Below are 72,089 nucleotides of genomic sequence, written 5' to 3'. Positions count from 1 at the left end.
ATCAATTAATATCTCTCTCGTTCACAACACCAGACATCTTCATAGTATACTTTGTTTCTTTCTCTTTCAACATGACAATTTTTTTCACCTCTTAATGACATTGCTTTAATACTTCCATGATAAATGTCATAATATATGGCTTTGGCGTGAAAATTACACCCATTGAAATTAATCCAACTTTGAATTAAATAATAATTATTTATTTTAACTTTAATTTTTTTAGAGATCACTTGCAACTGCATGATGCTTGTTATAACCTTCCACACGTCTTTGTGGTAGCTAATAATCAAGTTCAACAATTAAAGTTATTTAATGTATTATTGATATAAAAGTCGCTTGAAAAGAAAAAAAACAAATATCAAATATGCATACATCATATGAAATTATTAGCTTGATTATTTAGTGATTAAAAATTAGAATTGAATTATTTACAAGCTGATAAATGAAGTTTAGAATAAATAATTTTGAAAATGAAAATAACTAATATGTTTTGAGAAATAAAGCCTTCAATTTTCAAGCCAAGCAATTTTGTGTCTTTGTTAGTACTCATAATCCACCTTTTGCCCTTCTGAGAATTATATAACACCGTGAACTGAAATTTGATGAACATGAAGGCAAATTAATCTTAAAATGATCTTGGAGAAATTACTGATGTAAATAGTTTGAATAGTTTGGGTAATGTTTTTTTGTTGTTGAGGGAGTTAGAGAAAGTAAATATCCTACAATTAATACAATTAATTGTAGGGGATCATAACTCTATTGTTATGATATGGTGATCCTTAATCTTAGCATATACCACGCTCTATATATTTACTTTATATTATTATGCAACAATTATTGTAATTATCATTAGCATCATTTTGGAATCACAATTGTAATTATTAGCATGATTATAGAATAATAGTTGCATCATCTCTACATGTATTTAAACATTCCTAATCTATGGAATAACACATAACATTCAATATCATTTTCTTTCTTGGTATCAGAACACTTAAGCTTGAAGACTCTTGATCCAACCAAATCAATCATGTACTCTGTTGCAAACTCAAACCAGAAAAATGACCTTCCTTCAACAGTTTCTGTCAAGCTGGACATAGATAACTTTCCTATATGGAAATTATTGGTCTTACCATTGATTAGAGGCTGCAAATTCAATGGATATATGCTAGGGACAAAAGAATGTCCAAAACAATTCATTACCATAGATGATACAACCAGAAATTTCAATCCTAACTATAAGAATTGGCAAGCACATGATCAAGCCCTTTTAGGATGGTTGATGAATTCTATGTCAATTGATGTTGCAACTCAGTTGCTGCATTGTGAAACCTCCAAGGAACTTTGGGATGAAGCTCAAAGCCTTGCAGGTGCACAATCCATATCAAGGATCATCTACCTAAAATCATAATTTCACGTCTGAAGTAAATGAGAGATAAAGATGGAGCAATATCTTTCTAAGATGAAGAGTTTTACTGACAAGTTAAAGCTGGTAGGACCACTCATCTCCAGCCCTGATCTGATGATTCAAACACTAAACTGGTTGGATTCTGAATACAATCTAGTGTTAGTTAAATTGTCTGGCCAGATCAACATCAGTTGAGTTAATTTGCAATCCTAATTACTAGTCTTTAAAAGTATATTGGAGCAACTCAACAATTTCAGTAGCCTCAACTTGAATGCATCTGCAAATTTTGCTAGAAAAAATGAGTCTAAAGGCAACAAGTTTGGATCACGAGACAATTGGATATGATTTAATTCTCAAGGCATGAGAGGTGGCAGAGGAAGAGGTAGAATGTCAAAACCAACATGTAAGGTATGCAACAGAATTGGTCATACTGCAGTACAATGTTATTATCATTTTGATAAGTCCTATACAGGAAAGAATCAATAGACTGAGGGTGAGAAGCAAAAGACTCATAGTGCGTACAAAGCCTCACCTTATCATGGCCAGGACTATGATTGGTACTTTGATAGTGGAGCTATCAATCACGTGACACACCAAAATGAAAAAATCCAAGACCTTCGTGAAAACAATGGTAAGGATTCCTTGCTGGTTGGTAATGGTGAGAGATTGAAAGTAGGCTTCATGTTCAACCAAATTAAGTAACTTCAACTTGCATGATGTTGTATGTTCTAGAAATCACAAAAAAAGTTATTGAGTATATTAAGCTAACTGTTGACAATAATATACTTGAATTTGATGAAAATTGTTGCCTTGTGAAGGACAAAGTGACATGAAAGGCACTTCTAAAGGGGAAACTTAACATGTAGTTGTTGTGCCTGCTACCCTTGTCTAAAACCATACAATCAAGACAAGCTTCAATTCCATACAATTGGGTGTGTATTCCTAGGTTATAGCAATTCACACAAATGATACAAGTGCAACAACTCCCATTGGAGAATTTTTGTCTCAAGACATGTGATCTTCAATGAGAATCACTTTCCCTCCCATGATGGCTTCATTGACACAATGAATCCATTAATGAGACTGACTGGAAATAAATTTATTGTGCTTCCTACTTGTCCTGCACGTACCACTATAAGCAACACAACTAAACCAAACAACAATGTGGTCAACCATCAAGAAGATAATTCAACTGGAAATTCAGCAAACAATGATATACGTGAAGGTCAACCAACTCTCAGTGAGTCCTTTGCTAATGATGATAACAACATGTCAAGAAAAAATGAAGCAAACAATTTAACCTAACCAGAACTAGTGGATGGCAGTAGTCAAACACATCTGAGAACAATCAACAAAGTCATCAAGACAACACCAACACTCATTGGATGTGAACAAGATGCAAAGTTGGGATCTACAAGCATAAGTAACCATACATAGGATTGACAGAGACACATACAAATGACAAAGAACTAGGGAATGTCAAAGATGCACTAATCAAGCTAAAATGGAAAGAAGCTATGTATGCAGAATATATGGCCCTGATGACTAATCAAACTTGGATATTGGTACCATTTGAAGGTCAAGAAAATATTATAGACTCAAAATGGATCTTGAAGACTAAATACAGTAGATGACTCAATTGAAAGGTAGAAAGCAAACTTGGTTGCAAGGGAGTTTCAACAAATAGTAGGCATAAACTTTCATAAAACATTCAGCCCTATGATCAAATCCAGCTCAATAAGAATCATCTTAGCCATTGTTGTTAGGGATAACATTGAAAACCGAACACGCGGGTTCCCGTCTAATCCCAACCCGAATTTAACAGAGAAAACCCATTGTGATTAGGTTCGGGTAAAACTCGATCCCAATTTTTAGGCTTGGTACAGTTGACACCCTACCCTGAACCCAGTTGACAAAACATTTCCATTATCAACTAGAGCCATCTTTTTCTACTCATCTTCACTTAACTCCAAATCAAACATAAGGTGGAGTTATTGTATATCTAGCATATTCAGCATCTACAAGGTCTAAGTTAATATGTGTTTTTGACTGTTAGTACTAGGATAAAAAGTTGATTTTAGTGGTGAGAAAATTAACAAAGTTCACTTTCTTTTGTCCTTGCTATCCCATTGGCTATAAAACTACATGTTATATCTCTGTTCTAAAGTCTCACATTTGATAGACATCATCTAAAAAAAATCATTCCCAATTTCCTTCCTATTTGAAATCAACTACATGTTGTTGTTATTTCCCAAGAATAAAAGCACTATTCTCAAAAGCGAAAACAAATTTACAGTGCAAAAATCAATAATCAATTTTAAGCACAAGGCACCAATTATACCTATTTTTTGGGTTCCCCGTCGAGTTCAGGTTACACGAAACCCAACGGGTTCAAGGATAATATTGTAATTTTAACCCTATCGAGTTCAGGTTGGGGTTTTGGATTTCGGGTTCGGGGTTGGGTAAGCATAAACCCGACCCCAATCTGTTGTTGCCATTCCTAGTTGATCTACATCTCAATTGGGAAGTCAGGCAACTGGACATAAATAATGCATTCTTAAAAGGAAGTCTCAAGGAAATAATGTTTATGTATCAACTTGAGGGATACATAGACTCCACCAAACCTAATGACATATGTAGATTGTCTAAAGCCATATATGGTATAAGGCAGGCACCAAGAGCTTGGTTTGATACCTAAAGAACACACTACTGAAATGAGGATTTCAAAACACTAAAAGTGGCTCATCCTTTTTTACTCTTATAGGTAGAAATCATGTCACATTTCTACATATTTATGTTGATAACATAATAGTAACACGTAGCAACAACTAGTTCTTAGAGACATTCATCAATCAACTTAATGTTGCTTTTTCACTGAAAGACCTTAGAGATATACACTAATTTCTAGGTATCAAGGATCACAAAAATGACAGTGGAATGTATCTAAAACAAAAAAAGTACATAAGAGATATACTTAGAAAGTTTAACATAGAGAAAGTTTCAGTTTGTCCAAAACCAATGGTATATGGTAGGAAATTCACTACTCAGTGGAACCAATGTCCAATCCTACTTTGTACAGACAAGCCATAAGTGCATTACAATATCTGACTAACACAAGACCTAATATTGCTTTTTCTATCAACAAACTTAGCTAATACATGAGTTCTCCTATCATGTTTCACTGGCAAGGGATAAAAAGAATATTGAGAATATGCATAAGAGATTCAACTCCAGCATGACATCTCTTGCAAATTGGATTAGTTGTCAAATTCCTTTTAAAACAAAGATCATATGAAGGTAAAGCCTCATGAGTACCCAGCCAACACATAAACTTAACTTTCTCTGGGACTTTTAGACACCACACCCACCTCCACACATCTTGCGAAGTATTATTTTCTCCCTTATAATAATTGAGCCACCAAAATCCAGATTTTGTTGTATAAGCGCCTATAGCATGATCATCTATACTAATATTTTGGTAAAAATAAATCATTTTTATTAAAAAATAATTTTAAATAAAACTAGTTGGTATGATGGGTACGGTTCAATTGAAAATCAACTAGTATGACTAGTTTTTATCGATATAATTGCATGACCAATATAAATGTTGTATCGTAGCGGTATTAAGACCGATTCACTAGTTTACCGGTTGAGCCGCCAACACGAATCGATTTTGATACCAGTGATATAAACTACTATCTTTCTAACAAAAGGATTCCTTCAACAATATTATCTTTTTTATCGAAGCATTCTTTCAAAAGTTTCAATAAGGATTGATATAACATTTTTGTGTCATGATTGAGCACAATATAATCACACAATATAGTATATCTGACCTCACTTACATTGTTGTGTTTCAGAGCTTTCACAGGTAAATTTAAATAATTAGATTTTTTAAAAGTGTTTTAAAAAAAACTTTTAAAAAATGTTTTTTAAAATTGATTTTTAAAAATGCCTTATTAAATAGTAATATTTAAAAAAAAAAATTTATTCAAAAAATGTTTTAGTTCAAATTAAAAAAATGTATTGGTTGTCCATCAATCAAATCCACTAAAATGAATATACGGATAAATTAGAATCCACTGAATATGGATGAATTAGATAATTTAGAAATGTGATTTTTATGGATTTATATGGATTTGTGAATGATTTTCTATTCATCCATTATGATCCAAATTAATCCAATTGTCACTATTAATTAGGTAATACAGTGTTTGGGATAGTAATTATGGGACAAAGGACCCTCATCTATAAAATCAACACATCTATGTGTTTTCAATTTCAGGCTCCATGTGCGGTGGTCATCGTGGGTGCATATCTGCTATACAATAATGAGTGTCACGTTATGTGGCATGAGATTATAGTTCGTTGAAAAATGTATAAAAGTTAAAATTTAATTATTAAATATTTTTCTGACCAATCGTAACTTATAGCACATGGAGTGACATAAATTATGGAAAAAAGATGTCCTTTGGACCACCACCTCAAAGTGTTCGTATGCGAGTTTAAATTTGTAAGGAGGAAATAGAAAGTGGTCAAAAGTGCCACCGTTGAAGCGATTGTGTCAATAATTAATTTTGACAACATTTGTGTAAATGTTGTTGCCCCTATTCTTCTAATATATATATATATATATATATATATATTCTATACCATTAATTTATATCTAACACAACAACATCAATAACAATTGGACAAATACATATTAAATAAAATTAAGTTAAATGTTAAACTTAAAGGTATTACAGATGACATTACTTGACTGGTTTGAGATAGAGAAACAAAGTTATTCTGACATAAATGATTTATGTTTGTATTCTTCAGCTCATATAATTGCATTCCACTACATTTACTTGGAAAAGAATCATTTCCAGTAATAATTGAGAGGTAAGTTATTGATTTTGCCTTTATATTTAAAGATAAAAATGTCATTATATCTAAAAGGTAAAATTATCACATTATAGAAACATTTCTCTTTATATTTTGTGTACTTCTCTCCCTAGTAATATAAAAGAATGGACACAAGAAATTACAAATCCGTTGTACCATTGTGCACTCTTTTTCTCATAGACACACATTGGAGAATTACAAAAAAAACATGTTTGCGTTTGAGAGCAGTTTTAAGCATTGGATAAGTTGAATTCTATATTATAGGTATATCGAGTTTCAACTCAAGCATATCGAGTTTCAACTCAACAAAGTTGTTAATAAGACCAGCTGACTGTGCAATACATTTCTTGAAGACAATCATTCTTGTTTTTAAACTTTTCACATATTTAACATTGTCTATGATATTTTGCAAGGCATCTCCAACAACTTTCAAACCATCTCGAACAGTCACATTCAGAATATGTATAGAACAACTATGTGGTTTCGCCCTTGATAGCCCATCCGGTTATTAATTACTCTAATATTAGTATCTCACCACAACTACATAATGTAAGTAAATAAATAAATGTAAGGCAATTGAACATAAGTACACTTAAAAAAATATTATCGATGACCTATCATGTAGTTTCACATTCTTTATTATCTAAAAATATCTTATTTGAACCATCAGATAACTAGGCCGATGATCCGAAACTTTATAGTGATTTGAACTATCAGATGACCTATGCATAGTTGAAAATACTGTAAACTGCGAGATAGGTTGTATTGGGAGCAAGCGAACAATCAAATAGTAAAGAGTACAAAGACAAGAGAATAACACAAGAGATTTGGTCACGATGTTCGGCCAATTGTGCCTACGTCCCTGGGAGCGTTGACCGGCTACCACTATATATTATTAGAGAATAAGGATTAATGTTTAACTATTCTTCTCCTTGTTATATTAGGTTTACATAACATAAATACATATATCCCTCTACCCCAACCCCTTTACATCAGCCCAAACTCAAAACTTGTATTGCTGTTATCTAGAGATATGAGTCATTGCACAATAATCTCCACCTTGGCGAATATCATCAATCTCCATCTTCCGTCATTGGGTTGGGGGTGTTCCATAGTCCAGCATAAGTGAATGTTCATCATGCTCAGGCAATGCCTGAACTTGTCCACGGTAACCAGTTTGGTTAGCATACCAGCTGCATTTTCTGAAGTGTGAACATTCTGCAATGATATCAGACCACAAGCTACCAACTCTCATATGTTTGGTCCTAGCATGATACACCTGGTTCTTTGCCAAGAAGATAGCACTCTAACTATCACAATGTAGCGGAATTCCATTTGCTCAATGCCTAACTCATTTACCAGCCCCATAAGCCACATGGCTTCCTTAGAAGCTTCACCAACTGTCATGTACTCTGCTTCAATTGTGGACATAGCAACAACATACTGAACTAATGATCTCCACATAATTGATCCACCTGCAAGGGTGAAGACAAACCCCGTTGTGGACTTTCTATCATCCAAGTCTCCTGCATAGTCCGAATCAACATAACTAATAACTGAAGGCTTACTCTGTTGGTTGTCAAACATGATACCGAGACCTGTAGTCCCCTTCAAATATCTGAAAATCCATTTGACTGCTTCCCAATGTTGTTTCCATGTTTTCGACGTGTACTTGCATACTTGACTAACTACTTGTGCCAAGTCCGGTCTAGTACAAACCATAGCATACATCAAGCAACCCACTGCACTGGCATATGGAACCTTTGACATGTATTTCTTCTCTTCATCTGTCTTTGGACACTGATCTAGGGAAAACTTGAAGTGATTTGTCAATGGAGTGCTCAGTACTTTGTACAGACAAGTAAGTGCATTACAATATCTGACTAACACAAGACCTAATATTGCTTTAGCTAATACATGAGTTCTCCTACCATGTTTCACTGGCAAGGGATAAAAAGAATATTGATATATCTCCCAGGCACAATAGATCTATGTCTACACATAAAACCGTCGAATAACCTTCACATAATAGGATTTTCTGATAAAGATTGGGCCACTAGTGCCGATGATAGAAAATCCATGACATTACAGTGTGTATTTCTTGGTGAAACATTGGAGAAATTTTTTGGTAGAACTGCTGATATGTGACCCTGATTGAAGAATTTTTTTTGATAGAATAATAACATGAAAGACATCATATTTGACAATTGTGAATTAAATTTGGTTAAATAAAGGTCTTTGTTTCATAACGTTCGTTGGATGTACCGGGAAACTTGGGCCAAACACAATAAGAGTTCTGATTTTAAATTACAATTGCATAAAAACCCTTTCTTTCATTCACGAGTGCATAATTTTCTATGATATAAAATTCTAGAACTTGATTTGTGATCGTTTCAAGATTGAAGTATGTTTGTATGCATTAAAATGATAGAGACAATTAAGACTTTTTCTTTTGACCTTCAACCGCTTGCTATAAACATTGAAAACTCATTAGTTGCCCACTTTTGAGCCTAAACTTTAATGATTTTTTATAGCTACTCAAATGAGGGTTTAGGGTAATTTGTGATGTTTGGTTGAAGCAATGAGAAATGTAAAAATGTCATGTGTAGTGAAGGAAACCATAAAAAGGTGAAAAATAAAAAAAATCATCATTTCTCTTTTTGAAAAATAATAAGAATGAATCAAAAAAATAATACAAAATATACTAAAAGAGAAAGGATTGATAAAGTCTGTAGTAAAGAGAAGTGTTGATCAAAAAATGATTATATGACAAAGTAAGGCCTACTAAAATAATCTTAATGCTTCAATCAGATATCTAAAATGTTTAAGTATTTTGGGAAACAATCCTAAGTCTTTTGAATTATCATTTATTTGTTTATCTCACCTTAAATCATTCACATTGGCCCATTACAACCACTTAAAGACCTCTTTAATTTTTACAAACATTCAAATACAATCAGTGGTGATTTGGTCTATAATCAAGCCTATAATAATATATTTTCATTCCTATTTTCATTCCTCTTGTCAATTGTTCAATTGTTCTAAATTCACTTTTAATTCCTATTTTAGTTAATTAAGAGAATTAACTAAAAAATTTATAATTAAGAGAATTTTCCAGTCCTCGTGGGATCAATATTTCATTATTTGATGACATAATCGTGCATTGCGATTTGCCCTATAAAGTTTTTGGCGCCATTGCCGGGGACTGTGTCAAAATTTCTTTAATTCTCAATTAATTCATTACTTTACTCTAGTGTATTACGCATTTTCCTTTTTCTTGGCACCTCTGCATGTTGTCCATTTGGTTTATATAAAGTTAAAATCACTACGTAGAGTCAGAAAGGACTTTCCGTATAAGAAGAAGGCAACAAAGAGAAAGAGAAAGACATGCATGTGTACAAAAATGGCTGAACGAGATGAAAACCCACTTCTCGAAAACACAACCCCTAATGCTTGTAGTTCACGTCCTGGAATAATCCTCCCATCTATTGAGGTAAAGAACTTTTCTTTGACATATGCTCTAATCCAAATGGCGGTGAAAATCAATTTGGAGGAGGAGCTCATGAAGATCTGAATGCCTATTTTGAACAGTTCTTGGAATTCTGTGAGACTGTAAGGATCCATGGGGCTTCTGAAGATACCATTCGTCTCCGCATGTTTCCATATTCTCTTAGAGCCTGAGCCAAGACGTGGCTAAGAAATCAAAATGCTGAAATTCAAGCAACATGGCGAACATTGGAGGAGACTTTTCATAACAAATACTTTCCTCCTTCCAAAACTGTGCACTATATGCACCTCGTCCAAAACTTCAGTCAAAATGATGGGGAATCAATTGCTGAAGCTTGGGAAAGATTATATGAGTTGATTGAAGTTTGCCCTCGTCATGGCATTCCACCATGGATGTTAGTTTAGAACTTCTACAATGAGCTAGACTTTCCATCACAACAACTGTTGGACTCTTCAGCAAGTGGTGCCTTTATGTGCAAATGAATTGATATTGCTTCAAAGATCATAGAGAATGTGATTTCTAATCATCACCAATGGGTGAATGAGAGGCGACATCATCCAATGAGAGACTTTGGTGCACAATATTCAGGAAATCAAATGGAAAAAGTAGTTTCCACGCTGGAGAACCTTTCTCAAAGGTTTGGAAAGCTTGAAAAATATCATGCTAATGTTATTGGATCTATAACTACAACATGTGAGGGATACGAAGCAAAAAGGTATGAGTGGTCTGAATATAAACAATTCACTGAACCTGTACATGGAGTTTGGGCCAATGAACAACCTGAATCATGCAATTACTAAGATTACAAGGGGAAGAGTGAATAACAATTCAACCCACCATACAGGCACAACAATCTCAACCTTTCCTGGAGGAGCAACAACATTCTAAATCATCAACACCAGGATGAGCAAGGTAATAGGAAACTACAACACAATTTCCATAGGTACAATCTTCTCCTATTGATCTCACTATTATAACAATAATGAAAGGTTGGGAAAAATTATATGGTAGCCTTAATAAATTTAAAGAGGATCAAATCACAATTAATAAAAATGTTTCAAATATGTTAAATGGTTTAAATTCTAAGATAGAAAACCTGACCATCCATGGAAAAATGTTAGAAACATAAATTGCCCAACAAGCTAGCAACTTTAATAGGCAGACAAAGATGTTTCCAGGAAAACTAGAGAAAAATCCAAATAATGAACATTGTAAGGCTATCCGATTAAGGAGTGGGAAGGAACTCAAGGATTTTTCATGAACTGAGAATGATATAAAAGTGGAAGAGAAATATACCGAGACACAACTCCCTGAAGAGGAACAAAATTCTGAAAATGTGTCTAAGTATGTAGTTCCACTACTATATGTACCACCAATTCATTTTCCCCAAAGATTTGCGAAGAAAAAATTAGAAAATAAATATGGGAAATTCTTAGATACCTTAAGAAATTATATAACAATATGCCCTTCACTGAGGTACTATAGGAGATGCCTGCATACATGAAATTTCTTAAGGATATTATATCTAAAAAAAGAATACTAGAGGATTATGTAACAATTGCTCTAACTGATGAGTGCAACGCTTTAATTCAAAATAAATTGCCTCCAAAATTAAAATATCCTAGTAGTTTCTCTATCCCTTGTTTAATTCGTCAATACTAATTTTTACCGTGCTTTATGTGACTTAGGGGCAAGTGTGAGTCTCATGCCCTTATCTGTATGTAAAAAATTGGATGTGAGTGAACTAAAAATCACTACTATATCACTTTAATTAGAAGATAGGTCAATCAAATTCCCTATAGGCATCTTGGAAGATCTTCCTATCGAAGTTGGGAAAATTTTCATTCCAACAGATTTTGTAATACTAGAGATGGAAGAAGATGCACAAATTCCAATCATACTAGGTAGACCATTTTCGGCTATCTCCGGTGCTATAATTGATGTTAAAAATGGAAAACTTTCCCTAAGCATATGGAATGAAAAGGTTGAATTTGATATTACTAAATCTATTAAACAAGCTTCTCTTGAGGAGTCATGTTGCATGATTGATATGCTGAACCAAGTAGTGAAAGAGGAAGTGCCTAAAGTGAAATATGAGAATCTCTTGGAGAGTAGCATGTTGAAAGGTGACACTTCAAATTTTGATGAGGAAGTGGTTGAGGATAGTGATTCTATAAATGCAAGCTTAACACTCCCCTGCAACCCACATGAGGAGAGCTTGAGGATCACACATAAATATGATAATTGGGAGAAAGGGAAATCGCCTAAAACAAAAGTAAAAATACTCCCTCCACCATTGAGTATGAGTTCATGGAATCTTGCGTGATGCGCATGGATCAACCGTCAAGATAATAACATTAAACGAGCGCTTTGTGAAGGCAACCCACGTTGGAGGTACATTTTTTTAATTAATTAATTTTAGTATTTTAGTGACTGCATTAGTGCCTTCCTGAGTTTGGAGCTTTTGTAGGGGGTGTATATAGTGTTGGCCACACAAAAAATCATAAAATCTAAAAAAATAAAACAAAAAAGACTACATGGAAAAATGTTAACACGACAATGTCTATTAGTTGTCTCATTCATATAGGATATTTGCACCTAGTCCATCTAGGACATATAAGTCATTTGAGACATTTTTCTCTTCTTTTGTAGGTACTTCCACGACACCCAATAAGACCGACCACCTATAATTGGCACATGATTTACCCGTGAGTTTTCTTTTTCTTTCTCTTATTGTTTAGATTTTTACATTGGAGATAATGTAAGTTTCTAAGCTTGAGGGAGATTTGCATTTAGATAGTTCATTCATGCCATGTATACCATATATATTTTAATTTTTTTAGGTTAAATATTCATATTATCATGTATTATCATATGTTTCATATTTCATCTATCCCCTTCTTTGGTCCATGTGTTGTCTATTTGTTTTAAATAAAAAAGTATGCATGAATGATAACTGTTGATATGTGACCCTGATTGAAGAAATTTTTTTGATAGAATAATAACATGAAAGACATCAGATTTGACAATTGTGAATTAAATTTGGTTAAATAAATGTTTTTGTTTCATATCGTTCGTTGGATGTACCGGGAAACTTGGGCCAAACACAATAAGGGTTCTGATTTTAAATGACAATTGCATAAAAACCCTTTCTTTCATTCATGAGTGCATAATTTTCTATGATTGTAAATTCTAGAACTTGATTTGTGATCGTTTCAAGATTGAAGTATGTTTGTATGCATTGAAACGATAGAGACAATTAGGACTTTTTCTTTTGACCTTCAACCGATTGCTATAAACATTGAAAACTCATTAGTTGCCCACTTTTGAGCCTAAAATTTAATGATTTTTTATAGCTACTCAAATGAGGGTTTAGGGTAATTTGTGATGTTTGGTTGAAGCAATGAGAAATGTAAAAATGTCATGTGTAGTGAAGGAAACCATAAAAAGGTGAAAAATAAAAAATAATCATCATTTCTCTTTTTGAAAAATAATAAGAATGAATCAAAAAAATAATACAAAATATACTAAAAGAGAAAGGATTGATAAAGTCTGTAGTAAAGAGAAGTGTTGATCAAAAAATGATTATATGACAAAGTAAGGCCTACTAAAATAATCTCAATGCTTCAATCAGATATCTAAAATGTTTAAGTATTTTGGGAAACAATCCTAAGTCTTTTGAATTATCATTTATTTGTTTATCTCACCTTAAATCATTCACATTGGTCCATTACAACCACTTAAAGACCTCTTTAATTTTTACAAACATTCAAATACAATCAATGGCGATTTGGTCTATAATCAAGCCTATAATAATATATTTTCATGAAAATTTGAGCGAAACACAATGACCTTTAAACACATGAGAGTGAAGGGAGAAGATTGACCTCCTGATTCATGTAGCTGTTATGACTCAAAGACTTAGCTTGAATTAAAATTGTTTATGATTGTCTTTTCTTAATGTCTGAATTGTTTCAAAATTATCATGAAATTGTTGGTTATTTTAGGTCATGGTTTCTATATTGTCATTCATATATGATTATAAAAGTTAGACATAATACTTGCTTGAGGACAAGTAAAAGATAAGCTTGAGCAGATTTGATGAGTGTGAAATTATGCTACATTTGCATTGCATTTTAGGACATAATTAAGTCTTTAGGTTTATTTTTAGCTTTTATTTCTCTTTGTCCGGGTTGAGCGGGTGTTTTTTTACTATGTTGTGCAGTTTGAATGGAATGAAGCCAAAAATAGTAGAGTTTTGGGTGCAAGAAGATGAAATTCGATGTTGAGGCTATGCGAATACCTATTAAATGGCCAAAAGAAGTCGTGAATGTTATATTATATTCCTATTTTTAGATTTGGTTTTTTGGGCTTAGCCCAATATTTTGTAATTAAGATAAATGAGGGTTCTCTCTCAAGGATGAAACACTTTACATTTTGTATTACAACTCTCTAATTTAGAATTTGAGATTCTCTTCTCCATTATAAGTGAGTAATTCTCTTCGTTTCTAGGATTGAGGCTGTGTCATTTTAAATTCAATAAACATTTGTTCTTACTTCTATTTCATTGAATGTTGTGATTTGAATCATTAAACTAAGTTTTATTCGTGTGAGTTGTCTGACCAACAAATTACACATCTTAGATACATTGGAGAAAGACCGAGAGGTGAACCCAATTATCTGACCATTAAGTTATTCAAACTAGAGTCCTAATTCACGAGAGTAGTATTAGGATTCTTAGGAGTTTTTGGAATTCACATTGGGTTGCTATGAAGCGATTAGATAGATAGATCCAAGTAAAAGATTTGATTGATAACCGTACCACGAGAGTAGATGTGAATTCAATTGAGTACACGTGTCGTGGCTCGAGAGATGATGACACATATCAAAGAATAATTCACCCTCACAACTTAAAGTTCATAAAAATGAGCAAAACAAGGATTTGCGAGTGTAAATGCGGTAACCCTTATCTTGAGAATTCTTCCTAAATTAGATTTCAACCCATTTTGACTATTTTGATAATTATTTTTGTCAATAATTCAATTGTTCTAAATTCACTTTTAATTCATATTTGAGTTAACGATAAATTAATTGTTATAATTAAAGAAATATTTACTTTCTATTATGATGTAACAATTATTATAATTACATTAACATCATTTAAAATCACAATTATAACTATTAGCATGATTCTATGATCATAGTTATATCATCTTTATATATATTTAAACATTCTGAATATATGGAATAGCACACAACATTCAATATTATTTTCAGCTTTCTGATGGGATTTAAGTAGATGCCCAATTCATAATTTTTAAGCTTATAAATTTTAAATGATGCCATTTTGTACATCACCGGGCTTGGAAGTATCTATTGGGCAGTTAGAGAGGGTAGGTAAAGTGTAACTATCACTTTGTTTTATCAACTCCTTTATTTATACACCAAATTATTTGGCATCAATTATGATATACTATGTATTTCTTGTTAAAGACAATAGTTTATTACAGTATAAGCTTTTTTATATTATAAATACTAGTGCGTCGACTGGCACTCTGTACCGGTCACCCGCATTCTTATTTTTTTATATAGAATGTATCATCTTCATATTATATTATTTAAGAAAACTATCATGCGAATATATATTGGAAGTTAAAAATGAAAGTAAACTGTTATGACTAAGTAATTTATCCACATTTCAAATTTAATGTCATAATCAATATAATTCACTTATACATTGAAAATGCCACATCCATTTGGAAATGTGAGGTTTAAAAATTGATGTGGTAGTTAAAAAGGAAGCATTAATTTACATTAAGAGATATAATATTTAGCAATATGAAATTAGAATTACTCCATGAAAGTTATTTTATATTTTCCTTTTATCTATTAGTATAGATAAACATGAAATTAGGAATTATAAAATATAAAGTAGGGAAACATAAAATATTTCAAGGATAATTATTTTATGTTTTTCTAATTTCTATTAGTTTTAGTGTTTATTAATATTAGTATAGAAGATAAAATATGGAAACATCAAATATTCCAATTATAGTTATTTTATGTTTGTCTAATTTCTATTAGTATTAGTATAGAAATTTATATAAAATACTTCATGGTAGTTATTTAATGTTTATTAATATTAGTATATATAAAGATGAAAGTAGAAGTTATAAAATATGAAATTGGGAAACATAAACTACTTCATAGAAGTTATTTGGGTTTTGCCTTTATGAATAGCATAGAAGTATAGATATAGATATTTATAGGTTAATAACTTTATTAGTATATAAATATTAAACTATTATTTTTATCACCAAATTTCACATTATGTACATTTTTCATTATTATACATGCATGGAAAAATATTGAAGATCAAATAATATCATACATGAAAATAACATTTACCACCATATTTATATCAACATTTTGGCATACATAATTTATTTTTATGGTTAGAATGAAAGGTTTAAGAAATAGAATGAAAGAGGTTATGAATAGTGGTGTAAGATCCCATTGAATTCTGAAGGTCAAGAGTTTAATTCATGTGAGCGACACTTATTGGGAAGGATAATCGCAAACTTCGAAAAAGATTAGTTTTTTACTTAAAAATGTACTAAAAAATCATATTCCACACTAATAATAGTGAAACAAAATTAAAAATAAAAATAGTAAAAAATATTTAATTTGTTTAATTAACTTATAGAAGACTTAAGATATTAAATCTAATCGAAATAGATGATATTGTCTTGCGTTTTTTGTGATGTACTCACTATTCCGTGAGTCGGTTACATTATACAAGTAGTTTCTAGCTAGTTATCACCCTATCCCAAATGCACCAAAACTCTAGCACGTGGCGCACCAATTCGATCTTACGTGCCCATCACAAAAACCATGACACTTGCATGGAGATACAAACCAAGAGATTATTTAAATGCTGTTCCCTCAGTGATTGATTCACATCTTAATACTTCCTTAATTTGTTTGGTACAACACTAAAAGTGGATCATGGATTGGGCAGGACACTATCGTGGAGGGCAGAGAGACCCTTTGTCATCACCATCGACTGTTTTATGGGACCCTTATGGTGACAACAATTGGGACAATGGTCTTAATAGATGTAGTGGTGGTGATGAAACCTCTGCTCTTGTTCATGCTAACGTTGATTGGCAAGAGACTGATACAGCCCATGTCTTCCGTGCTGATCTTCCTGGTTGTTAACCCCTTCACACATATAGTTTATAAAGTTTTTTTGGGTCACATGATTTAAAATATTAAATCATGAATTGACATGCATTTATAATTAGAGTATAATATCTATGCATTATAATTAGAGTATAATATCTATGCATTATAATTAGAGTATAATATCTATGCATTATAATTAGAGTATAATATCTATGCATTATAATTAGAGTATAATATCTATGCATTATAATTAGAGTATAATATCTATGTATTATACATATTCATTACTGATTTGCCATTCATTTTTATAAATTTTAATAATGAATTAAATATAAATAGTGTATATTCTAGTAACAATGTATAAAACTCTATATTATGAATATATACATTTTTTATCTTATAATTATTTTATCTTTTGAAAGATTTTAATGTCATTTGATTCTTTTACCCTATAATATTTCTTTGTATTCCCTATTAAGTAAAAAATATTACTCACTCCTTGTTTTTATAGAGATTTAGCATGGTTTTGTATTTTTAGACTAACATTTTGTTTTTGGGTTTCCCCCTCCAATATGTTCCTCTATAAATAAGATTTAGAGGTCACATGATATTTGATATATTTAGCCAAAGAAGAGAGACTTTCAGAATCAGGATTCCAAAAAAAAATTGCACACGAATTTTTGGTAGATATAACATTATAGTTTTGTAACCTACATACCCATGTTTTTTCTCTCCTCTTGTCACCTATTATATATATATATATATATATATATAATATTAACGATTAAAATTGGGAGCATGCTATCCCAAATTGGTGAGTGGTGATCTAATAGGTTGTGTGAGATAGGAGTGTTCGCTTTTTTTGGTTTATATATCTGGCGAATGAAAATGAGCTCAATCTAAACGTGTTTTGGTAAAGTGATAATAACAGGTGTGAACAAAGAGGATCTGAAGGTGCAAGTAGAAGAAGGTAACATACTACAGATAAGCGGGGAGAAGGTGAAGGAGCAGGAGCAGGAGGACCAGAACCGAAAGTGGCACCGTGTGGAGAGGCGGCGTGGCTGCTTCAAGAGGCGGTTTCGGCTACCGGAGAATGTCAACATGGATGAGATAGGGTGCACATTGAAGGATGGAGTGCTGACCGTGAGTGTGCCTAAGCTGGAGACTAAGCCAGAGAACAAGAATGTGAGGCAGATCGATGTGGCTTGATGAGGAGTGAGAAGTGTAATATGCATGTGTGATGAGTTTCATGTGTGTGTTGTTACTGTGTTTGTATGTGCAACATATAGATGTAAGTGTGCAACTAGTAATCCTCTCCTTATATATGGTGCAAAAGTGATTACTTTAGATGACATTTTTACCCCAATTGGTATAATGTTTTATGCTGCTATTCAAATTAGCATTCTCTTTTTAGGATGTTTTTTCTTCTTTTCTTTTTTATACTATTAAGAGTATTCTTATCTTTTTAAAATAAAGAATTAATTCTTTTTCAACGTATGACTTCCCATTTCAACAAATATTATTTTTAAGAATCGTATTATTAACCTTATTGGTATGTTTTCCTCTTTAAATCGGTAAATTAATTTTTTTTTAGGGAATGTGATTATTCATGTCTACCAATGGTATGTCATGAGCGTTCCAACAAAACTTTATATTATTTAAGGTTCTTTTAATAGTCAGAATATTTTTTGGTTGTGTTTTACTCCAAATAAAACATAACCAAAAATTAAAAAACTAATTAAACTATCATTTAGGATAGAGATCGCTTGTCTTCATTCTGTGATTTTGATCCAAAAGAAAAGTGTCATGTAATTAAAAAAGAAAAAATCTAAAAATATAAAATAACATTTTATATTACTCAAGAAAACTAACAGGGACAAAATAATTTTAGAACATATGATCCTTGTTATCCTTTTAACATAAAATTAGAATGGAGATCTCATACTCTCTATCTCATTCATGTCTCATTCAATCAGTTATTACCAAGTTAGATAATTATGGCAACTCATTAATTTAACTATTTTAATCCATCCTTAAAGTTTCACCAACATCAACCCACTTCATTACTCAAATACATTTTATCTTCTCCCTAATAATGTGTTTCTTATTTTTCTACCTTATCCAAATAACTATATGTTACTGGTAAACTCAGCTTCATACTTTTTCATCTTCCCCATTTTATTTGAAAAGTAGCAACAAGTAAAATCAAATTCATTATCAAAATTGAAATTATCAATCACCCCATCAAATAGTTTTCACTATTAGCATAAAACAATATTAATTTGAAACCAAAATCAAGACTTTACTAAAAAAATATTAATAACTAAAGACCAAACATAAATTATAGAGAATAAATATTTTCAAAAGTGTTTCTAACTTTCATCTAATCCCGAAAAGTAATTCAAAGATGGGATTTGGATCGAAAAATGTTGGATCTTGAAGAGGAAATGGGGGTTTGCTGAGTTGTTGATGGTTCCAACAACAATGATACAGACAATTGTTTGAGTGAGGTATGAGAACAAGAAGATGAAAAGATGAAATTGGGCAAAAAAATAAGTTGACACATTAAAATGAGTTGTTAAAACTTGATTGAGCATGAAAGTGATAAAATTATCCACAATCCAACTAAATTCATCTAAATTAAATCCATCTAAATTCATTCGTTATCCTCAGAGTTAATGGATTTAAATGGATATAATCCAATGGATAGTGTTGGTAATGGATGAATTCAAATCCACGTATCCAATGGATATCCATGAGTATATCCATTTGGATGAATACCCAATCTTTCCAAAAAAATTAAAACAAAAATATTTTTTCTCATAAAGTAACATGTTGACCCAACTTTGCTATACAAACTAACGTGTAAAATATAAACCAATGTAATTAATGTCATATCAGTCATCAAACTAGACAAAGTACTGGTATAATGGTATGGTGGTTCAACCATTAGTTAACTAACTAAACCGCATACTAGTGAAGTTAGATATACATATATTTTATACTAATGTTAATGTTGAAAAATCAATAAAGAATACAATTACTACTTTTATTTATACCACTTTTTATACCACTTGTTAAAAATATATTGTAGACTAAGTTATAGATGTATAAAAAATGTCGTAGTTGTGCGATTTTTTATATTGGAAAGAGAAAAACAAGCAAACTAAAACAAAGGAATGAGATCTAAGTCAAGATAGACTTGACACTCTCGAGTTGGTGAGTTCCAAACATAAAAGTATGAGCCAATTTTAGACAGAGCATCTGCCACTTTATTGACCTCCTGAGGCACATATTTAATTTCAAGAAATATCAACTCCTTCTGGAATAATCTACACAGTTTCCGGACAATCACAATCAATAATGACATTCCTGAAGCCTTGATACCACACCAACTTTAACCCATGATCCATAGCCAAGAGTTCTACTAACACTGCTGGAGCCTACTCCGAAATTAGCAGAAAATCCAGACAACCAATGACCATTGTAATCACAAATTACCTCGCCTCCTCCCATAATATGTATGTCTCTTATACAACTACCATCCACATTTAGTTTGATTTGTCCAGAAACTGGGTAGGACCACTGAATCCAAGATAAATCATCGATAATAACTCCACATTTTCCCATAGTACGCCAATCATAGAAGGCCTGATAGGTGTTCTCAGTAATAAAATTGACATCCCAATTATTATTACTCATAGCCACATCATTCCTCCACCTCCAAAGGTACCAAGCACCAACCATGAAAAAGAAGCCCATTATGCTTATTGTAGTTCTCCCACAATCAACCTTTAAAATTCAGACTCAACCAAAAAGCTAATGTGGAAAATCCCAATCTCTTTCAAAACAAGGAAGACTTGTTGCAGTCTCTAAAAATATGCATAAGAGATTCAACTCCAGCATGACATCTCTTGCAAATTGGATTAGTTGTCAAATTCCTTTTAAAACGGAGATCATCAGAAGGTAAAGCCTCATGAATACTTAACCAACACATAAACTTAACTTTCTCTGGGACTTTTAGACACCACACCCACCTCCACACATCTTGCGAAGTATTATTTTCTCTCTTATAATAATTGAGCCACCAAAATCCAGATTTTGCTGTATAAGTGCCTCCAGCATGATCATCTATACTAAAATTTTGGTAAAAATAAATCATTTTTATTAAAAAAAATAGTTTTAAATAAAACTAGCAGGTATGATGGGTACGGTTCAATTGAAAATCAACTAGTATGACTAGTTTTTATCGGTTTAATTGCATGACTAATATAAATGTTGTATTATAGCGGTATTAAGACTGATTCACTAGTTTACCTGGTTGAACCGCCAACACGATTCGATTTTGATACCAGTGATATAAACTAGTGTCTTTCTAACAAAAGGATTTCTTTAACAATATTATCTTTTTTATCGAAACATTCTTTCAAATTCAAAAGTTTCAATAAGTATTGGTATAACATTTTTGTGTCATGATTGAGCACAACATAATAGTACAATATTGTATCTCTGACCTCACCTACACTGTTGCCTTTTAGAGCTTTCACAGGTAAATTTAAATAATTAGATTTTTTTAAAAGTGCTTTAAAAAAAACTTTTTTAAAATGTTTTATTAAATAATAATTTTTAAAAAGTTTTTTTTTCATTCAATCTTTTTTTTAAATGAATATATGAATGAATTAGATAGTTCAGAAATGTGATTTTTATGGATTTGCGAATGACTTTCCACCCATCCATTATGATCCAAATCCATCCAATTGTCACCCTTAATTAGGTGATACAATGTTTAGGATAGAAATTATGGGACAAATGATCCTCATCTATAAAATCAACACATTCATGTGTTTTCAATTTCAGGCTCCATGTGCGGTGGTCATCGTGGGTGCACATCTACTGTACAATAATGAATGTCACTCTACGTGGCTTGAGATTATGATTCGTTGAAAAATGTATACAAGTTAAAATTTAATTATTAAATGTTTTTATGACCAATCATAATTTATAACACATGAAGTGACATAAATTATAGGACAAAAGATATCGACCACCACCTCAAAGTGTTCTTATGCGAGTTTAAATTTGTAAGGAGGAAATAGAAAATGGTCAAAAGTGAAAGCCATTGTGTCAATAATTAATTTTAACAACATTTGTGTAAATGTTGTTGCCCCTATTCTTCTAATATATATATATTCTATAGCATTAATTTATGTATAGAACAACTGTGGTTTCGCCCTTGATAGCCCATGAGGTTATTAATTACTCTAACATTTGTATCTCACCACAACATAAAGTAAGTAAATAAATAAATGTAAGGCAATTGAACATAAGTACACTTAAAAAAATATTATCGATGACCTATCATATAGTTTCACATTCTTTATTATCTAAAAATATCTTATTTGAACCATCGGCTAACTAGGCTGATTATCTGAAACTTTATAGTAATTTGAACTATCAGATGACCTATTCATAGTTGAAAATACTTTAAAATGTAAGATAGGTTGTCCACATCTAAATTAAACACACACAAGAGAATTAACAAACATGAATAGACAAGGAAACAACAATTGGGAAAACAAAAAACACAAACACAATAAAATAATATAGAAGGATGACACATATGATCAAATTAATGATTTGGAAGAGGAGAGGGTTTAGCTAGAACGTTTTGAATTAGAAGAAGGGTAAAAAGTGAACTTGAAATGAGGATTGATATTCTGGAAAGTTACTTTTGGAATTTCATGGGAATCTAAAAAATAAGTGTTAAACTTAAATGTGTGGATGCAAATAGATGTCATATTGGAAATGAACCTTAATTTTTTTACTCTTCAAGAGCGTCTCCATTGCTCTTTCATCCCATGGAGAATCCCTGAACGCCCATGAATTGGCTCAAGGCGAGAGAAAGATTGCGTTTGTTTAGCAAAACAATATATTTGTACCAAACCATCCATAATAGATGCGAATAATCATCCTCTCCATTAATAACAAATACTTGATTTTACATATGTTTTTAATTATAAAAATATTATTTTATTGCATATAAAAAGATAAAAATGTCTTACATATTTCCTTTGTTTTTCTTGTAGTATTTGCTTTTCATAAGGATTCGTTTACACCTAAGTTAAATTACACTAATTATATCAATCTTAGTCATTCATTTTCTTAAATCTAACGAATCAAATGAGTGAAGGAAATAAAAGATGAGAGAAAAAGAGAAATCTTAAATAACTTCTAAGCTTCACCCATTTGTCCTGTTAGATTTAAGAAAATGAATAAATATGGATAAATATAATTTTGTAAAGAGGTAATAATATATGCATTATCCATTTTTTAAAGTGTGTGTTTTTAAGTGATGAGAATATGATGATTGATACCTGATATAGTGACAATATATTAAATTCATACAGTCTGAGTGCATCTATTCGTTGTCAGTATAAAATTTATACGCATTATCTATCATTTATTTATTTTTGAAGAATCGATTATGATTAAATATAAATCATAGATAATGTGCTGACAATATATAAAATATTGTAATATCTGAAATATCAGTATAAAGATTTATTCATTGTGAGTACATCATCTACTATCCATTTTTTAAGAGTTAATAATAATTAAGCATGAATGATGAATGATATAGTGATATACGTTGCATACAATTATTTTCTTATGAGTAATTACACTGACACCCTTTAGTTTTAGTGAAATTACACAAACCACCTATCCATTTTTTACACCTATAAAACCTCTAGTTTTTTATATGGGAATAATGTTTCTCCTGGTTTGAGGAGACAACTTTCCCTCCTTAAACCAATTAGATAATGACACATATCTCCTCACTTTAATTTTTTTTTCTTTCTTATTTTTTATATTTTATTTTCATAAACAATCATCTTCTTCTCTTCTCCCACCAAAGACCAGTATTTCTCATATTCTCTCCTTCATTTTCAATATCACAAACAGTATTTCCTCAAAAAAAAAATTGTGGTTATCTTTCTCTTTGTCATCACTTCTTCTCAAGTTGTGATGAATGAATTGAATATTATAAGTAATGAATGAAGAAAAAACATCAATTAAATATGAATGAATATTGAGTTCCATTGATTAACTGTGATTAAGAGTTTTGTTTTTTGTGTCCGCCTAATGATCTCAGCAAAAGACTTAGGTCATTACATTTCAACAACCCCTTACCCACATTTCTTTGATGGCTATGATTCTTGAATGGGTTTTTCTTTAAAGGGATTAGATTGTTTAGGAGGAGAACGTGAGAATGGGTTTTTGAGAGAATAGATAGGGGGATATTGAAAATGAGGGAAAGGGTATGGGAAACGTTTGAGAAGAAGATCACTGTTCATGAAAATGAGGGAAAAAAATTAAAGTGAGGAGAGACGTGTAATTATCTAATTGGTTTAAGGAGGGAAAGTTGTCTCCTCAAACCAGGAGAAACATTATTCCCTTTTTATATATACATTATAGTGATTACCCATGCATGAGAAATAAATATGATCCTTTAAACAAAAAACGATGATAAATGTAATTAAGTTAAACAAAATATGTTATATTTTGGAGAGAAGTCCAAATAGTATATGAGTTAATACATTTTCACTATTTTTGTTCATTACAAAATGCATCAAAAATTCTAATAAGATATAGTTTAAATCACTCTTTATAATATATTGTAATGAACAAAAATAATGAAAATATATTGACTCTTATACTATTTGTATTTGTTTTCACAATATAGAATTTTTGTTTAACTTAAATAAATTTATCACATTTTTTAAAACCACACTTATTTCTCATACAAGAGTAATCAATGTAACGCGTGTATAAAAGTTAGGCGTTTTGTGCAGCTATAAGAAATATACGAGTGATTTATATAATTTCACTAAAACTTAGGGGTGTGAGTGTAATTTAATTTTTTCTTACATTTTTTCAATGTTGTGAATCCTGAGCCGGATGTCAAACCAAAATAAGTCTCGTATTAGATTTAACCGGTTTAAACAGTTAAATCATCCAGTCTGGACATATGATTTTATACATAATTAATAATTGTTATTTATAAATATATAATCATATCTAAATGTGAAGTTTATATAATTAATAATTATATATAATTAACATATATCTTTGTACCAAAATAAAATATTTGAATGATGTTCCATTTTTTTTAATTGAAATGTTTAATTTACTTTCCAGACTAATGCACTTGAACTAGGTTTAATATAATTAGACCAAAATTTTCCTAGTTCAAAACAATTCAATCTTCATTCGATTAAAACTATAAATTAAAGTCATTTTTAAATTCGATTAACGATCAGATCAGTCAAACCGTACTGTCATCCTAACTGCTTTTTTTACTGTCAGTTCATTTATGACAAAGAATGAGTTCACTATGATATCTCTAATTTCAATCCCATTTTAACATATTCCATAAAAATATCTACGCATGGATAAACTAAGATAATAGATACCATAAACACAAACACAAGGACCACAACCAGAGACGTTAACCACCACCCCTTCTTTCATTCCATTTCCCCGCTCATGAAACTGCACCAACAAAACGGTTACAACATAACACTACTACAAAACCTTCACTCTACCTTCTTCATAATACAACACTCAAAACTGAAGAAACAAAACTCAATTTCTCAATTCTCATAATCACTCTAAACATCAAAATGCAACTTCTTCATACTCCTTCTTCGTTCTCCACTTTTCCTTCTCCATTCCCAAATCAACGTACTGCTTCCGTAACTCTTCATTTTCGATTTCAACCTCGCTACCGTTCTTTTTCTCGCCGCGAAATCAGGTGCGCTGTCGCTGACGGCGGCGGCGACGGCGATTCGTTCACGGCTAAGTCTGGATACCTGTTTGAGCTTAGCGCTACGGAGGCGGACTCTCTGGCGGAGTATAGTGTGTCGAACATTGCGGCGGTTTATTACCGGAAACCATTGGTGGTGGCTCGCCGTTTGTTTCAGACGGGAATCGCTTTCGGAAAGTGGTTTGGTCTTCGATATGTTGATTCTCTCTTGGAACGCTCCAATGATATGTTTGAGGTTTTGGATTTTTCTGTTGAGAATAATAAGTTATCACCTCTAGCAAAAACAAATCACTAAGTCATGATTAATCATTTTCTACAAAAAAATATTTCTAAAATCAAACAATATAATAGTACATATGTTATCTCTTTGTAAGAGGAAATAAGTTATGAAATAAATTATCTAATGATATAAGTGGATACTTTATTCATTTTTTTGGTAATTTTTTATATATACTTATTAGAATAGATATTATCATCATCTCACAGCATTACCATTGATGTATAAGTTCATTTATGGTTAATTACATGTGTTGGAGAGTTAATTGCTTGTTTATTGAGGCCATTCATGATTGATATTAAGTTATTAACTACGAATTTATACAAGCCGGATTAAAAAAATAGTCTGAGAAAATAGGGGTTGGTTTGAAAACTTTTCAAGGATATGATTTCTTCTATTAGAGCAATTTTTACATATATTGTTATTAGAGTAGAGAAATTGAGAGTCTTGAAGTAAATTGTTTCTTTTTATTAGAATGGAGAAATTTTGAAACTTTTGAGGTGATTTATCCTATTGGAGTAAATGACTTTTTCTTACTATTAAATAATTTTGAATATTTTGGAAAAGGGAACTTTTAAACTTATAGCAGTAGTGATTTCTGCATAGAGGGATTTTGAAATTTTTGAAGGAAGTTATCTCTCTTTATTAGATTAGAGAAACTTGACACTTTTAAAGCAAGTAGTTTCCTCTGTTGGAGGAAATTGTGGAAGCATCTTGTAATTGTTGAAGGAAATTGTTTCTCATTGTTAGTTTGAGGAGTTTTTGAAATTTATGAAGGACGGGAGAGGAGAATTTAAAGACTTTTTTAGTGGTTTGCAATGATAAGAACCTAATGGTTACTTTTTATTTTTTTATTTTTCAGACCAGAGCAGCAGAGCTAAGGAAGATACTGGTGGAACTTGGGCCAGTATGTCGTGTTGGTTTATTCTATAAGATTCCTGAATTTTTTTACTTTGTCATAGAACATGATGTTCTTGTATCTCTGGGTATAGTAATGATAAAGAGTAGTTGGTGTTATTCTCAGACGTGTTATACTATAGTTTGATTGTTGTAGGTTTGTGGTGATGAATTTTGCAACCACTGTTTTGAATTCCTTGCCAGTTCATTTCAGTTCCTTTTCTCATGTTAGGAGTCCTTATCAGTATCACTGAGGACATTATAGACACTGGATAGCATGTATAACAATTGAATTTAGTAGTGGTTTGTGGTGGATCATTGTGGCAAGACACAAAATTATCTTATTTGATTTATTTTTATTATCTAAAATTGTTTCATTTTCTGTTTTATACTACTTTGTTGCAGGCCTATATCAAAATTGCCCAGGCCATATCATCTCGTGCTGTAAGTTGTAGATTTTCTGTCATAATGTTAAATTTGACTTTCATGCTTCTTTTGTTTATTTCCGGTCTTTTGTGATCCTTATTCTATGGCCTTCCGTTTATCATATACCTTTTGCCACCTAGAAGAAGAGTGTAGGTGAAGGTGTTCACGGAGAAACTATGATCTACTTGGTGACAAAGTTTGTTCATTTCCATCATCATTTGTCTGTTTAAAAGTGCATACAACATAAGCACCACTCAAGTACATATACCATAAGCACCATTCAAGCATCCTTTTCAAAAAATTTTGAAGAGAATTTTTATTCCAGTTAAAAGTACGTAAAACATAAACATATCTTATATTTCAATCAAGTGTTCCATTCTGTCAGTCATTTCAGTTCTCGTTTCCCTATTATGTTATAGACTTCATGTGTAGTTTCTGGCCCTTACATCATGTGGAATGCCTGACCGTGTTAGGTTGAAATGCATCTTTATGCTAACTTTCCATTAAGATTTTTCCCTTTTAATGCACAATAAATTCAATGAATTTTTCCTTTTAGGATTTGATACCACCATCATATTTGGATGAACTCTCACTGCTGCAAGATCGAATAAGTCCATTTTCCACTGAAGTTGCTTTCAATATGATAGAACAAGAACTTGGTTTATCTTTGGGTGAAGTTTTCTCAGAGATTTCACCTGAGCCTGTAGCTGCTGCATCACTTGGACAGGTTTATATGTTTGGTCACTGTGGTGTATTTCACTAGCTGATCATTTCTGAGTTGTTAAGAGGACCTGTAGTTGTATTTTTTCATTTTTTATTTTACTGCCTGAAAGTTGGAACTTTTGTCTGTATAGGTTTATCAAGCTAGGCTCCGCAAAACTGGACAGGTTGTTGCTGTTAAAGTACAAAGACCAGGGGTTCAAGCAGCAATATCCCTTGACATATTAATCTTGCGTTTTCTGGCAGGACTGGCTAGGAGAGCTGGCAAACTCAATACCGATCTGCAGGTGACTGCGTGACTAAGATTAAGTTGCTTGTAGCTTAAGAATTTAGATTATATCAACACTAAAATGGTTATCATTGCCACCAATGCCTCTTAACTTCAAAACTGGTTGACATGAAATTATTTACTGCTCTATGAACTCATAGTAGTCCCTCTCCATTTCCTAAGGAAATGGACACGATCTCAACCCTTCAATAATTTACTTATATGTTAAAATGTTGAACAAATTTTATTTAAAAAATTGTGAATGATCAGATAAGGGAAATTGGCAGGAAATAGAGAGGATCTCCCTACACATAGTTAGGGGCATAACAAATATTGTTGGTATCAGCAACTCTCAATATCTTATCTATTAATCTATTTATGTATCTGCATGTGTGCCACATATTATATTCTGCAGTTATATATGCATCAGTTTGTTGAGCATGTCCTTGTATATATGCAGGGAGTTGTTGATGAGTGGGCATCAAGTCTTTTCCGGGTATGCATTAAGTTTGTTGTATTTTTCACCTAAACTGTGTCTAGACTCTCGAGTATGTATGATTGCATGTTGGATTATGTGGAAACTAGAGTGGTGCCCCCCCAAGCTTTATATTTACAACCTATGTGGGGCTTCTTTATTTTCCAACACTCCTTCTCAAGTTCAACTGGTTTGATCCAATTGCGACTTGTACCTTTAATCTCCAGTCTGGGAATGTACTTCAAGTTTGAGCCTTTGTGGCCACATGTCTGCCTTCACTTTATCTCATGGGCTTATGCTCCTTTTCTGGACTTGAGTTTGAGAGGCCACCGGTCTTTTTTTCTTGGACAAAGCTTTGGTGAGTTCTTTAGGTGCTTGTGGTGCTGTTCTCCAACTAGAGTAAGACATGTATCGTAGATGTTACACATGCTATATTTTTATTAGTTAGCTGCAAGTACTTGGGTCACCAATCTGCGAGTAGGACAAATGAGACCATGTTGAAATTTAGAATGGGTCTGTCCAAGTCTTTCAATGTGGGAGAGCGAGTTGATCTTCTTCATGTGGGATTATGCCTAAGCCTTGTTACTTTGTCCAAAATGCCTAAGGCAATTTGGACGTGGGCGCTCAAGCTTTATATTTACTTTACTCTTCTCGTTTTCAACTGATGTGAGACTTCTTTATTTTCCTACATATCACTGTCTCAATTTTATGGTAAACCACTTATCCTCTGCTTTTGGATTTTCACTTTCCTCTTCGCATGAAAATTTAATTCTTTAATAATATAAACAAAACTCTATTTTAACCACCTGAGCTCATTAGCCTGTTTCGGGTGGAAGTCCTTTGTTTCATTCTACATGTACTGACAGGAAAAGGAAAAGTGCTATTTTGATACTCAAGTCATCCTATTTTGTGCAGGAAATCCAAATCTATCTGAATATCTAACCATGAACCCCTATTTTATACAATTGAGATTAAAAATCAAGCCTACATAATTTGAAACTCAAATGATTTTACATCATTCTTTATTCCCAACGTTTGAATACAGCCCTCTAAAGTTTCATCAAGACCTAGATCTTCAACATGTTAATTTCATATATAATCTCTTGAAAGTTAAAATTCTTAGAAATTCAAATTGAATACAGGTAAATCACCTTGAATGCAGGAGATGGACTACAATAATGAGGCAAGCAATGGTATCAAGTTCAGGTAAGTGCATGTTATCAAGGATTTTAGAATGTGACTCACCCTGATTCCAAGTTCTAAGTAGTACAGGCTGATAGCATATGAATGTGGTCTGATTCGGTCATAGTTTGAAGTTAGGTCATTTTTAATTCAAGTTTCAGTACTCTGAGACTGGAAAGTAAATTTTTATTTTAATTTTCATTGAGGCCTTAGGAGAAGAAATGAACAAAAGTAATGTTGAAATATGCCTTATTTGCTGGAGCTCTTTCCTAAGATATGGCTTAACATCAGCCCTACAGCAGTTAACATAAGAACCCTTTCATAGGGATACAAATTTCATGCATCTCTTAATGTTTTCATTTAACAGTAACTAATGCATTATAAATACTTCGTCATTTGTTATTATGGGCAGGGAGTTATATGGTTCTATACCAGATGTGGTGGTTCCTTTAATGTATAAGGAGTATACAACTCGTAAGGTCCTTGTTATGGAGTGGATTGAGGTATTTTACCATTTGTTGTTTGCTGAACATATTTTAATTTTAGTAAGAAAATTGTCCAGTGCCTGCAATTCCGTAGATAAATTTATTACATATCCCAGTGCGATGAAAAGGATGACTCTGGAATTATGTAGAGAATATTGAGAGTATGCCCTCTTGTTAGGTTTGAATTAGAATACTTGACGTTTCCCTTGAGAAATGATTATCTTCAATATCGTCAGGAAATAGTCTTCCTAAATGATTTGGCGTCTTTAAGATCTATTTCCTTGGATACTGATATTTCGTTGAGTGCTGGAAAAATAGAGACTTTTACTGATATTTTTTCTTTCTATGGCTACTGTAGGGGAAAAAGTTGTCAGAAGTGAAGGATCTCTATCTGATTGAGGTCATTTATGAAACTAGTTGCAATTCTAAACTTTGATGTGTATATCTTTTTGTTTTTGCTTGATGTTTCTAAGCATATTCTTTGTATTTCCTGATGCTGATTAGGTAGGGGTTTACTGCTCGTTCAATCAACTTCTTGAGTGTGGGTTCTATCATGCAGATCCACACCCTGGAAATCTTTTTCGGACATATGATGGCAAATTAGCTTATTTAGGTACTTGAAGATAAAAAAAATGATATGTCAAATCCTATGTGTTTCTGGATGCATATTATATCTTACTCTTTGGCATATGTTCTTTTGGCTTTTTGGTTGATGTTTACACATTTTTGTCTTCTTTTGAGGATTTAATGGTTGAGATACTTTAAACTCTTGGAGTAGCTTGATCATTTTATTTCTGGCATATATCCTATGTGTCCGCTTGATCATTTCTTGATATACTTAATAGCATTATTAATACAGATGTACTTCTGCATGTTTGTAGGCTTCACATATTGCTCTTTCTCCTGTTTTGGGTACTATGTGTTGCTCTACTTTTCGAACAAATTTTTATGGAGAAACTGTTTTGGGATCCTTGCATTTTGAACAGTTTCTGTTGGTTAGGCATAATAGCAATGTGGCAAAAATTGTGTCAGCTTGCACAGTTTATGCAGTACTTTGGTGCACATATCGATGGAGCAGTTTGCTCACATTTTTAAGAATGTCTCTCACCCCCTCAAAGTTTATGGAATAGGATTCTGTTTATTCTCTTCGGTGTTCTACTAAAGGTTGTTTGAACTGTCATTTTAGACAAGTATACAGTTTGCTGCATATTTTGTTTTTTCTTATTCTCTGTTGTTTTTTGTTTTTTGTTTTTTCTTGTTCTCTGTTGTTTTTTGTTTTCTCTTTCCGAGGATTTCTTATACTCTTTTCTTACTATATAAGAAGAGAGATGAGAGAAGAGAAATATGCATTTAATTTACAGGTTATGATTGGAGAGTAATGCCATATTTTCAAGGATAAATGTCGTTGCTTCTTCTAAGGGATAAATCAGTTTTCTTATCTTCCCTAGGGCCACAATGAGCCAAGCTTTCTTGCGAGCTACTCGAGGCTTGGTTTACTAATAGTTTGATTAGATAAGATCATGAGTTGAGCTTAATCTTTAAAATTTGGTTTGTAAAATAAACGACCCACCAATCCACCACCGTAGGCACCCTTCCCCCCATATTTGGTGGTTGTCTTCATGTTTTAGCTCATAGAGTGCTGAGCACGAGCCACCAAAATGAGCTCGTTTCCTTATGGAGATGTGCCTGAGCCAACCAACTTTTCATTGAGCCAAGATTGAGCTTAGCCTAGCTCAGCCCCCTCAACAGATTGCCACCTTATGGTTCTCAGCTAATACGTATAGACAGATTTTTGTCTCATATTTTGATTACATTACAGTTGCTAATTCTTTTGTATAATTTTCTTTTTCATATTTCCCTTCTGTTCTTGGATATTTCATTCTTATCTCCAACATTTTTCTTAATGAACCCCTAAATTTGTTACAGGCTGTAAAGGGACCGGAAAGATGAGCTTAAAAAAAGAATTATGTGTGTCTAATTTTTGAATTAGTCTTATTTGTGATACTTATTATGTCTAATTAGGTTAAGACTATGTGGTTTAAGGCTTAGTGTATGATTGGTTTATTATATTTCATTATCTGCAGTATTTGGTTTTGTATCATGTGTATGCCTAGATATATCTGAGCATTGACATAAATTAGATTTCCTTTTATTTTATTTTTCATTTTAACCTTCTTTTGCACCAGATTTTGGCATGACAGGTGAATTCAAACAAGAATTGCGTGAGGGATTCATTGAAGCTTGTCTCCATCTTGTCAATCGCGATTTTGATGCATTGGCCAAGGATTTTGTGACTCTTGGGTATTTATGTTTATATAGGTTACCGAAGTGACTGTTCTCATTGGTATAAAGATTGATATAATTTTTATTTTTATCAGGCTTCTTCCGGCAACGGCAGACAAAGAAGCTGTTACAAAGGCTCTGACAGGTTATTACTTTTTTGTGCTTAGGTGAATTTTAAAAGTTTGTGAGTGTATTATGCAGGTAACATTCCTCCTTTCTTGACGTTATGTTTGTTTATTCTGTAACCCACATTGTTTTTATGAAGGTGTCTTCCAAAATGCTGTTTCCAAAGGAATTCGCAATATCAGCTTTGGAGACCTTTTGGGAAATTTAGGAACCACCATGTAAGCTTTTCACTGATGAGTTAAATATATAATTGTAGAACCTACGATACTTCTGAAGTATTTTTTCCTCTGGTAAAATAAAAAGCTTGTGGAATAAAATAAGATTTATGTTATATCCTACAAAGCTGTCCAACCCCTTTGCTTATCAGATTAGGAAACTGTTGATGAAAAGACCATGTGCAGAATACCAAAGTCATATTACCAATCTGCTATTATTTATATGTATATATTGACACAGGGTCATTTGCATTCTGCCTCTATAATTGCATTCTCTATGGACGGGAAATATTGAACCATGAACCATAGTGATGGGAATTTTTTTGCAGTATCTCATTTACTTGTATCCATATTCGCTAAGTGGAAAAGGAAGTTTCTTAAGAGATAAAGATTGTTAGGTTAAGTTACTCTTTTGATCTTTAGTTTCATTGAATTTTTAAATAGGTCTCTATAGTTTAAAAGCTCTGGGTAGAATCCCTACACTTCTAAAACAATTTAAATAGGTCTCAACAGACTGACAGAGCTGCTAGACTCTAGTAATGGATGTTTATAGTCATTTACAAGCCATTATGTGGTCTTACTATTATGGTTTCAGCCTTTCAGGAATTTAATTACAAAATTTTATAGTGAGTGCAGGCATAATTAAAAGAGTGAATTCAGTGAATTTAACTTTTGGGACCTATTTGAAAATTCAGTGAAATTGTAGGGATCAAAAGAGTGAGTTTACCTAAAAGTTATTTGGTGTTTCAGAAGTAATCCTCAAAATCAATTGGAGTAAATTAAACAAAAAACTACTTTGCTATTTGCAAGAGGGGCAAAAAAATACACATGAGCAAAGAAATGAGATGCCAGTACTGTCCTATGGTAAATGGAGATATACAACTCTTACAGTAAAAGGAATACAATGGTTAGGATTTAGGAACAACTTTATTTAAATATATCGTTAACATTGGCATAATGGTTTGGACTTATCATGAAGGATTCAAGAATAGTTTCTATATTTCCAAATCCAACTTAATATTTACTGGTCCCGAAATTCATACTGGCCTAAAATAGCCTGTTATTTGAAAATTTTAATCATAATCAAATTATGTATACTTTACTCCTTGAAAAGGAGCCTTGACACAATGGTTGGAGTTGTAATGAGACTCAGTGGTCATAGTTCCAAGTTGTGGAATTAGCTTCTTGCTAAAGCAAAGGCTGCCTACTATAGAGCTATCTAGTGGGTATGGTGGCCCATCCTTTGACCTTGCACAATGTATGAGCTTAACAGCACTATGCTGTCGGCTATCCTTTGTAACTCTACTCATTGCTTGTGCTCTGCATTGAAATTAAATCATTACAATCAGAGCTTGACTTATATTAGTTTCAGGCATCTCTTGTGTATCCCAGTTTTTAAGTGTGAAATTATCATCTGGATTCTAAAGTTGACCTCGAAACTGACACTTGTGCCCGATACTTCATTCCAAAATTTCAAATTGCTACCTATAGCTTCAGCACTTCTTTAAACTCAACCCCAACTTAGGACGTGGATAATGTACTAAATTCTAATTGAGGTTTCTGAATTCATAAAGTTAAAAGGCTTTATCATAAGATATTCTTCATTGTTGGTTCTTTTTGTGTCCCCGATATTACTTGGGCTTGATGTGTATGTTCACTTGATTTATGATAAAACATTATGGTTTTGTTCAATTCAAGTAGCCGACCCCACCTAGTGGGATAAAGGCGTGGTTGTTGTTGTTGTTATGTTCACTTTCACATTCTATGTATCTTATTTTTCTTGTTCTCTTACTTTTTCAGGTATAAATTCAAATTTAGGATACCTTCATACTTCTCGCTCGTTGTTCGAAGGTATTGCTTTTCATCGAAGCTTTAACCAATGTCTTTTTGTAAAATACTGAATAATGTCTTGTCTTTAATTTAAGCCTTGCTGTACTGGAAGGAATTGCAATCAGCTTTAACCCCGAGTACAAGGTTTTAGGTAGTACTTACCCTTGGATTGCTCGAAAAGTACTCACTGACCGCTCTCCTCAGCTTAAGTCTTCTTTGGAAACTCTTCTCTATAAGGTAAAGATAGAAGACCCCACTGTCTGCATCATACCTGATGTCTTGATCAATATGTAAAATTTTGATTCTATTTCTTTTTCTATTGTGCCTCATTGACATGCGTAATTATGTTGGAGTATTTTTCAAATCTTTTCACTTAGTCCTATCTTCTTTTGTCAGGATGGTGTTTTTAGAATAGACCGTCTAGAGTCCTTGCTGACTGAGGTATTTTCTTTTCAATTTAATAAGTTGTTCCTCTTTCCTGTACTAAGTTGAAATATTATAATTAGTTCTTTCTGGTAGTCACATGCACAACCGTGCCCTCGATCCCCATTTCCAATTTGAGGAACAAGTCAAAGCCCTGTTTCATGGGTTTCTTTGTTTTTCACAAAATAAGACGGTCACTCCTTAATTGTTTCGACTATTGACTAATTGAATTGGAATTAGTTGAGGAGATTTAAATTAGGAATGTATCCGTGTTAGATGAGTTCTCATCCTCAGGGTGGATTTTCATCCTTTAGCTGGTCTCTCTGGTGAAAATACTTGATTGATATCATTAGGATTTTCAAGAAATTTGCTAGGGTACACCGGTTGTTGCTAATGTTTACAATGCGAAGTTTGGAATTTGAATACATAGATATGGAAACTTTCCCATATTCACATTGTCTTTCTTTCAAATTGAGCAAGTAATTTGATGGTTGTTTCTGGCTTCTGGCATTTAAGCCATTACATATGGCCATTTTGATTCAAATTTAGAATCATCCTTCTGATTTAAGCATAAGGAATTCCTGGGAGATGTTAAACCCAGAGTTGAATCGCTTTAAGCTAACTTATATAATGATTCCAAATTTTTTCTTAGGAAATCCTGTTAATTTCTGAATATGTTTAAAATCTTATCCTAATATGGGCTTCATGACAGAGTCTTCGTGCTAAAACCAAGAAGACAATAGTAAAACAACAAACTGAAGACGCTAATTCCAGAATGGTTGTGAAGGAAATCCTTTCTTTTACGCTGACCGAGAAGGTACATATTGTTTGTCATTACCATTTAATGTTCTATTTTTTGACTACCCACCTTTACCTTTCTAATGTGGTTTTCATGATAACCTTTGCAGGGCGAATTTGTGAGGGAAATAATTGTTCAAGAATTTGCTAAGGTATGTTTATTCTTAGTTGTTTATTTATATTGCAATACTAGTGTCCCCAAGAGGTAGCTCTGTTGGTGGAGCTGTGGGACATACAATGTTCACACTGAGTTCAAACCCGGCAGCTGTACAATTCCCCCATCCTCCCTCCCCATCAAAAAACTTTGCCTATAAAAAATTACAATCCCAGTGAGGAATATGAATCATTGTCTAGATTCTAGAAAGAAACAATAATAATGACTTAATGCCATGACATCTAATATCTTGGCTTTCAGTATGCCGTGTCGTCTTATTGACCTTAGATTTGTGGCTGTTTGTGTATTGTACGTAGAAGAGTAGATGTAGATAATATAGTTTAGTCTTTTATAAATTTGTTAGAGCCTTCTTTCTGCTTTTCATTTCCCCCCTTCCTCCAAGTGTTCTAAATTGTTTTTGAAACCAAATGTAGGGTTTAGATGCTCTAGGGCTAGCAACCTTGGAAACAGCTGCTGCAAGAGTCCCTTTCAACGGTTTCTTTTTTCCCTCTTTGATGACTGAAGAAGATATGACCAACCTGAGAAACTTCCAACGCCTTCTCCTGTTGCTGTTAGGAACCAGAAGAGAAGAAAATTCAAACGCAGTAAGATTTGTTGTTTACTTACAACTACATCTATGCATTGTTAGATGACTGATAATGAAGTGTATAACTTTGTACTACACCTAGATCTTTTGTTGACTTTTTGGTTTTCTCTATTGCAGTAATGTTATATGCACAACACAATTCGTCCACTTTCTCTTACATCAACTGACGTTATCTCTATCTCTCACTTTTCTCTAAACAAAATCCCAAAATAAAAAGGGACATCTTTTTGTTGTACATCAAAGTTGTACATAAAGCAAAATTCATTGCAGCATGAGGAGGAAAGTTTACTTTATACACTGACCATACAAGTCAATCTTTTGACATTAAATAAATGAAACTTGAAATATAATGAAGAGGATAGTCATTTTAATGAGTGCTGTGTATGCCAGAGTAGCATTAATATTTTGTGACTGTGTCATGTAGCAAAGTGGACCCGTCAGTGATGACCAGAATCAAATACCGGACATGGAGGAGCTGTCGTTAGTTTTAAATCAACCCAGATCTATTCAAGAGATTCTTCCTGTTCTTTCTGTCATTCCAGAGGTAAATATAAGCATTTGCATTTCATCATATATATTATCAATTACGAGTTCTTCCATTAACAGGCACAACTAGTAATTCGTAATGAAATTGGTGTCTCAACTTTTGTTAATCTTTGTCACTGCTGAAGCATGATTGTGTATGCAAATGTTGACAGCTCTCTCCAGAATCACAGCAGCAGTTACTTCAATTGCCATCTGATCTGGTTAGACAGTTAATATCCCGTGCTGCTGCAAGAACAATAAGGAGGGTGTTTCTATGATGCGGTCCACAAGGATTGTATCATTTGTGCCTTACAAAGGACTTATGACAAGGCCTTGAGTCTATATGACGTACATTGTTTCAGCAACAGATTTTGTGCTCCCAATTTCAGTTTTTCTTAATTCTGTTCTTGTGGAACTATCTAAACCTTTGCTTTTTTCAGCTGGTTGTATTAAGTAAATGGGATTCTAGGAAGGACCAAGGGGATGTATGGTTTTGCATATTTTCCCTTTTCGATGTTTTTACTAATATTTACAAAAAATGATGTTTTTTTTTTGTTCCTTGTTTTTAAGAATTTGTAAAAATAATAATGAGTTGAAACATAATGGAAATAGAAAATAACATTAAATCAGTGACATTTATGAAATTATGAGCGAAAATATGTTAATTAATGAAAAACATTAAACACATCAAACACTAAAGGGTTTGTTTGGTTTGGTTTCATTTTCAATGATCCACCATTTTACAATTCAGAACTTAGGAGCTTCATTTCCGGGAAATTTGGAAAATGATAAAATGCCATTTTCAGCATTCTTTAGGATTGAATGGTGGCAATTTTGAAAAAACACATTCTCTCCACCTATTAGCAAAACCCCCAATTTCGATCGTCTTCCGAGTTCAACCCAACACACAACACCCCTCTTCTTGTCAACACACTCTTCTTTTATAACATACTAGCAGGTTACCTAAACATTAACATAAATAAATAAGAAAGCAAAATAACATTAATTTATTATTTATTGATCATTTACAACTTGTTTTTCAGAATACATATTTGTGATTAGGTAGGAAAATACATAGATAGGAGAAGAGAAAAACATATAAAAATAGAATGCTAGTATTTATATTTAAAAACAAATTGCTTATTAGAACAATTATATGATTCAAGTATCTCAATTGACTTATACAAAAAAGCCTTATGCTAGGCTAAGTTTTTCATTTGAAAAGTTGTTTGTCCTTAATGAACAATTTTAATTTCAAATTATTATTTTCTCAATCATCACATAAAGGACATGGAAAGCTAATCAGCAAGGATTGTTAAAAAAATCAATTGCCACTAAAAAAAATTATTTAACAAAATACATTTATTTAGCTAAAATATAAGTAAATGTAATTAAAGTGGTTAAAGTAGTTGGGGAAAACATTCTGGAATCCATTATGTTTATTTTCCCAATACTATGAAGAATGGTGATTGTTAATCTACAACTAATATAAAATAAATTAATGAATAATGTAGACACATAAGGTTGAGTATGAAAGGAGAGAAACAATTTATACCATTTAGACAATTCAAAAGAAATAATCATCTCTTTCTAGATTGATGTCTATTGTGTATAAATATTTGAATGTATTTTTAACTTTTACATAAAATGTAAGTAAATGTTATTTTATTTGATTATGTCTTACCTAATAATCATTGTTTGAAAAATTACTCATAAATTGAAGTTCCTTTTCTATTATTTGGAAGATACATTTTTTGTATACTATTTAGAGATGTGATATTTCTATTATTTTTGTAACGACATATACCAATGACAATTTACTATATATCTTATAAAAAATAGTTGTACATATTTTCTTATAAGATAGAGATAGAAAAAGACATTGTTATATTTGTATTGCTCTAATTGAAGATGATGAAGAGTATCAAACTTTATAAAATAATGAGAAAAACATCATTATCCTAATAATTAAAAAATCTTCAATAAATTTAAAACACATTATTATATGATTCTAAAATAAGATTATTTTTAAAATACATATTATTATTTGACTTTCAAATAACTACAAACAAATAAAATTCTAAATTCATGAATAAATTATTAATATTATTTTTATGATATGTTTCATGTTGTTAGTATTCTAATACTGTAATAATAACATTATAATATCAGAATCAAATCTAAACTAAAAAAAATAATATTCACGACGAACATTGCTTAAATTATCATAAATAAAAACAAAATATAAATCAAATATATGTTATAATACATACAACTTTGTATATCTTATGATTACTTTTAATATAATTAATATAGAAGAATCAATTTCATTATCACAATTAAATCAAATAAAAAATATGACATTTTTAAGCCAAAAATATTGTTTTTTCTTTATAAGGGTCAATTATACATTGTGATCTTTTTAGAGGCTTTATTACACGAAAAATGACGTTAAAAAATTGAAGTTTTATTTCTATCAATTAGAAGAATATTATCCTCAATGGATACAATATTATTATATTTATTACAATTTCATTATTCATTAACTTCAATAAAAATAATAATGTTACTATTTTTATTTTAGATTGAGGCTCGTTATGTTTTATACTAGGGATTTGATATTTTTAATATTATGAATGCATACAATCATAAATATGAATATTTAAAATTAATTTTAATATTAATATTAATACCATTAATAAATCAATATTTACATGGAAGTTATTTTTGTTGATTACATTATTTTTTCTTTTTTTCTAATATAAACTGTAACTTTTATAATAAAAATATTTGACTTAATATTTTCATTGTTTGAATTTAGTTTATTCACCTATGTTATTGAAGTTCTATTTCTATTATTTAAAATACATATTTGTTATGAGTTATACATATATTTTATTAGTTATTTTAGAATTGAACAACAAAAAAGTTATAAATTTATATTTATAATAAGTATTGCCTAAAATTAAAGAATAAAAAATAATCTTAATTGAAATTAAATTTTGAATCAGCCATTTTCCTAAGGATAGTGTAATTCATGTTGTTTTAGAAATATAGTTAATTTTAGTTTTGTCCTTCTTATTTATATTATGTATCTTAGTGTGATATAATAATTAGTTGTATCTTTGATTAGTACACATTCACCATGTTAGTCTGATATCATAATTAGTGGGATATCATTGCTATAATTAAGGAATCAGAAATAATCTCGATTGAATTTGTTTTAATATTTGAATTAACAATTTTCCTAAAATTACTATTCTATTTTTAGGTGTAAAATATCAAATCATTTCTTAGCTAAAAATATAGATGGTCACTTTCAGAACTAATAGAGGAGAATTTAAAATTACACACGTATATATTAAAATTTATAAATTGTATTGGTTACAATTCTAAGGTTATAGTTCTGTTTTTGTAATTCTAATGTTATGAAATTATATTATTAAATGATTACAATTCTAATGTTATAATGACCACACTTTAATGTTATAATACAATGCGTTAACCATGAGTTAACTCAATGTACCATAAGGTTAACCAACAAAGTCCAATAGTTAAAAAAAACTGAATCTATGAGAAATAAAGCAAAAAAAATCTAGCTAGGAGAGCCCTATGGTTAAAGGGTCATAATAAGCTTTTCCACTCACTGCATGTGAGAATCACGAACAAATACACTTGAGGTCTGCAATGAATTTTTCAGTCAAAGTTGAAAGTCTTAAATCAATATACAAATCTATACACATCACAAAATGACATTAAACGCAATAAAAATGACATTATCACATAATATATACTTTAAAGTTATGAGTTGATTTTGTAAGATATAAATTATTTTCTAAAATGATATGATAATTATATCAAAATTATTACTAACCTCGATGGTGTGATGGGGTAGCTAAAGTATGTGACAGTAGAAATGTTATCTTGAACTCCTACAAAGAATATTATCTTGAACTCCTACAAAAATTTCTATCTTGAACTAAAAAAATAATAAAAGAGCGTCATTCAATAGAGTGCATGATAATGCATTTTTCTTCCTCTCACTTCTTTCATTTATTACCTATTACCTACTTGTATTGTTATCAAAAGAATCAATATCTCAAACCATTACAAAAAAGTAAATATAATGTCATAAACACAATAGCAAAATGATCAAATTATGAATAGCATATAACTTACTCCATGAAACTATGACTCTTAAAAACTTTCTTATAGATGTATTTACTTTTGTGCTTCATTTTCATATCTTATTATAACTGAAAAATAGAGATCAACAATTAAATACATAAAATTTATATTCGACAATGTTTTCTTTTACTCTTGATATGCTATACTTCTTATAGATTATGTGTAAATTATTGGCTAACCATATCAAAGCCTATTACTGATGTGTTGGGAGCATATTACTATTTCAATTTTAATTTGTTAATCTATAATTTAAACATCATTAACTTAGGTAGATAGGTGTATGAGTGTTTAAATATCAAAGGTTACTTTGTCAGTTGTTGCTTAATCAGTTCAATGTTCCAGGAAAAGCCATCATTCAAAACAAAAACAAAAAACAAAGTTGCAAGTTTTATGTTTTCTTTTATGGATCAAGAGAGATAAGAGATCCATTCACATAAATTTTGCAAATGCAACTGTAAATGGTATAAATGTCGAAAAGTGGTTTGCTTCTTGTGGGAGATTATTATGTTCAACTAAAAATTTAAAAGCTAGTTCAAAAAGTTAGGAGGTGGAAATTACAGGAAATATACTGATTATCATAAGAAAGATTTGATACTGAAAATCCATCAAATGTGAATGGAAAATGAAATGAAAAATTGGGTGTGAGGCTTGAGAAATTGGGTGTAACTCTTGCAGCTCCGGATCACTTGAAATGCTTAAGGCTTCAGAATAACATTTTTAGGAAAGAAAAGCTAAAACCTAAAATGCAAATTTTCATCTTCTCACAACGTTTCTTCCAAAAACATTAATTTAAAAAAATTCTTAAACAAACATGTAACACAAAATGAACATGCAGACTCATATGTTACAAAAGTGGAGAGAAATGAGTAATATTTGTTACCTTATTGATACCTCTTACCTTGCTATAAGATCTCATGATAAAGGAGATTGAGTGAGTGAGATAATGTAGATATAGGAAGTTGTAAGAAGAAATCATACCTGTAAATGATGAACCCACATATTTGTTGAGGAAAAAAATCATATTAAGAACAAAAAATGCAGAAGAAGGTTTTGGCGAGTATGAATCAATGAAGAAAGCGTGAGGGAGATAGATTTCAAAATTGGAGAAAGGGAAAAATCATACTTTGTGAAAAAATGAGGGCTTTGGTGAATTTGAATCGATGGAGAAAATGAGAGAGAGATTAAAAAAGGAGAGATAGAGAAAGATGGAAATGGAGAAAGAGAAAAAGAAAGTTTGAGGGCTTTTGAAATGGAGAGATAAATGATTGTCCACTATTCTATTGCTGTAATATTACGTTTTTTTTTCTTTTTCTAAAAGCACAACAAACATATTTTGAGATTACAAATTTACCCATAAAAATGCTAAAGTGTTAAGTAAAGGTGAAATATGTTATTTTAGGCATTACACCAACCCCTTCGATTAATATATAGACATAGATTTATGTCAATGGTAATGTTAGAGGTGTTCATTTGTGGTGAAGCTCAGGTAGCCATACCTGGACTTGTTGATTTATGAGTGGTTTTCTATTCCTTGTGTATGCTCCAAATGGAGCTCAACCAGCTGCATTTTGGGTTCATGTTCGTGTGTTAGGTACATTCAACATCATTGTCTCTATCACAAGAATCCATTTATTAACCCTAAATCTTTCATGTTAAATATGTAACAAATATATAATTCACATAAAGCAGCATAAAGATAAAAGGGTCATCACCAAAACTTTTCACATAAACACAATAGTGTGAAATCACTTGTTTACTGCCTCAAACCATTCTAGTTATGTCGTGTGAAGTTTCTTCTTTAATTCATCATGAAGAAAAACAGTCTTCATATTCATCTATTTTAAGTGTATATCTCGACTATACTAATGCAAGTACTGCCTAATAGAAGTGTATCTAATCACTGAATAAAAAAGCTCATTATGGTCGACCCCCTTATGCTATGAATATCCTTTCACTACAAGACAATCTTTGAACTTTTCTTTTCTTTTTTAAAGAAAAATAATTTAATATAAGAAACGTTACATAGAGAAACTCAACACAGAACAAAGATATAAAAATATTAACCAAATATAGAATTGAAGAAGAAAAAAAATGTATGGAAGAATAATATAATGTATTATGAAAAATAATAAAAGTAATATTTGGAAGTTTACAATCATTAAGGTGAGAGATGTGGATAATTAATATGAGAGATGTGTGTTTATAATAACGTATAGTTTAAGGTGAGAGATGTGGATAATTAATATGTTAGTGATGATTAATTAGGATTATATGAGTTTTTTGTAAAAATTAAATAATGTGAAGGGCAAAATAGGAAGTAAAAATTACACCATGGTGGAAGTTACAACATGTTTTGCCTTTATATGTAGTATAGAAGTATAGACTAGTGTATCAATTGACACTTCGTATATATCGATATGCATTTTTATTTTTCCTGATATGTATTGTTTTTATGTTACATTCTTTAAATAAATATAATTTAATATAAGAAATGTTATATAGAAACTCTAGAGACCAAAGATATAAGAAAATTAATCAAATATAGAATTGAAGAAGATAAGATAAATATAAGAAAATGTGTGGAAGAATAAAAATGTATTGTGAAAATGAATAAAAGTAATATTTGAACGTTTATGATATTTATTAATGGGGAGGTTACAAAATGTAACTTTGGAGTGTAAAAAATTATGTCATGATAATTATTTGTAGTTTTGACTTTATATAGTACTAGTGGTGATAGGCACTTCGTGTCTGCTAGCCCATATTCATATTTTTACAATGTTAATTCAAAATTTATATATTTTATTTTGGAGAATTAGAATTTTTTTTTTGTATTGAGTATACTTTATATTGTATTTTTTATTGGAGATATTTTATATTATAATATTTTGTTTTATTATAATGCTAGAGAGGTGGTTAATAGGTTTGTGGTGATTACATACTTATATATAATTATATGGTTTTTTTTGTAGAAATTAAAAAGTTTAAGGGTAAAATAGGAAAATGAAATTACATCATGGTAGTTTTTTCATGTTTTCCCTTTATATATAGTATAGATATATAGTGTGTCGACCCACATTTTTATTTTATGATATTAGATATTAAATTTGTATTTTTTATTTTAGAAAATTAGAATGTTTTTTATTGGATGTACTTCATGTTATAATTTTTTTATTTATTATAATATTCAACTTAAAGTGAGATGTATTAATTATAGTTATCTAGGATAATATGATTTTATATATTATTTCACGTTTTGCTTTATTATATATATAGTATAGATAAATTTTATATAGGAAAGGTTTCTTAAGTTATGAAATTTGTTAAAAAATTAATACGAAAATCCTTATCCATCATAATCATCGGAGATCCTTGATATTTTTGTTTGTTTTAATTCAAAATTTTAGGAATATATAAACATAATATAAATAAATAACTAAAAAGAATAAATAAATAGATGAAAAATTGTTTGAAACTCAGATTTATAATAAGTTGGGTGTGACATGTGAGATGAATTGATGTTGAATCTCTTGTTTTATACATATTAGACGTAATACAATAAATAATAACTATAAGAACTTTTAAATAAAAAAATTATCTGAAAAATTCAACAACGAAAAAGGTGAAAATAATTTTTTGAAATAATAATACTATTAATAATAATGTACCCATGATTGGTTAGACTTAATACATATTTATCTAAACAGAAATTTAAAACTTGACTAATTGTTTTTTTAGCTCAGTTTTAAAAATAAGAAGCTGATAACAATGTTATTAATATTGTACCAGTCATCAAACAGATTAGGGTACTTGATATAGTGGTATAGTGGTCATGGTCACTAATTAAACCGTATACCGGCGAAATTAAATATACATATATAATATATTAATGTTAATGTTGAAAAATAAATAAAAAACCAATAATTTTTTTATTTTCATTAAACAACTAATTTTAAATAAGAACCGGTTGGTATGATCGGTATAGTTCAATTGAAAATTGGCCGTAAGATTGGTTTTGGCCGATTTTGATCTATATGATTGCATGACTGGTATAATTATTGTACCGTATTGATAGAGGAACCGATTCACCAGTTTATCAATTGAACTGATCGGTCCGAATCAGTTTTTAAAACACTATATATATATGTGTGTGTGTGTGTGTGTGTGTGTGTGTGTGTGTGTGTGTGTGTGTGTGTGTGTGTGTGTGTGTGTGTGTGTGTGTGTGTGTGTGTGTGTGTGTGTGTGTGTGTGTGTGTGTGTGTGTGTGTGTGTGTGTGTGTGTGTGTGTGTGTGTGTGTGTGTGTGTGTGTGTGTGTGTGTGTGTGTGTGTGTGTGTGTGTGTGTGTGTGTGTGTGTGTGTGTGTGTGTGTGTGTGTGTGTGTGTGTGTGTGTGTGTGTGTGTGTGTGTGTGTGTGTGTGTGTGTGTGTGTGTGTGTGTGTGTGTGTGTGTGTGTGTGTGTGTGTGTGTGTGTGTGTGTGTGTGTGTGTGTGTGTGTGTGTGTGTGTGTGTGTGTGTGTGTGTGTGTGTGTGTGTGTGTGTGTGTGTGTGTGTGTGTGTGTGTGTGTGTGTGTGTGTGTGTGTGTGTGTGTGTGTGTGTGTGTGGGTTATATTTTAAAACAAAACTTGAATTTGGGATGAGCATGCTCTTATGGACTATTTTGACGTTTAGTAGTTAGGTATAGTTAATAGCAAGTGGATTTTGAAAGTGTATTTGAATGACTACTTAAAAATTGGAATCAAAACTATTGACTATGTTTAAGGTTTATATATTATAAAATATTTTATTTTGAAGAATTAGAATAGAATTTTTTGTCCCCGCTTTTCTATTGTTTGGAATGTAATTGTTTATTTAAATAATTGAATCACTTATAGTTAGTTTTGTAGATAAAGTATATAATTTGGGAGAAATTATTCAAATAAACTTATGATGATTGTAGAAAGTAATAAATATTATAATCCAATTAATGATTTTTCTTTAATATGATAAAATTGAGAAAAAAAATCATATTTATAAAGCATTGTTATTGAATATTGAAATTGTGGGATAAATATCATTACAAGACATTTTTGTTTCGTAAGTAAAGAAAAAATACTGTGATTACAAAATTAAGAAGAAGACACAATTAAGAAAATAATATGGGACATATAATGGAGATATTGATATTAGATTATATGGTCTTTTTGTAGAAAATAGAAAATATGTGAGAGAAAAATAAGGAATTATAAATTACACTATGGTGGATGGTTACACAATATTTTTGCTTTATAATGAGTATAAATATTTAATTTAAAGTAAGAGGGATGGTTAAAGTGTTGTTGGTAGTTAATGAATACCTATGATTATGATTACTTCGTAGAAATTAAATAATTTAAGGGCGAAACAAGAAATTAGAAATTATATGGATAATTAAATAATTTTTTCTTTAGACTCAAATTATTTGGATAACTAAATGTATTTTGATAAAAAATATCACTTATTATATATATAACTTTTAAAATGGTTATATAAAAATAACTAGAACAAAAAGATCAACATCCTCTTATAAAAAGGATATGGATAGTACTCCATTCAACAAATTTGAATTCATATGAGGTGATCTAAAATATAAGCAAAATTTAACTAATTTCACCATTAAATAATGTCATCACTAAAATACACTTCCCTTACTTCAAATTGTATTTCCAATATATTTTAAAGTATTTACTCTCTTGAAATTAGATTATATAGTTTTCCAAAGGATAGAGATTGTTGACAAAGTATCTCATATAATGTCATGGAGGTGAATTTAGATAAGACGCGATTAAGAAAATTAAATGTAGTTAAACAAGTTAGTTATTTGTCCTTATAATGTATTTTTTTTTGGTAATTATATTGAGAAATAATAAATTAGATTTTGAATGTTTTATTTCCTTGTTGGGCAGCATATCTTCGGACATTAGGGCTGACTTAAAGAAAGCCTCAAATTTACCTTTATTTGTTATTAAATCTTACTATTTGATTGCTTATAAAAGTAACAAGGAAGGATGTAGTGATTTCAAGAATAGATAAATTCCCAAGTTAAATTAATTATTGATAAAAAAATGTATGTATCTTACATGTCACTATATTATATTATTATTGGTTACTCAAAAATTAATATAAATGAATCATAAATAATGAACAAACTATATATAAATCTTTATATTAAATATTTCTTATTATCAAAATTCATGGTAGATACTTGACTTTCAAATCCAACTTGTTATTAACAATTGACTAAGCCATAAGTCAAACTAAAAATCGAAACCAGTCAATAACTTATAAAACCGAGTAAGCATTACATATTTTAGTAAGACGTCAAGTACATTCTAAACAAAATAATATATAAAATTATAAATCTCATCTATTCAAAGAGGTTGACATTTTTTTCTAATTATATTTGATTTAATGTTGGACAAATGAATGAGAAATGGAAAAAACACTATATCTTATATTGGATGGTAGACACACTTTAAAAATGTATAAGTAGTTTTTACAATCTTCGCATGTGTCATCTAGGGTACAAGAGTTTTATGATGAGAGAGAACATAACAACCAAAATTCCTTCATACACACACCACATCCTCCTCTACCGTTCGGCCGGGTCGAGTTTGGGATTTAATTTCTATGCAACAAAAAAATTCTTCTTCAAACCACACGCTTGCCAAACTTGTTGACAACACTTACTATCAGCATCAAAGTGATAAGGATAGAACACCTGGTCAAAGTGATCAAATCTCTATTTGAGTCTTCGAATCAAATTGATTGTTTAGTTCTCTACCTATAAATGGATGAGTTCTCCATTCAGAAAAGACACACTATTTGAGATGCATTTCCTAAAATTTTATTTTCTCCCTCTTTAGTGAAGCATTTTCAGTTATCTTCTCTTTATTTCCATTCATTCTTCTCTTGATACGATATGAAGTGATTTTTAAACCATATTCGAAAATTATCACCGTTAGTCATATTGTGGTATAATTCAAGACATATTCTCATACTACAATAATATTAAGGAACAAAAAGCTAAACTATTTTATTTTGTGGATGGTGTGAATGATAATCTTCTTGCACATTTTTTAGCAATTTTATGAAACGTCTTAAAAGAGAGTAAAATAATCATAACTCAATCAATAATTATTATTTTTTTCCTAAGCAAAGAGAAGAATATATTACAAAAGCTCAAGGGTGCTAACCCAATACAAAAGAAGAAAACATAACTACAAAGAAGAGAGAATACAAGACCAAGGGTCCACACTAGTTTGCAAAAACCATAATATTCGGTCTGATTGCGACAGAGAACCACCCCAAGATCTAATATGTATTAAATCCATACTCTGAATATAACCAAACTCCATCCTCCCAAAAATACAATCATTTCTCATCAGCCAAATAGACCACAAGCAGGAAAACCAAAGCATTAACCAAAAGTAGCTACTTTTGGAATTTCTACACGAACTCAAATGAAGCTTAAAACATGAATACAATTATCAGGCATAACAATATAGCAACCTAACCAATCATAAAAGCCTTTCCAAACTTCGCATCAAACACACAAGATATCAACAGATGATTGATAGTCTCTAAATCCTATTTACTGAAAACACATAACAGATCTGTTTCAAGTTGTATAATTTGTCGCTTAAAAAGTTCCACTTTTGTTGCAATTTTCCCCCTGAGCACTTTCCAGACAAAGCAACAAATCTTAGAAGGCACACACTTCAACTACACCTTCCTAAGCAATAGAACCAACTCAAACTGAGAAGCATTCAGCTGGACCAAGTAGACGGACTTCACCTCATACACCCCTGATGAAGATAAGCTCCACTTCCTAGTATCCTCTGAACCCAAAACACACTGAAAAGGATTAACCAGATCCAGCAAATTCTTTTCTAAGCTAACCTCCCACACAAACAATCTTCTCCTCCACCGACTTTCCTAACCTAAGAACCGCTAAACCACTCCCCGACTCCGACACGAGAACTGTTTTATCATCTGCCACCGAGAAAAGTCTCCGAAAGGAATCCTTCGGGGAGCTCTGACCAATCCAACATCAGTCCAGAACCTAGTAAAACGACCATCCTCTATAACCCTCCACACATTGAAGAAAGCCAACTAGAGCCCCCAAGATAGTCACAACCCACCTTAGAAATATCTTTCCACCATAGAGAAGCAACAATTGAAACAGAGGTGGGAGAAATAAATTCATACTTCGACTTAATGACCCTAGCCCATAAGGCATCTAGTTCAACGAGGAATCTCCACTTCCATTTCCCAAGTAAGGAATCATTTAAAAGAGAAAGCTTTTTAACACCAAGACCACTCACCTCTTTTGGTTTAAAAATCTCCTCCCAAGACACCCAAGCACATACTTCGACTTAATAACCCTAGCCCATAAGGCATCTAGTTCAATGAGGAATCTCCACTTCCACTTCCCAAGTAAAAGTAATGAATCATTTAAAAGAGAAAGTTTTTTAACCCCAAGACCACTCACCTCTTTTGGTTTACAAATCTCCTCCCAAGACACCCAAGAAAATCCTTAAATCCTGGCAAGACCACTCACCTCTTTTGGTTTACAAATCACCTCTAAAATCCTTAAATCCTGGCAAGGGCTTCTCCTTTCTACCACCAGTTGAAACGGGGAGCCGCTTCTCCGACTTCTTCATCTGGTAAGACTCTTTGTTCGGTCTTTGGAATCTTGGTTTGTTCACAATATCCGATCCACACATTATCTAAGTTTTTCTCCAGTAATATAACATCTTCCACTTTTAAATCTCACAAAACCAAAACACCTCCCACTTCTATCCCTTTTTTGTGGGATAAAAACATTGTCCATTTTAGCATATTTAGAAAAAACTTTCCGCAAGTCTAGAGTCCAAATGGAGTCCTGAAAATTTATGAAGAAAAACGAGATTGAACAGGCCTCCAAAGTCTTCCCATAACCTCTTGGTTGATAGCCTCTACTCCTTCCTTTCAAAAACCCCTGTATCTCTTACTTTCTCTCTCCATATTAGCGTGTCCTAAATGTTTTTTTATAACTCAATCAATAATTAATCTTCTTTGGTGCCATAATTAATTGTTGGAAGTCGTTTTGGTCATTTAATCATATAAATAAATTATTTAAGCATTGAGATCATATTGGACTATTATAAAATGAAAAATATCTAAATCATTTCATTATATGACCAAATAAGGTGTTTTATAGTAATTTTATCTTTATTTGTCTAGTAAATTGTGATTTTTCTTAATTCCTTTAAAGCTAATTTCTCTGTAAAATTGTAAGTCGGGATATGTATTCGTCGTTGCACTTAGAGATTTATACATTAAATCATTCAAAAAAAATTTACATTCATATTCATTATCATTGATGTATTTTTAAAGTGGACAATATTATATTCAAATTATTGAAAATGTAATTATTTTCCTTTTATCTACACTAGCGTGTTGACAGTCATTGTCATGTGAACTCACTTTCCTATCATTTGTAACGTATAATTTATACATTATAAATGACAAATATAACATTGTGTTACATATTTGTAATTTGTAGTTGAATTTATTCGATTGATGTAATGTTCAACTTTTTTAAATACACTTTCATAATAAGAAGATAATGAGGGTAAAATAAGAATATAATGTTATATGTTTTTTTGTGTGTAGAAACAAGAATATAATGATAGCAAAATAAGGAATCGCAGAGTACACACCATAGTAGGATGGTTATTTTGTGTTTTCGCTTTATTAAGTAATATAGATAGATATTATTAATGTATTTTTTATAGTACTAATTATATTTCATCACCATATGAGTTAACTAAACTTTTTTGGAGTGTCTAGTTGTCTCTCCCAACAAATGTTACTTATAAGAATTGTATCATTGACTTTTTGGTCTTTCTTGAGATCTAACTAATAAGGTCTTATATCATTAGACCAATAGTTAGTATTATTATAATTATTTTATAATGATTAATGTTTTCATAATTATTCTCATTTCAGTAAAGTCGCAATTACTTTAACTGTTAAAATAAATTAATATTTACATAAATAAAAGTTACAGAGAATAAAATTTTAAATATACAAAATGTTATTAAAAAAGAACTACTTTGTACATTGAGAAATGATAGGTTTACGTTAAAAACCTATTTAGGACTGATGTTAAGAATACTGATAGATAAATTATTTATATATATACACAGCTTTATCTTAGTAATCGGATAGAATCCTAAGCCTTAAATAATATATATAATTTGTGAAAATTTTAGATATATATATACATATAATCGGCTAAAATATTTAATATATATAATTTATTAAAAATTTAAGTATTTAGTACATTGAGAAATAATACATTTATATTTAGACTTTCCATTAAGGCTAATATTAAGAATATTGATAACTAAATTATTTTAGATACTACCTTAAATAATATATTATATGATAAAATATTAAATCCAAATTTATTTATAAGTTATTAATGTTTACATGAGGTTAAATGAATAGGATTAAGCTCCAAGAAATATTATTAATTAAGCTCATAAGAAGGCCAATGTGATGATTTTTAAATTTCTAAAAAAGATATGATTGTACTTTTCTTTGGAATTAAAATTAATGAGATTTATATTTTTCATAAGCAATATGTTCGTATTTATTACCAGGAAAATTTGAATGTTCAATTTCTCTACTTCATTTCTTAAGTCTCTATCCTAACCATCATATCACATTAACACTCTCTACAGAAATGTATATAATAGTGGTTGTTCTGTCTTCTTATCAAAATAGATTTTTTCCTATCTCTTTTACTTTTTAGAAACATCAAATCAACATAATCACACCGCCTAATTAATAAGTGAGAAAAAAATTAGAAAGTAATAACTATGATTATTATAAAGACATAAAAAGCGTAGTAATAAAATATTGAGTAAACTTAATATAAATAAATATATTAATTGCATGTACTAAGTTGTACGCCGTGAACTTAAAAAACATAAATAATTACAAATGTAATGTTGTTTTAGAATGAACTTAAAGAGAATAATGTATCTCCTCTATTCAGTAAAAATGTGACATGTGTGCTATTTTATGTATTTTTATAGAATATGATGAAATATAACACATATCATGATTTCACTAACAGGAGAAGATAACTTATCTACTTATACCAGGAGATACTTCATTCTCATCAACTTAATGTTTTACAAGTTATTGACTGGACTCAATTTTTAGTTTTGTTTGCGGTATTGAGTTGTTCAATTGTTAATAGCAAGGTGGAATTTCAAAGTCAACAACTTGCCACCACTCAACCTTCCTTCTCACTACTAAAAATATTTCTTCACCCTTTTTGATAAGAAACTAATTATTTATAGGATGTATAGTCAAATGTTGTTATCAGGAATTAAACTCTTAACTTTTTAGTTAACCTAAAGATCTAATGAGATCTTACATCATTAGATTAATACATTGTTGATGATGAAGTTGAATTTAAAATAACAAATTGTTTTTATAACCAAAGTTTTGAATACGAACAGATCAAAACTGGTGACAACAGGCGGTAATCAAACTAATTAGCAGTGTTGTTAAAACTATACCGGTTATTAAACTGGTCAGTGTACTGATATAGTGGTTCAACCAGTGGTTCAGTAATTAAACCGCATGCCGGTTAAACCGGACATACTACTTATATTTTTATATATATAAACCTATAACAAAAAAATTCTAAATAGGTAGATACTCAAATTTATAATCCATATTTATAATCTATTCAAAATTCACATAAATAAACAACTTTAAGTCTTTAACAAATTCAAAGTCTAAATTAAAAAACATATATCAATCTAAAAGTATCACTTAACAACCGCAAAATATAAATAAATGACATAAGTTCACAACTCACTCTACAAAACAAATAAATTTGGAGTTTTAACATTTAACACCAATGAGTCAAAGTTGTCTCATATGAATATTATATTTTTATACCAAATCCTATCTTCAGACAGTACTCCAAGATTATACAAATGTATGTTAGGAACCAAAATGTGTAATCTAAGTATGTTTTGGAAGTATGTGCCTTGAAGGGTTGAAAGAATGGTTGGAAATGTGGGTCACCTTGTAAGGGATTTTTAAGTTTTTAAGTTTTTTTTTCCGGTTTTTGACCAGTTTTGACCGGTTTGATACTTGGCCGGTTCAACACCTATACCATACCAGTTAGGGGTCCGATTTTCCAGTTAAACCGGCCGGTACGAAACGGTTTTTATAACTATGCTAATTAGACTATGAATAAAATAAAATAAAAATTTATATATAGACGATATATACATTTTATTTATTATTATTATATCATCTGTCATTCTATTTTATAATTATTAACTGTAAAATAATAAATGAATATTGAATATTATAGTAACTATATATAAATATTTACGTTAACATTGTACAGATATTATACTCTAAAATAAATTCATCATGAATTAATAATAAATTCATCATGAATTAATTTATCTCTTATGACTTGGCCGTTTATGCGTGTATGACTTCTACATTATATATAATATGAAAGGTGGATCTAGTATTGGATTCAATTCACATAAGTTCATAAAATCGAAGAACTAACAAAGTTAAGTTAATCACTATGAGTTTTGTGCTTGCACCTGCTTCTTTTCCCAAAGCTCCTTCCCTTACATCTGGTATTGGTATGTATGTCTGCTTTTACATCATTGAATTCCAAATTTCTTTCTGCTTCTTGAATTAGTTAATAACAAAAGGGTTTCACTTCATAATGCAACTAAATTTTTGCACCCATGCTGTGTTTACTATGGTATTATATAAATGAAGTGTATTAAAATATTCTTTTTTGGTATTAATAAAGGTCCTTGTAATATATTATAGGCATATCTGTTTAGGGTTGATGACTATCCCTCTCCATATCTATTTGTCTAAGGATTTGAATCCGTAAATTTTCAAAATAGATAGTAACATTAATTAGATAAATTAAAAGTTTACAAGAGTGGTTATTTAAAGGTTTTTATTAAACAAAGGCGAGATTCATACCTTTTAAAGTATAGTATACTTAACATTTTAGTGACATGTAAGTATTATAAAATAATGTAATCTCTAAATAAATTGAGAGGATGATTTTTAATGTTAATTTAGTATTTTGACATGTACTGTTGTTTTTGGCAATATGCAAAAAATAATAATTTAAAGAATTCAATATTATAGATCAATACTCTAATAAATTTATAAAAAAAACATAAACCTCAACAATACTCTTATAAATTTTCATAAATTCAATGCTTTAAATAATTTTTAATAGTAAAAAGTCAATTATTTTAAATTCATGTTATGTGTAATACAAATTGGCACACTATAATGTTGGATAACCCACGTTGTTTATTTCAATAAAATTATAATTATATATTAGTATTCTTATAAATAAAAGTTATATAAACTAAAAGTAAAAAAAAAATGTATTAAGAGTAACCCACATTTTTTTAGTTCAATAATATTAAAGACTAATATTTTCATAAATGAATGTTCTATAAACTAAAATTATAAAAAATATTACGAGTGGTAATGCTAGATTTAATTTTAGAATGTAATTTGAATATATAAATTCTTAGTAATAATGAAATAGGACAAATTAATTTACATGCTCCAGGTGTCAATTATATTTATTATTGCAATTCTCTTTATTAACTACTAGTGGGTTGACAGGTACTATCGTGCCTGCCAACCCGTTTTCGTATTATTTATAATGTGTAGTTTGTATGTCATAAATGACAATATAATATTTTGTGTTAGATATTTGTCATCTATAGTTGAATTTATTCCAGGTGTAATGTTCAATTTTATAACATTCATATTCTACATTAAAAAACTGATAGTTATAATGTAAGAAATAGTTAATCAATTAATATAAAACATTCATGGGGTGGAGATGAACATTAGGTTATATATAGTTTTTTATAAAAATTAGAAAATAGTGAGGGCAAAATAGGAAAAACCACAAATTACATTATGATGGGTGGTTATTTTGAGTTTTTTCTAGTATAGATAATAACTATCACTTTGATAGATATGACAGTGTTTATATGTCTTTCAATATTTTGTAACCCGCATTTTTTTAATTGAATAAATTTATATTTTAGACTAACGAATTCGAAAATAAAAGATAATAGACTAATTGTTTTTAAAAAACATAATGATTCGTTTTTTAGAGATGATAGGGTGAGTTGTTAATATAAACTATAATAAATGTAAAATAGGAGAAAACTAACTAATATTTTCTAACAAGCAAGCCGATTTATTAATTCTATTATAGGCAACCTACAATTTTTTCTTATTATCATCACAAAAATAGACTTTTGATATTAAATAATTGAATTTATTATAATATTCTATCACAGTATGAGTATTAAAATATTCTATCAGAATTATAGAATGATTGGAGGTTACCACTTCAATTAATATTTGAGGAATGGACAGTATTAATTAATTAATAAAAAAATTGGGATTTGCATGCTCTCATGGGATTAATTTGACGTTTAGCAGTTAGGTATTTTTAGTAATAGCTAGTGGAATATGATAGTCAATGGTGTATTTGAATAATAAATTAAAAATCGGATTCAAAACTTGCGGCTAAAAGTCAGAGTTTTAGCCTTATAATCCTCACTAAGTGTAACGTATACTGCTCCTATATATTATTTATCATTATAGTATACATAGAATATTGAAAATGGTCATAGAAATATAACTAAAATAAAAATCTTAAAATGGTCCTGTAAAAAGAGTGAGAATAATACTCCATCCCAAATCAAATATAAATAAATCTGAACTCATGTGTGGTGATGTAAAATGTAAACAAGTTTTAACGAATTTCACTCTATTAAATATTATCATCCCGAAAATACTCTTCACTTAATGCAAATTGTATTCTCAATATATTTTTAAGTATTTACTTTTGAAACAACTTCATGTGACTTTTAAATGAAAAAAGATGTTGACAGATTTTCTCATAATATATAATGAAGTGCAATTTAAACAATAAAAATTTATTTGTTAGATGAGATTATGAAAATTAAAGGAGTTTAGCTAATATTCTTAATATGTAAGTGTGTGTTGGTTATTTTAACTGACTTTAGATGAAGTATAATTTTATTAGAAGTTATGTATTTAATGTATTCAGAAATAATGGATTTACATTTTCAATGTTTTATTTCCATTTTTCATTCCATTACTCTCAGCTATTAGGTTTGATGTTTAGAAAACTCTTTATTGTAGTATTATTATCATTTATATTACAAGTACTTTAGTGTAGTTTTATCATTTAAGTTTGCCCTTAGTACATCATATTTTTCTCTTTTTCACAATTATCCTAAGATTTGATTCCTTGAAAGAACATTTTTATAAGTAAGGATATACTCTATTCATCTTTATAGTTAGAGTTAGAGAGATGCACACGCATTGATTTCATGCATAAATAAATCCCCCCTGGAGTTAAATTCATTATTTTATTATTAAAATTCATTTTTGGTACTAGTAGAATAAATTGCTACACCTGACTTTCAAACCCCACCTTGTTATTAACAATTGACTAACCATTCATCAAACTAAAAAGTCGAATCCAATCAATAACTTATAAAACAGAGCAAGACTTACATATTTCTAGAAGTCAAGTTCATTCTAAAAAAATGTAAATGATATCCATATTATCTGCAAATAATTTTTTTAAATTTTAGGATCTTGATTAGACTTATTACCGTCTAACAATTTTGTAATTAAAATTTGATTTAAATATTTATTCATATAATTTATTTAAGAAAATGTAAAATGTCTAAATCATTTCATTAATCATTATACGACAAAATAAGGTGTTTAAAGTAAATTTACCATTTAAGTTTACCTTTATATAATAAAACATTAAATCAAAATTTAATTAAAAATGTATTAATTGTCTGATCAGGTAAAAAAAATTAAAATTTGTTCTTGCTTTGTCACTGTTAATGGTGACCATGGAAGTCAGAAGTTTAATATAAATAGATATATTTAATAAATTTTGCCTTACAACCTTGAAAAATATATGAAATTGTAAGAAATTAATATTCTATACCTAAAAAGTAAAAATATTAATTGAAAAAGGAAAATATTTACTTAGAAATTGATATAATCAATGAAGTAAGAGAAATTTATTTTTTCTTTTTAAATATATTTTTTCCTTTTACAATTTCTTATCTAAGGGCAATGATTTGCATAATGGTTCCAAAATAAGTCGTAATACTTGCTGAATAACACAAGAGTCGTTTGCAGGCAGAAGTTCCATGAATAGCAAACAGTACGCCAAGAACTATTATGCAAGTATGTCAAATATATTTCTCTTCCCTTCTCCTCTTTTTATCATAGTAATTGCATGAGCATCTCAATATTGAATATGTTTTTTATATGCACGCCCATGGAGCAAATTACCTCACATCTATATCAATAACATAATTTGATTCTTTCTACCCATCAAATCCATAAGTGAAATATTAAATTAATTATTCCCAACAAGTTATCTTATCTCCATGGACTTAAAGATATTAGGTCATTCACCAATAATTGTGGTCTTAAGGTAAAAGATTTTTCATAAGTGTTTTGATTTTGGAATTAAACAACTGCAAATTAAAATAAAAAACAAATGCAATAAAAAATGTTGGGATTAGTTTTAGTTACTTTTAGTATTAGAATGACTTAACTCACATAAACTGTCATTATATACTTTGATTTTGTAACATGAACTATATCTAACATCATTTATGTATTAATGAAAAGATCAACAACTCATTTCCCTCATAACCAACCCTTTGGATAATTAACAAAGTGAGTTGTAATAAGCATAAATGTTATATTGACCAATCAATATCATTCTATTCCTAGATATTAAACTCATTAGATGATGTATTATAATTGAGACTGAAACATATGATTTTCAGCAACATATTCAACATCTAAAATCATGTTTTATGTGATCAAACTAAAATAAACATTAAGAACACGAATAAATCATAAAATTATTGCATCAACATTAATATATCAAAATGGATCAAAATAGATACGTTAAAGTGAATAGTTACATCTAATTCCAATAAAAAATTAGTTAATTACTCGTTTTATGGTAGTCAACAAAGTGGAGAAGAGAATATGAAGACCCTCCATGGAAGAGCACCAAGATGAGCTTCACAAGATTGTAATGCCTTCAATCTTCAAGTCTCTCCCTTCAATTGATAACAAAAGCCCTTAAACCACAAACCTAAACCTAAGAAAAAGAAAATTGAAAAAAAGGAATTTAGAGTTCCAAACTAATGTGTTTTGTCCTTTTAAAGCAATAGAAAATTGCTCATTGTTGCTCAATGGTAAAATTATCGCTTAGTGAAAATAGTCACCCAAAACTCCCAACATTTTGTTTCATTCTCGCTCAGTAGGTTCGTCTTGCTCAGCGAGAGAAATTTTGCTCATTTCATCGACCCGATCGTTCATACTGAACTTTCATATGTTAGGAACGTCATATTAAAAAATCTTTTTGATCTAACGATGGATGATTGCAATGCCAGAATTTTACTCAGATAACTCTAGTTTGAATCTCGCGCTTAATTTTCCTTCCAAATATATCATCACGTAAAATATTAACTATGAGACATTGATAATAGGATAAATACATAAATTATACTTAGATTTATTCAATAAGTACAATATATTTAGTTGAGGATGCAAAGTGCTATCAAATAATATCAAAAAATGTATAAATTTTATATTTATGAGTTTCTCTTTGGCTATGCTTTGGATTGATATTTTGATCTGAAATTTGAATTGTATTAAGAATCATATAAATCTAGAACTTATGTCTACAAAGGGCTTCAGATCAAAATTTTGATGCCTTCTATGTTCTAGATAATTTGTAGTGTAAGGTTTATCTAAGAAGGTCCAAATAACACTTATTTATAAAGACATTAATATAAGATAGTATATCTTGTTATATTGTAGATGAATAAATAGGATTACCCTAGATAAACCATGACTAACATATTTATATCTTCTAAGATATAATCCAAATATAAAATATGAAGCTTGCTCAATCTATCTAAATCTTGCGTAGGTAAAAGAGATATATATCATCAGCAAAGCATAGACTTAAAGGAAAGAGAAATACTATTATTTGTACCGTCTATTAAGGAATATAAATAAGAGGTGCCCTAAGCTCACTTAACACACAATGATCATAAAATCAACTCATGATCAAAGCACAAGGTCAAAGCATTATTCCTACAAATTTAATGCCTTCTAGGAGGCTTAAAAATAGAATTAAGTAGTTTTGATTTTCCTTTATTCACTTGAGGATATATAGGACAAAGGTTTAACATTATCAAACTAAAGAAACATTTTTTGCATATCCTATTTTGAGCATACCAAAACAGGTTATAAAATCAGAAACAAAATAACTTGTTTCACTTCTACTCCTCCCTTTTGTGCTCTTCTCACTAATACTTATCATCCATGTTATAGAATTAAAGATGTGATAGGATTTTATTATTAGTTTGTAATATTTAGTTTAGCTTAATTTAGGGTATCTAATTAAGACAAGAAAGAGTATTGCCTAGTTTGTTGGGATTTAGCTTAATATTTCCTTCCACGCATGATGTAATTAGCACACACCACTTGTATATATTACAATCACAATGAATGAAAAGAAGCAATAAAATCTGATATTTCCTCACAACCCAAATTCTAAATGTCTGGAAACTTATCCTTGTTGTCAATCCAAAATCCTCAGAAAACATTAGCTCTGAATTGTAATATTTTTCAACCACACACACACATATATAATTCTAAATAAAGAAATATTGTAGTTTTTTTTAGTTCCTAAGGTTTATGCTAAAAAAACTTTTTTGTGTTATAGGTTCTCATGTAACAACTTTATGGCACAAAACTGGGATAATCCAAAAAGAACCTTGTTTTAGAAAAGCTTGGCCACAAAACTTGAAGCTTCATTGCAAAGTCAAAGATGGAGGATCTAGATGTGAAGAACGTAAGAGAAATTATGTTATGAATGCAACCTCTGAAAAATCAAATGAATATGAAATCCAAGATCAAAAAAATAGTTGGGGCTCTTTCATAAATGCTTTGCATGTTTTCTTCAAGTTTATCAGACCAACGGCAACATTTTCTTTAGTAAGTTAAAGTTTTTAAGAGTTAATTCTATAATCAAGATAATTAATTTAGTTTATCTGCATGAATCTTAGAAAAATAATTTAATGGTTTTGGTTGTTTGTGTAGTTATTGGGAGCAACTCTTAATACTCTTATTGCCGTGGAGAAATTGTCAGATTTATCTCCAGCATATTTTATTGGTTTGTTGCAGGTGATATTTTCAATATCTATTTAAACCTTAGACTGTTTCAAACGTTGATCTTCTATATTAATAATGCTAAATCCTTTGAACTTTTTCCCTAAAATTTCTCATAATATTAAGTAAATGAGATATTAAATGGAAAAGTAAATACGTTTGAGAATATAAAAACATGGGAATGGTGTATCTCCTAAGGAAGATAAATTATCTCCTTCTGCCTGTGAAATCATGACATGTGTCATATTTCATCATTTTCTGTAAAAATATTTTTAAAAGTAAACAAAATAGCACACATGTCACATTTTTATTGACTAGAGGAGATAAATTATCTCCTAATATAAGGAGATACATTATTCTCTAAAAACATTCATTTTTTTATTTGCGTAATAAAGGAATGCTAGGGCTAAAATTGTAATATGATTTAGAATTATTCATTTGAAAAAACATTTTGACACCTTGTTCATGATCATCAGTATTATGTCCTGTCACTTTATAATAGATTGTAATGTTTCATCATTGTTAGTTAATTTTTTCCACTATTAATTTAAATTAATTATAAGTTCTCCTCTCATCCTCCTACAAAATACATCATTTGATATTGCATGGACAACTATTTATTTATCAACATCAGTAATATATATACAAGATACCAAATTCATTAAATAATAAGAAATGTATCATTGAAACAATAGTTTTATATTAATAAAGTGTTAGGACTTCAATACAAAGCCAACCCAAAATACCATTTCATTATATAAGAGAGTCTAAAGACTTGGTATATTATTGAGTTTGTTATGTTATTCAATGTTTGATTCTTAAAATTTATACCTTTTTAAGAGTGATTTAGGTTCCTCTCCATGTGTTTCAAAAAGTAAAAAAGAGAAATGCAACTTTCAATTACACATATATCCTTTCGATTACAATGAAATCACACTTTTGCCATTAAAAACAACTGAAAAATATGCATTTGCCTCTCAATTTAATGGAGAGGATCCTGACTCCTTATTGACTCACGATGACAATTTTCACTCTGTTGACATGATCTTCGCGATAGTCATTTATCTTTTAATTACTTTCATTCTCTCAGGATTTAGTAATATATCCTAATTCAGGAATGTTGATTATCTGTCCCAATTTTTATGTCTCATTATATCATAATCTAATGAGAAATTGCTATCTATTTAAAAAATCATAAAATTATAAAGTAACTTTTTTATGTTATTTGGTGGTGTTTGATTGGTTTGGTACATGTGAACGTAATATTTTAGGGACAGAGAACCCTCTTTCCTAATTCATTATATAAATAGCTCTTTTGTAACACAACTTTCAACAAAAAAAACACTATTTATTAGGATTTAAATATACGAGAAGAAATTAATAAAAAAAACTTAAGCATACTTTTTTCCTTAAAATACCTTATTGCTATTTTATAATGTATTTTCCTCTTTAAATTGTTAGGTTCTACTTTCACTAACTTCATTAATACTTTTGCGATCTCTACTTTAGGTTCTGGTGGTTTCCACCTGTATGCAAATTTTTATGGCTGGCTTGAATCAATTATATGACGTTGAAATAGACAAGGTACGAATTTTTGTTTATAGTCTATTCTGTACTTTGAAATATTCTTATCATAGAAAGATGATGATGGTAGAATTAATAGCTTGTCAATGAAGTAAATAAAGAGGATATTTCAGTAACATACCTATATGAATACAAGCATATATGTACTCAAACATGTAAATCTCTTAGAGCAGTTTATTTGATTTGCCCTTCTCTCAATAAGTATTTTTCTAGAAATCAAACATTGATATTATTTAATGTAGCCTTATATTACTAAAACATCAAATTTAAGTTTACTAACACATAATTCGATTTTTTAACCTATGCATCCCATAAAACTTAATTAATTTTTTTATTTCCTATAATAACTAGTTAATCATCAGCAACATTAGTTAGAAACAATAGCCTTGGACCCATGACACTTTGTATTTTATAAACCTAAAATGAGAGGGCCAGAACTTATATTCCTAATATCTAATAATATATTCATAGTTGTTTAATATTTTTAGTGTCATAAGTGTAATTAATTGAATCTCATTATTAAATTATTTTTTATATTTATTCTTTGCACTTCATTTAATTGTTTATGTTTATAGTTAATATGCAATAATTGCTTCTACTATGCCAACCATGATCTACATATTTTCATGATGGTTTGGCAAAGGAAAAAGAAAACACTTAACGTGAGAGTTGAGAAGTTGATATAGGGGAAGAAAAAATGAAATGAGGGTAAATTAGTAATTTAGCGAGAGGAAATTTACGTTAAAAAACCACAAATGAAATGATTTTATCAAGAATCCTCATTAATTATTGTGCCATGCAATAATGCCGCAAAGACATGAAACCTTTAACCTTCTACAGCTTATGCACTTTACTCGAAGGATTGTCTTATTATTGATATATGCTAAATGTTTTATTGCAGATAAATAAGCCATATCTTCCATTGGTATCTGGAGAATTATCCTTCAATAATGGTGTCATTATTGTTGCTTCATCTTTTATTCTGGTACCATAAATAGAAGTATCATTTTGGCAATTTTGATACGCATAATGTTTCCTGTTTAATTTTCCAATGGTAATTTATATAATTTTAGCTTCTATTAGTTTTATGGAACCAAATATCTTCGTTGTTGGTCAATTATTTAGTATAAATTTGGACATATGAATAGTTAATTACATGTTGTTTGTTTAATTTTCTTAATACATGTAGTTTAAAATCTAAATCTTTATGATAAAGCTTTGACTACATATAGTTAATTACATGTTGTTTGCTTAATTTTCCAATTAAAATATAATCTTAGGACAAAATGTTTATGTTTAAGATGATAGTCAAGTTTGTAGTGTCCTTTTTCCAATGATATATTGTTCAAGATAATGTGATATTATTTAATTTTTAATGAAACAAATAACTTCAATTAGAAAGAAGAATGAAGCTTATTATTTTGTTCTCTATTACAGGGTCATTTGTTTCCTTGGATTATCGGTTCTTGGCCATTATTTTGGAGCTTTGTCTTCAGCTCTTCGCTTGCAATCGCTTATTGTGCAGACGTGAGTTAATTAAAATTGCATTTGAACTTTTTTATTTTGCTTAACAAAGGTTAGTATAGTTTGAATAAATTTAATTAAGCTCATCATGAACCATCACCAAGTCTTAGATAATGATAAGAGTCACATTAATATAGAGTTTGTTTAAAATTCACGAGATATTCGAGTTACAGATAAAATAATAAAAGATAAAAGGTGTTGTTAATTAGCGTCTTACAGAAATTTGCTAGGAATTGATGAATAAAAACTTCACTTTAAACTCATACCCTTAAGATTTTCAATATTTCAAAATCTTACACTTTCCATTGACAACTTTCTATCTTTTGAAACTTTAATCTACGCCCTTTCCTCTCTCTATATTATTTGTCCTATGTTATAAACTTTAATTTTTAGGTACAATTTATGTATAACATATTGTAATCTATAGCAAGTGGATTAGGGGGTCTGTGACATCGAATGTGTATAATATTAAAAAATATTTATTTAAATTTATTTAATATATATATATATATATATATATATATATTAGCAATTAATTTTTTAAGATAATTGTTATATTCAATTCAACCAAACTCAAAGATCTAATATTTTATGTTTGAGTTAAGACATAATATCAAGTCTAATCATATGACTTTTAATTTAACATATTTATTAAATCTTTCATTTATATTTAACTTTTACTTCATAATACAATTTAATTTATGATTTCACTTTAATACATAAACCTTTGGATACTATGAAAAATAATAGTATCATGTCAATTTATAGTAATACTAGTAAAGATTCAGGTTGAGTAGAAACTCTATATGTCAAAAGTATAACCATCATTATAATATATGATAATCATTCTTTACTTTTTATGCACAAATACTTTGCATGCTCATTATCAATATTTTCATTGTGAATTAGTACCAGTTTAATTTAGTTGTGTGGAGATATTTATGGTAAACAATTATGTTATTTTTTAGTTTTGTTGTAAAAATTATTGTTCTCTATTAAGTTTTTATTGTAAAAGTTAAATCTAATTAAATACACAATTAAGAAAGGAAAAATGCAATAATGATATGGTTTAATGTTTCATTTGATTTAAAACACTATTTTATTCCCGTGCTTAAAAATACATTCTACAAAATAGGACGAATAATATAATGCTTCACTTTATAACATTATTGTAATTTATAAATATTTATATTATAAACATTACTCTATTTTTTATTCAAAGTTCATAACACTAATATTTATTATCTACTTTTATTATAAATTCATAGTATCCTTATGTTATAAAAAATCTTCACCCAAGGCTTATTACCAAGTTAAAGTTCCCAAAAGAAATAAAAAAAAATGAGTAGCCATAATCTACTTGGATAAGCTAGCTCAAATCCAATTTTAATATTGTCCCACTAGTCCAGACTAATAAGCCCCAACATTCTCACACGTAAAGATGAAGCCTTTCTATTACTACGAGTCAATCCAAACCAATAGAATCTAGTACAATTCAATTTCATTCCATTTTGCTCCATATTCCATCCATTTCTGTCAATTCAAGAATACCCCTAGGTGGAAACTATGTCCGATGGAGTGGGATTAAGAAGTTTGAATTATGTGGCACAATAATCAAGCTTTCTCTAACGTATGATTGTGTGTAAAGTGAGAAAGTAATTATTTCACTACCTTCAATCGTTTACCCTTCCTTTCCTTTGATAGACGAAGATAGGAGAAAAGATAACAACTTGCTCTCATTTAATGTAGGAGAGAGAATGAATATAGAATGATACTCATAAAATTTATTTCTCCTCCCATGTGAGGAGAATATGAGAGGGAAAGAGGGACCATGTTCCAGATCAATAATATTGAAGCAAAAACATAAAAAAATAATGAATATTTATTTTTTTAATTAATATGAGACATGATTTTAAACACAATTTAGGATAACATATCCTTGTTTGGGAAGAGTAGGAGAGAAAAATAATTTCTTTATCTTCTTTTTCTTTCCAACAAAACAACACTTAAATCTACTATAGTTCTAATTTCTTTCTATCTTTTCACTCTCTAGTATATTTCTCTCTTCTTATTTTCTTCTCTTCAACCAAAGTAAGCATTAGTGTGTAAAGGTCATTGTATTAGATTAAACAGATTTATCTTTACCTTCTCACTTTTTACAAAGCTAGGCCTACTTGAAAGAGATTTCTTTAACACTAACAATTAATGTTATCATAATGTGAAATTCTGACTTTAGAAATATAAATTAATTCAACAAGTCATTAGTAAAGCAATAGATGTAATATCTTGTAGGCTTTACTCAACTTTGTATAAGCCTGTCTAGCCAAACAAACATATTTTATTTTCGGGAATTCAAAGACTCTCACTCAAACTTTGATATTCTAGTAATTTGTAAAATTAATTTGATTTTGGCTACCAATGTTACTGCTATTGCGGAAAATTGTGACAAAATATGTTGGATACAACCACAAATAAAGTCGCGTTGCTATTACTCTCTAACTGCAAATAGAGTTCAATTTAAAACATTGTTGGCGACATTGTCCATTGTTGTTATAACTTTGTTGTCTCTGAAAATTTTCAGTTGCCATTGTTGAGATGGAAGAGATACTCAGCGCTTACAGCGCTGAACTATATTATTGATCTGGCAGGAGTAAAGCCACTTGGATATGTTCTTCACATGCAGGTTTCATTTATCCTATTGAATACGTGCTCTTTATATAATTGAATTGCATCAATATCTTTTTATAGACAAATGCTGCAGTACTTTTTTATAGGCATGTTTTAATTTAGAAAAATGTTAGTATTTTTATAGGAATATTAGAATGATGAGGTTTGAGAACGTGAAATATATTTGTGAGAATGTTCTCAAATTTTTCATTCTTTTTTATTCCCTAAAAACTAACTCTTAAATAGCCATAAAGTTTCGAATGGAGATCTTTATCCTATTTGTATTTTTATTGGTGTCTTGAACCAATTAAAATGTGTTATTTAATTAAATAGAGAAGTTATAAAAATATAATTATATTACTTGATGTAATTTGATTTGATAGAGACTGAGAGAGACTGAGTTTGTAGGACAAGTAATTTCTGCTGAAAACTTCCATATGTAATAAATCTACTTTGAGAGGAAGCCTAATATTTTTGAGTTGCTAATGTATGTCAAAATCTCCAGACATATGTGTTCAAGAGGCCAGTTACCTTTTCAAGACCATTGATCTTTTGTATGGCAATGTCAAGTGTATTTGCTATAATTATAGCAATATTCAAGGTAAAAAAACTTCAAAATTCTTAAAATAAGCATTTGTTCTTTGAAGACAAACTTGTTGTTGGATAAGTGTAAAAATACTTGGCGGGATTTTATATAGGATATACCTGATATGGAAGGAGATGAAAAATTTGGAATCAAATCTTTGTCATTACATTTGGGTCAAAAACGGGTATGTTCCTCTCATTCAAAGGCATAGTAGTTATACAATCATGCATGTAACTCATTGTTGAACCTAATTAATCTTTTACAGGTATTTTGGATTTGTGTTTCACTTCTTCAAATGGCTTATGGAGTAGCCATTATGATGGGAGCATTATCTCCTTTCCTGTCGGTCAAAATTGTCATGGTAAAGCTCCTTTTACTTGTGTCGGTTACTACTATGTGTTGCATTACACCTCATCTTCTTAGGTAGCTATAGTTTTTGGTATCAGGTGATAGAAGTTTGATTTTCACTAACATATTATGGAATAGTGAGTTTCCAATAAAAGTTTATCTATCATATATCAGTCTTCCTATAAAACATGGACATAAGTGTGTGGACATTGTGAGTATAAATTCCTTAAGAATTTAATATGTACATGTTGATTTTATATTGTAACCAAACCATCCATCATTTATATGTTGACAAGTATTAACTCTAAAAAAATAATAATACAAATCAACGAAATATGATGTACTAATAGTGTAAAAAACTTTATACTATCGATGCATAGATTTTAAACTTATTACCTAATAAGATAAGAATTGAGATCTTCTATCTCATTTTCCTATGCCTAATCTATTACCACGAATGACATTTTTTTGACAAGTATGAATCAAATGAATATTAAATTAAAAATTTCAAGATTAGACACCAATATGAAAGCAATATCTCTGATACAATATCCTTACTGTATATATACACACATACTGTTATTAATATCAAAGATAAATAAATAAAAAGCTCTTTCAATGATGCATTATTTCAAAAGCAAGCTCACTCAAATCCATAAATGTAAAATTACCTTATGCATGCACAAAGGTATAATAAATATTATTATATCACATTAGTCATCATATTGATCGGAATACTAGTATGTGATACAATAATTTAACCATATGTTCATTAATTTAATTGCATATCGACTAACTTATACATATAGTAATAATAATAATAATAAATTTATAAATACAAATATAATTATTTATAACATATAAATTAACTATTTTAATTATATAATATCACGTACAATATCTTTATGATTTGAATTCTTGGCATGTTGACTAGTATGATAAGGTACAAAATAACCACTTTTCAACTGTATTTTCCAATTCTATCTAGTTTAACTACATATATGATATAATTGATATTTCGTACCAGTATGAGTTTGAGTCACTAGTTTTCAGGTTTAACTGATAAGTAATGTGATCTATTGATAATTATAATGGGCTCTAATTACAGAATATCAGTTGTACTTTTATCATTATATAGATAAATTTAAATTAATAAGTGAATCTGAACTGTCTTATAATTCTTACAAAAGATCATAAACAAATTTTACATTCAATGTTATTATTAGGGTTTGGGACATAGCATTCTTGCTTCACTCGTCTGGTATCATGCCAAATCTGTAGATCTGAAGAGCAATCCTGCAATACAATCCTTCTACACTTTTATCTGGAAGGTACTACCAACATTGTTAACTATTTATCAATTGATAATTTCATTATCTAGGCTAATATACATTTTGTTTGATAATAAATGTTATATAATAAAATAATTATTTAATACAATGTTTTAAATTGTACTCCGCGATCGAAATTGCAGCCCTGAATATTGTGATTTTGGAGTTTCCACAATAACATTGTGATTGCAATTGTAGTAGCATTTTTGTTGTTGCAATTTTCCACAATTATGATATACGCAATTTAAAACATTTTAAATAATTCCCTTTGTGTGAAGAAATAATATGTTTATTTCTAATGCTTTTAAATTGAAAAATGTAGAAATTAGTTAGGTGCGATAAAAGAAACGTGTCATTCTTCTCATAAGTGTGTTTATACTTTATGGCTTTCATTAGTTGGCAATGCAAATTATTTTATGGCTCAATTCACCTAGCTTTTAGTAGTTGAAGTGTAGGATCTTGGTGTTTAAATGGGCAAAGAAAAAAGTGTGAGGTGCTCCTAGTATTTGATCAATAAAAGTGAAATAAAACCTGGTGTAGTTAAATAATTATTGATCTAATTTTATCTCACAAATTTTTAACACTAAGCATACATAGACATAAATGATTAGAAGTTTTTCGTTTTTGCCACTGACATTTTTGTTGTTACTGATAACATTTTCTTGTTGCAGCTATTAACTGTAGAGTACTTCCTCATACCTTTCTTTAGATGAGGGATCTGACATAAGAAAGTGGTGCTTCCTTTCTCACAAGCTTTATATATGTACTTCTTGATTAAATCCAAAGAATGTTATGAAAATATGGTCCTTGAAGAAGATGATGATGAAGAAGAAGATGAATGCCAAAAATATCAATGAATAGCAAACTTGTATTGATGATTTAGAATTGAATGAATACACTTTACTTTATAGATTGATGAAGTGTATATAATCTGATTGTTTTCTTATAAACTACCTTATACCCTATTTATAGAAAGTTTGACTAACAAACTTAACTACCTAACAAATCTAACTAATCAATCTTGCCAACAATTAACACGTGCAGAGACGATCTTGATCTGGTGCAGGGGAGAAAGAAATAGGAAACTTGGACTGAGTTGGTCCATGAGAGTTAACTTATATGTATGTTGATTCTGCTCCAATTGTTGCAGCATCTTTGTTATTGTTATCCATCTCTGCATCATCTTTATTAGTTGAAGTATTAGGATTACTTGCTAATACCCCCCCACAAGCAGGGGCGCATATGTTAAGTAGCCCAAGCTTGCCTTGAATTTCAGCATAGACCTTAGGTCCAAGGGCCTTCGTAAGAGCATCTGCTAATTGCAAGTGACTAGGAACACGCATAATCTTGATCTATCCTAGTGGCATACAACATAAGGAAACATTTGTACTTAATCCAGACACAAAATCATTTGCTTAAGTATGAGTTTCTAACAAAAACAGAAATAACTCCCAACTTTGGAGGTAGTTGGGAGATCTGGTGTCATATTCGGACAGCACTATGTCACGATGTATTCTCTCACCTTGGATTGTAGCACGGTTGATTTCCTTTCCGTGAATGGATCGGTTGTCCGACTTCGAACGCCTTGAAACTAAAACAAAACACAAATCATTGATTCGCGAGTTAAATCGCTTTCCTACTAACTCTAAGCTAAAGACGTCATTTTAATCCATTCTAAGAACAAATGAGACTTTCATCCATCTGGTCTAAGATTCATATTCTTGAACCATCATTTATCCTCGAAAGTCTCGTTCATGATTCCTATCGTGTTCATGATTATTTCAATACCTTTTTACAAGGATTGATCTCATTATCAAAATGTCATTTCGATTCGAAATATTCTTTGATTTCAAAATCATCATCAACATAAATAACATGCATATTTTAAAACACTCAAACAACCCCATGAACAACAAGATTTCATAGTTTCAAAACAACAATTTCTAGATTCACGAAAACTCATTTTTTGCATTCTTGCGTATAACAAGAGATAAGAACGTTTTCTAGAAAATGTTGACGGTTGAAAACATTCATAACATGCGAATAAACGTCATACTCAAATATTGAAAACAATGAACGGCTAGATTTTCTAAAAGATGAAGAACAAGTATAAGAGTTTGCATTTGTGTTCTTGAGAAAATTCAAATGCAGAAGAAGAGGAAGTGGTGTCAGGGTTTTCTCTAACTTGAATGGCTCTTTATGTAACACCGCGAATTTTATGATTTTAAATTATAAGATTTTATTAATATTTTTATTAATTATATTATCGAAAATGAATTTATGGGAATTTTCTGTAAAGAATTAGACGGAACTCTAGTTGAGTTTTAGTCTTGAAATTCTATTTCCAATTTGGTGGTAAATGTTCATAATTTTCGGATACAGTCGGTTTCGGACCGCTGTCGGGGCCGAATCTCACCCGATATGGCTCAAAAAGTGGTTTTTGAGTTCCGTAACTCGGATTGAATTTCGATTGTGCCGTTGGCTTCGTATCACATTTCGAGCCAAGATAGACTCTGAGTTGGTCCATAACTATTTTCGAAAATATTTTCACTCGGAATGCCGAAATTCGAAGTTCCAACCGTAAAGTAAAATCGGGCGATCATTTTTGGCTACTCAAATATTGGCCGACAATACTCGAGCATGGTTTTAATCGCACGCGTTTGCCGAAGTCGTCACGTCGCATGAGTCACTTCACAACATCTACCTACTAAATCTCACAGATCTCACTCATTAATGCCTTGATTTACCACCAAATCCCCTAAATCACTCACTTAACCCATGATTCACTCACCTTCTTGGATTTGCTAGATTGCCTTAGGAAATGGGTTTAGAAATTAGATTTCTCCCACCCCACAACCCTATAAATACCCATGTATCCTCATGCATTAACACTTTGCAAAAGCTTGGCAATTCGAAGATTTGAGAGTAAGTTACTCTCATCATCTTTTCTTCTTCATTTTC

The 72,089-nt window shown here is 30.2% G+C and overlaps 3 protein-coding genes across 3 annotated transcripts; all 3 read left to right on the top strand.

The window, feature by feature from the left end:
• Positions 16,815 to 18,263, top strand: LOC109359912 (18.1 kDa class I heat shock protein-like). The gene is made up of 2 exons (XM_019604606.1): positions 16,815 to 17,019; positions 17,926 to 18,263. The coding sequence occupies exons 1-2, from the start codon at positions 16,815 to 16,817 to the stop codon at positions 18,201 to 18,203; spliced, it is 483 nt and encodes a 160-aa protein (XP_019460151.1). The 3' UTR covers positions 18,204 to 18,263.
• LOC109360938 (uncharacterized aarF domain-containing protein kinase At1g71810, chloroplastic) lies at positions 25,527 to 38,061 on the top strand. The gene is made up of 21 exons (XM_019606165.1): positions 25,527 to 26,056; positions 26,961 to 27,005; positions 27,401 to 27,439; positions 27,978 to 28,148; positions 28,276 to 28,428; positions 28,870 to 28,905; positions 30,047 to 30,090; positions 30,479 to 30,569; positions 30,910 to 30,951; positions 31,056 to 31,164; positions 32,738 to 32,852; positions 32,930 to 32,979; positions 33,100 to 33,178; positions 34,976 to 35,026; positions 35,101 to 35,242; positions 35,402 to 35,446; positions 36,141 to 36,245; positions 36,337 to 36,378; positions 36,815 to 36,985; positions 37,412 to 37,531; positions 37,686 to 38,061. The coding sequence occupies exons 1-21, from the start codon at positions 25,679 to 25,681 to the stop codon at positions 37,788 to 37,790; spliced, it is 2,133 nt and encodes a 710-aa protein (XP_019461710.1). The 5' UTR covers positions 25,527 to 25,678; the 3' UTR covers positions 37,791 to 38,061.
• On the top strand, positions 54,301 to 69,932 carry LOC109359165 (naringenin 8-dimethylallyltransferase 2, chloroplastic-like). Its single transcript, XM_019603728.1, has 13 exons — positions 54,301 to 54,397; positions 58,020 to 58,067; positions 60,643 to 60,914; positions 61,020 to 61,103; positions 62,598 to 62,672; positions 63,574 to 63,657; positions 64,110 to 64,199; positions 66,778 to 66,879; positions 67,369 to 67,464; positions 67,562 to 67,633; positions 67,715 to 67,810; positions 69,024 to 69,128; positions 69,800 to 69,932. Exons 1-13 carry the CDS (start codon positions 54,343 to 54,345, stop codon positions 69,839 to 69,841), a joined length of 1,221 nt encoding a protein of 406 aa, XP_019459273.1. The 5' UTR covers positions 54,301 to 54,342; the 3' UTR covers positions 69,842 to 69,932.

The sequence above is a fragment of the Lupinus angustifolius genome, chromosome LG11 (genome assembly GCF_001865875.1).
Source record: "Lupinus angustifolius cultivar Tanjil chromosome LG11, LupAngTanjil_v1.0, whole genome shotgun sequence".
NCBI lineage: Eukaryota > Viridiplantae > Streptophyta > Magnoliopsida > Fabales > Fabaceae > Lupinus > Lupinus angustifolius.
The sequence above is the reverse complement of the archived record's forward strand: the minus strand, read 5'-3'. Positions and strand labels throughout refer to the sequence as shown.

Coding starts and splice junctions, on each gene's coding strand:
- LOC109359912 (XM_019604606.1), top strand. CDS start 16,815: ATGGATTGGGCAGGACACTATCGTGGAGGGCAGAGAGACCCTTTGTCA. Junction 17,020..17,925: donor CTTCCGTGCTGATCTTCCTG/GTTGTTAACCCC, acceptor TGATAATAACAG/GTGTGAACAAAGAGGATCTG.
- LOC109360938 (XM_019606165.1), top strand. CDS start 25,679: ATGCAACTTCTTCATACTCCTTCTTCGTTCTCCACTTTTCCTTCTCCA. Junction 28,149..28,275: donor CTGCTGCATCACTTGGACAG/GTTTATATGTTT, acceptor TTGTCTGTATAG/GTTTATCAAGCTAGGCTCCG. Junction 28,429..28,869: donor AACTCAATACCGATCTGCAG/GTGACTGCGTGA, acceptor GTATATATGCAG/GGAGTTGTTGATGAGTGGGC.
- LOC109359165 (XM_019603728.1), top strand. CDS start 54,343: ATGAGTTTTGTGCTTGCACCTGCTTCTTTTCCCAAAGCTCCTTCCCTT. Junction 58,068..60,642: donor CGCCAAGAACTATTATGCAA/GTATGTCAAATA, acceptor TTTGTGTTATAG/GTTCTCATGTAACAACTTTA. Junction 61,104..62,597: donor ATTTTATTGGTTTGTTGCAG/GTGATATTTTCA, acceptor TCTCTACTTTAG/GTTCTGGTGGTTTCCACCTG.